The sequence below is a fragment of the Bemisia tabaci genome, chromosome 6 (assembly GCF_918797505.1).
Source record: "Bemisia tabaci chromosome 6, PGI_BMITA_v3".
In the NCBI taxonomy this organism is placed as follows: Eukaryota; Metazoa; Arthropoda; class Insecta; order Hemiptera; family Aleyrodidae; genus Bemisia; species Bemisia tabaci.
In genome coordinates this window covers 36,229,556-36,301,644 of record NC_092798.1, presented here as the reverse complement: position 1 = coordinate 36,301,644, position 72,089 = coordinate 36,229,556, and the positions used below count along the sequence as shown (strand labels likewise).

Below are 72,089 nucleotides of genomic sequence, written 5' to 3'. Positions count from 1 at the left end.
ATCTTTATCAATTGCAGTCTCAAGATTTTCACTTCGTTTTGTAAATAGAACACGATGAGAAAATAAACTCTATTCCGGATGCTATGTTATATTGTTGAACGAGAGACAAGACATTTTTTACTGAAATAGAAGACATTTCTTATTTTTAGCTTCAATCATTTCTCACTGCGTACCCTTTCTCCCAAATCCTTTTGCTCTTGACACCAAGGTCGATATATTAGAAAATATACATGGTGTCTCAGGACTAATCTACTATATTGCAGAAGATGTTCCATGGGCCAAAATAAGATAATTTTTCTTTTATTAAGTTTTTCCCCAAAAATTGTCTCAGTCGGCACTACGGCTCCAAATTTAGGGGATCTCAGGGTTATTTTTTAAAAAAAAATTAGGAGCGTCTATGGGCCAAAACGTAACATTGAACATTTCACTAATTTTTAGTACTGGTTTATCATGGTCTCAAAAATGTCAAAATCACGCGTAGTATAGGGATTTTAGAATGTATTCAGTGTTTTAGAATGAAAAAGATATGTCCTAATTACTTCCTGAATTCCCCTTCAATTCAGGACTCCGATACGTTGAAGCCATACATGAATTCAGCACAAAAAGTCATGTGAGAATATCCATTTTTCATTTGGTTTTAGTCTATCACTGTGATCAAAACTTAGAAAAAGCGAAGGCTTTTCCATAAAGTTGGGGGTGTCGTAGCTCCAACCTGGGTTACCTCTAAAAAAAAATTTACATCCGGAAAAGTTGTATTGCGGCCCACAAAACACCCTCTTCCGTGGCACCATGAATCCGGCTCCTACTCTGGATCCACCACTGCTCAGCGGGCTGATTATTAAAATTTATCGACAAAGCAATAGACAAAGGAGGCCAAAGGAGGATGAGGCAATCCTATTGGTTGGAACGGGTGACTGTTATAGAACAACGGAGAAACTGATGGACTAACTTAAGGGTGGCTCATTGGTTACCGTTAGTTAGTCGATCACTTACCTTGTCTATCCATTTTAACCATCCACTTCCACCAATAGTTTCAGTGCATGTTCGCTGCGCTGCGCCCAGATATAGTTCCTTCTAGAGCACCTTTTCAGGGAGAGTATGGACAACTCGATTTATGTAGCTCTTAGGGCCCAAAAGGGCGACAACGTGAAAAACAAAAATCACTAGAAAAGTGCCGCTGCCAACCCACGCATTTGAAAGATTAATCAATAGGGCCGACAGCGCATTGTAAAAAAAGCGTTTTTAAGGGTTCAGTCTTTGAAACTGAGAAAATGCATGCGAAATCAAAATTTTATACGTTCTTTTATGATTTTTGATCAGGGTACCTACTCTCGGAGTTTGAATTAGTACCCCTGGTTAGTTCGAGCTCATAGGTTGGCTGCCTTTTTGGGCCCTGAGAGCTACATGACCTGATCGAATCCAACCTCCAAATTTTAGAGCTGTCCACTCTCTCCCTATAAAGGTACTCTAGTTCCTTCCGAGGACTCTTCTCGCTGGAATCTCACCAGTAATCAGGAAGCGGGTCGAGCTGATTCCTCTGCGAAGAGGGGCAGCTACGACGACCGTTATGAATAAACCGAATCATGAATAAAGCATCGCGGCTCGCACCGTGCGCCAGTCCGGACCAGTGGGAACACAGTGTCACCGGTCCGATTGCGGGATGGAACCAGATCGGACCTGATTGAAGTTCCACCGCTGGTCAGAGGCAAGTTCCCACGGATTCGGCGCGATCTTCATCCTGTCACCGTCCCTGGTTGATTGCTTGGGATAGAAGATCAAAACTGTATTAAAGACTTGCAATCTAAAAACTTGAAAATGAAGATTTTTAAAATGAATTGAACGGCTTATTTGTAAAAGGACTTAAGAGTCAAATTTCAAGAAACCAGAGAAAAAGTTGATTTCCTCGACAATTCTTCAGGTTTCTTTTCGAAAGAATCAACCAATGCTCTGCATACCACCTGTAGGACCACGGTCACACGAGGAGGGTCCAGGGCGATTTTGAAAGTCGGCAACACTGTTTTTTCTCTAGTTAAATCCATTAAAAATATCGGTTTTAGCAGGGATGTCAGTCAGGGAATACCCAGAAAATCGGGAAATGTCAGGAAAAATGACGAAAATGTCAAAGAAAATTAATCAAATTACATTTATTTGCTCTCTAAAATGGGTTTGAGCTTTCGAACAACACATTTTGCCTGAAAACTATTTTCAATTATGTCTTCTTAACAATCTGTCATATCATCAATTGGATTATTTCTGTCAAACGGAACTATGTGCATTAAGACATGAGCCCTGAGACCCATAAGAATGTATGCATGACAGGGCTCACGTAATAATGCACATAGTTCCTTTTGGCGGATGTACGTCCAATTGTCAGGGAATTTCACCAAAATGTGTCAGTGAAATCAGGGAAATGTCAGGGAATTCCATAGTGTCCAAATTCTGTGGCATCCCTGTTTTAGATGACGCACCTTGCCTCACTGAGCTGATTGAGCACCAAGCTGATTGTATTACACATTTAAATGGAGGGAAAACAGTGAATTGTTGCCAACTGTCGAAAATTGCTACTGAGAGGGTCGGGAAAATTGGACAAGAAATACAAAATTTTAAAACATTGGTGGCGATACACCCTCCTTAAACAAAACCACTCAGCACCGTTATTTTTAGCGATATTAGAATTCGTGTCTTTGATTTGAAATTAAAAGTTTGTGCTCTTTTTTCCTTTTCTGAGGGACCTCGTGCCTCTGAAACTGAAAGCACGGAGATCTCAATTTAAAATAGCGGTCAAACAGTGAGTCAATTACCCCCAATAAAAATGCTGTGTAGGCAAAGTCCAAGGAAAACCACCGACGGTCTTACTCAAACCCAAGTCACTGATCGGAGCCTCAAAAGTTAATGCGTAGTTGATAATACAACTGAGCCTCCTCCAATCGCTCCGACTTATCGTTATCGGTATCGGTGTCATATTTGGGCTTTTAAGAAATGAAACCGGAGAAAATGTCTAGTTTTTAGGTTTTAGGGTGACTCGATGGACGCCATATTTTGTGTCAGAACTGCATGCGATATATCGCATCAATTAGTTCCATTTTTTAGGCTACTCGTCATTTTTCTAAAATGTTGAGATCGCAATTCTATTGTCAGGAGACTAAAGCACTCACTTACCAATTTTTACAAAGAAATCTGACGAGATAAACGTGGTTTTTTTAGAGAGAAAATATCGCATTCGAGTGCAGTTTCAATATCAGTGTCGAATGCGATGTTTTCTCTCTAAAAAAAAACACGCCTTCATTACGTTGAATTTGTTTGTAAAAATTCGTAAGTGAGAGCTTTAGTCTCCTGACAACAGAATTGCGATCTCAAATTTCGAGAAAAATGATGAGTAGCTGAAAAAATAGAGCCAATCGATGCTATATATCGCACGTCGTTCTGACACAAAAATGGCCTCCATCGAATCACCTTAAGGTGTATTTGAATACTTGAGAGAGTGAGTTTTGAGCTCAAAAATTCTCTCTTCAATTATAAAATAATTTGAATTTTTTTACACGGTTTTCTGTAGGTGGGGAAAAACATCATAGTTTTATTCAACCGATGTAATTATAAGAAAAAATTAAAACACTAATGGTTGAATAGAAAATGAAAAACAACGCAAAATAAAAAAATCAACTGATTAATTTTCGACCATACACGATGAAACAGATAATTTGGTCAAAAATTCAACTTATGGATCATCGTGATTACGCTTAAAAATGACTACTCTCAGAATTGCGTCGAATCCACGAGAAAATCAAATTATTCGATTTAAAAATTATTTTTATTAGATTGACTACTTTGGATACCTAACCTTAGGTATTTCAGATATGATTAAATAGATACAGCGTGACGAGGGGGAAGTCCAGCAAAATCGTGGATAGGTGGCATTCAAGATGAAATTGCAAGATGTCATTTATCAGATGACCTCTTAATCGACAGACAAGAGTGGCGATTAGGCGTCGCAGAGCGCTCGGGCGCGCTGTGAAAGCGACTTTAGTGTATGTATGTTAAATAGACATATACAGGTATTTTTGTGATGGTTAGAATTTAATAAACCTTAGGTTTGAGTGATATCCCTCAAGATACTACAGCCGTATTGAGGTAACCATGGGTATCACAGATTTAAAGTCATACGAAATAATGTACATTGTATTGGATTTAACTGATCAATTTGACTTTTCTAAAAGAAATTCATGTTCAGAAGTTTTCCATTACTACTATCGCGCAATTAGGCTCAACAACCTTCGAGCGAGTGAGCCTTTTTCTCAGTGCGATCCATTAGCCAATCTGTCAAAGGTTATTATAAATATTACATCAAGTTCCAACTGGCGAGCAGGTGCGTGAACTTCATAGCTCCATGTAAATAAACACGGAACATCTCTCAGAGACATTTGCGCGAAAAAAAAAGCTGATTGTACGACTGTAATCACCTCGCGATAGGATTAATTAGCAGCAATCCCACGAGAGTTCGCAGTGCGAATTCATGAAAGAGATTTATTCAAGAGCAAAAGGAAAACTACTTGACGTTACTGCGCAACTCGGAGCATTTGAGGTCAACATTACGAGATAGCTCTTTAATTGAGAAGATACAGCGTCGGTTGCTCGGGGAAAAAAACGAGGAGACGAGATATTATGACTGATTGTGTCAGCTCGGCCTCACTAAAGGAAAACGCCTTATGAACATTTGAATCTTGCTAAATTCAGCTCAATGAAATATTTACGTCCGAGAAAAATTTTAAATATTTTTCCTTGAAATCATCAGACCTGCTGAACTGTATCGTGAATAAAAATCTGTACAATACTCAAGGAAAAAATTCACAAGTTTTTCGGCAATTCGTATTTTATCAGAGGAAACTTGGCAACAGCCGTACACCCATACGCTGTTTCTCCGTAACTCAGCAGAGTAAATTGTTACAGCGTGATTGTTTGGTGGCTTCTCGGTTTGTTTTTTCACCCGTGTTTGTTCGCTCGATCGACACAAAATGGAAGGGTCTGTATTTTGCGTCGAGCTAATGTTCAGCGACCCAAGTTGCCATTTTCCTGGTGAAATTCGCCAACCGTATATTGATTGTCGGGGGTTTTTCCGAGTAAATGACAACGCTGTTGAAGGCTGTTCGGCCCGACCTTAGGCCCCAATCAAATCGAAAGCACCGCGTGTGTCGATCGGGCGAGAATGAGCTTTGAGTTTTGGCCGACTGAGATTTTCAGCCGCTTTATTTGCTTAAACATGAGACATTGTAATAAAATACATAAGCGTGCTGCGTTTGTATTATTCCCAATGAGAATAGCATTTAAGCATACGTACAAACGCTCGATCGAAGAGAAAGGTGATATGAAAGGGTATTGTGCAACAAGCATATCGAAGAAAGCTCGTGTGAGCACGTCAAACACGAACAGTGTTGAGACGAGCGATGCGCCTTCATATTATCGTTTAGGCAAAAGCACCATGTCTAGTGTTGAAATAGTTGCATGCTATTTAAACATGTTAAACTTGTGATCGTAGGCCTTGTCTCCACGGGATGTTTCACGGGATTTTTCCCAAGTTCGAGTCGCAGGAATGAAACTTCTGGGCTTTTTCCGTTAACAACACATCAAAATTTCTTCTTCTTCTTTTTAAGTCGTTCCTGGGACTTCACAAGGACTCCTAGTTGGTACTGCGATTAGTATTGACTATGACTCAATATTTTTCCCAACTTTGCAAGTGAGATTTTTCCCCGGGACAGACCCCATGAAACGTCCCGTGGAGACAATTTCTTAATAGAATGTACCTAAATCTAGATCCTCAGACTGCCTAGTCTCTACCCAGAACAGTATGTAGCAGACATGCCTCGCCGAGAAGACTAAGAATGACGTCATCCTCCAAGAACTTGCGGTTTCTCGAATATCGACGGTGAAACTACCAAACCACGTATCTCGTTTGCGGTGTTTAAAAATCTACGCTCGTATTTTATTTTTTTGAAGTGGACCAAATCAATATCATTCATTGAAATTTTCACAGAATTTTCTCCGCACGAAGAGGAAAAATCACAGAAATTTTCAAGACTGGACGTTAAGTAGTTTTTCATTTAAAAAATAAAGTATGACAGGAAGTCTGCGACGTCGCAAACCGAGATACGTGGTTTGGTAGTTTCACCGTCGATATGTGTTGAGGAAACGTCACAAATTATTTTTTTCGTCACTGATCGATGAACTAGATATGTAATTCGAAACATTGCGCACATACAAATGGTATATCTACTTCTGTGCCATCTGTGGGGTATCTTAGAAACAACATATTATGAGCCAGAAAAAAAGAGTTCCATTTTGTAGTATATGGTACAACTGTCAAACCCCAGCTGTCAGAGACGGCCAAGTGACCTAGCTGGACTGCTTGGCTGAAAACCTCGAATATAAGGTATGATGTTTTTTTTTTTTTTTCGTGTTATTTGGTACATTGCCAAGGGGCTGGAAAAATTGATTTTATTATTGCTCTAAGGAACCTGAAGTGAGTCTGAACATAAATTTTAAGAAGTGTCAAGAAAAGAGTACATGTAAATGCTTTATAATAAAAACAAATGTATACATATATAATAATATTAAAAAAGGGATTGGTATTTGAACACTTGTCTTGTGGACTGTCATATTTACAGCTCGTCATTGATTTGCCTTTTTTTTTCTCCCCCACTGATAGTCGAGTTTTAAAAAAAAATGTGATCCGTTATTAAACACGCGTTTTGTGAAGTTTTAGTGCTTCATCGTTAATTTTGCCTTCCCTTCTTTCCCTTCATTTTTTCTCCATGAACTGATGGTCAAGCATTCTAACTGATGGTTGACAGCGTAAGCGAAAAACGCCTTATAGCTTATCAGTAAAAGCCCCAGTGACTGAAAAGTCCCATACGATTAATAGCTCACATTGAAATTTGAATAATTGCTTTCTGTTTGACTGCCAGGCTGTAAGAGGGGAACGAAAAGTATACAAGCGATTACGATTAAAAATGCAAAGGTAATCAACTGGGTGAAACGGTACAAAGTTCAGTCCGGTACAAACGTAAACAAAATGCAGGTTTTCCGTCATGAGACCTCTGCTGATTGAAACACTACCGACGTTGCATGGTTGTCACAGTTTAATTTTTCAAATGATGGGAGCCCAAATTTTTGACCCTTTGTAAAAAAAAAAAAAACACACTGCACACCTCGTGTTTCATGTGCAATATCAACAGTGACATCCCGCTCTTTAACAATATGATTGACGAGCTATGTGCTATTAGTATATGGCAAATTTTTGAAGAGCACCAAAGTTTTGGTAGTTTTTACGTATTGATCGTTACACGAAAACACCGATTTTAAGCTCTTATATCCTTTTAATGTACCATGACGAGGGTTAAATGCACCGTAATCCTTGCACTTTTCACAGGAAACCTAGTATTTGCCTACTCATATTTCCTTAAGATTTTCTACATCAGCGCCTCAGAGCTTTCGAAATACGGGCTTCAGCGACAAATACAATTCCTTATCAACAGATACACGGTAAATTGGATGAAGGATGAAGAAAAAAAACATCCCATAGATCTTTATTCAGTTGGTAATGATGTTTCACGGCTATTTCTTCGAGAAGCGCCTTACGCTCGAGCGATAACTATTCGAGCACGGCCGTCGCGAAGCTGCATATTCACCGTTTTGAAGGCGATTTTTACAGGCGATAAAAAAACCTCAGCAAGGACTCAAGGAATGCTGCGCGATTTGCAGCATTATTCTTCTCGATTTTCAACAATCATAATTCGAGCCTGCCGTCTTGGAGGCTGCAGACTCACTATTTTGAAGGCGACTTTTAAAATATGGGTATCAATAAGGCGATGACAACTATTTTCGGTGTCTCTAGACGTGGCAATAAAAATGCAAACATGGCCGGGATTGCATACGCGTCGATTTGAATGCGATGTCTTGTGCATCGGTAACAATTTTTCGAATTACTGGGCACTTTCAAGACAAGATTCTTAGTGTGTCACACATTTACACTGCATTGTACCAGTGTACCTACATTGTCAGCGTCATATGAATATTAAATGCAGCGGAGGAATAGAACCTCGCAGTCCGTAACTTCGTGTCAATAATTTGTCATTCCATTCATTTAAATGCAGGGTCGGACTGACCATAAGGCCAATCTGCCATTGGCAGATGCGCCCCTCTTCCGGCTGCTAGAATGATAATGAAGAAAATGAAGAAAAGGAGAAAAGAAAGAAAAGAAAAAAAAGGAAAAAAGAAGAAAAAAAAAGAAAAGAATAATAAATAAAAAGCAAGGAGAAAAGAAAATAAGTAAAGAAAAAAATGCCTAAAAAGTATAAGTAAACGAGAGAAGCTTTAATAGGAGTTATAGAGGAAAGTGTATTCTGTATTCTGTCCCCTTGTCTCATTTTTCTTTTCTTTAGCTATGTAGTGTGTATATTCATCAGGGCCGGATTTACCTACTTGCCGCCCATGGGCCGCCTGTATTTTTCCGCCCCCTTCTCATTCGTTTTGAAACATCAATAAAACCATCAAGTGAACGTGCCGGAGGTAGCGGGGTGCATAAAACACGTTTACTCGTGTTAGACACATTTTTTGCGAAAGCCCTGTCAGCACTACTAGCGAAAGTTCACGGAACTTTGCTCGAAAAAGTCCCGTAAACCTATATCTCTGTGGACAAGGCCTTCCATTTATAAGCATTGAACGAAAAAATTAAGAAAGAACAAACATAAATGTGGATTAATAATTTTAACTTCCGCCGCCGCTCCGCGCTGACCGTACTGTATTTGGCGCAATGCGTGAAGTATTCATGCAATCTTGTAGGCGCTAATATGTGTTACATGCCGACCGCCGCGCCGAGGGCTTCTCCTTTTCATCTCAAGTCCTCGTCATCATTCCTCTCTGCGCTGAGCACCAGGCCAAATTGCGTGTTTAGTCCCTCTCTTAATTCGACTAATTAAAGATGATGTCTCTTGTATCACCGAAAAACAACAAAATTAGAAATTACTATACTCTTAGAAAAGGGAGATTTTGTCCCCTTTTCTCATTGATAATTTTTTTTTCCTGAATCCCATTTTTTTTATACCTACTTTTAAAAAAATCGCAAAATTTGCCGCCATGGGCCGCTGTCCATGTGGCCACCCCCTTAATCTGGCCCTGATATTCATTGTTCCCACTTTGTTTAAACATTTGAAAATTTAAATTTAAAATGTATTGTATCAGTTATTTATACAATATAAAGGGTCTGAAGTATTTCTTGTTTTCTTGTCACCCTCATTTTCCACCTTCCAGTTTTCAAAGGCATGATTTTGGATCTCTTGAGCTCCGGCTTGTTTCTTCCAGAGATAATGGTGCTTGGATGCCTCGAATAGCTTTTCTTTGATTGATCGATTTTACATTTTTCATCTCACAATTCTTCCGATACTTTTACTATTATGTTCAATTTCAGAATTTTCTTTTGTAAGATTAATCGATTTTGAACCTGAAAATATCGTCAAAATTCTATTTAGAAGAGTTTGATTTTAAAAAAATTTCGGCCTTTTCGAGAGAGAGAGAGATAGAGGGGGGGGGGTGTTCCCGTATACTCCTGAGCAAAATATCACATTGCGCCCCCTTCGCCGGCTAAGGGTCTGCGCCCTCAGAGGTGCGTCAGTCCGACCCTGTTTAAATGACACGGTCTTTTGAGAAGGTCAAACTCGAAAATTTCTTATCTTATTTGTCGATTTATTTATCGACTCATATTTTCGGAAGGAAAACGATTTAACGGAGTTCACACGAAATTTTGTGAAAATGTTTCTAATGGGTGGGGAGGTGGGATTACACGGAGCCCCGAGCCGATATGTAATGAAGATTGGTTTTCATACACAATGAAATATGACAGGAAAATTCACTGCGTCAGAGAGTGTGTTTTGCGTTTTCTTTTAATTTCAACGTGTCTACGCTCAGCTCAGACAATATCTGATTTTACCCACGTCACGTAAGAAAGAAAGAAATGAATGAATGAATCAGACGTATCGACTCGTATGCTGACAGTCACAGCCCTCCCCAAGTTTCCACTCTCAGATTCATTGATGCAGAGGTCCTAGGTCAGTTTTACGCATGTGCTACGCCTCTCTCCGCTCTCGCTCTACACAACTCGTCACTCCGTACGAAGAGCGTAACTACAATTGGACTTTTTAGGAACTTCTTTTTCTGACCAATTTTAGAAACAACATACGTGCAATTTGTTTCTCTATGCAGATTGGTGATTTCACGAATGAGCCAGAAGTGGTAGTTCCATGTCACAAAATGCATTCTACATTAAAATGAGCACATTCGTCCGTGCTACCTTGCTAGGCAAAAACGACTGACTTCCTTAACGACTAATTCAAATGTTGCCTACACTCTCATGGAAAAATTATTTGCGAGGAATATTACGAATATTTTTCATTGAAATTTTCAGACGTTTTACATCAAATTACGAACAGAAGTATGTAGGTTGATTTTGATCGTGTTGAATGTCTAAAATTTAGCTACCTAACTTACTTCTCTTCATTTTTCTGCATCATGCATCCATTTCAACTTATTCCCCTTTTCTATATTACTTTCAAAATTGCCTGTGTGCCGAGAAGATATCGAGATTCTTCTTACCATTTTCGTATTGAACAAGCGACGGAAATTTCCAAAATGCTCAATTTCTTATTGGTTCTCATAACCATGGAGCACGTGCACGTTTAAAAATTATGCTTTCAAGCTTTCCACTTGAGCAAATAGCATGTTCATTGTTTAGTGTGGAACATTATACTCGTTAATTTCATGTTTCAAAACCGATCAGAGGTTATCCAAATTTAAGGTGAGCAAACATCAGTATGTATCATACGCTGAAAAAATTTGACCGTGAAAAACAGTCCAACTTGATAGCTAGCTACTTGAAATAAAATTTCGCTTTTTTAATGATTCTTTATAACCCAAATCGTCGTCCCTCCAAAGGAATTTCGGTTATTATTATAATAATCCTATTGCCCCAACAGGAACGCCAATGCGAAAAATTTTCATCATTATTAAGCATTTGAACTGTGACAAATGGAGACTTTTTCCCATGTATTTTATTTAGCTCTTAACTTTTCAAAATAGGAATCGAGATTCTAGGAATATAAATTTAATTATGCTCAAATTGCACCGTACGGGCGTGTAATCATTTCGGCGGTAAAATTCTCAAACCACGTATCTTGTTTGCGACATTGAAGACTTACTGTCATACTTTCTTTAAAATCTACGTCAACGTCAATTCGTAGAAACTTTCGTAATTTTTCTTCGCTGTGCGAGGTATAATCCTTAAAAGATTTCAGAAATGCCGTTAATTTGTTTTTGCTTTAGAAAATAAAATAAGAGCGCAAATTTTTAAGTACCGCGGAGGATCTACGTGGTTTGAGATGAGTTTCACTGCCCATTTGTGAAATGGTGATGGAGTCAATATAAATACGCCTGAAGGTGGGGAGAAACATGAAATAAATTCAGCGCCACTTACTGGCGCAAAAGCACTCAAAATTTTAAAAAAAAAAATTGACCATTTGCGGTTCATATTTCAAGACGGCAAAGTTGTTATCGATTGAAACAATCAAAGTATTATTCGGAAAATTGATAAGGTCTCCATAAAATTCTGCAATTGTTTACTTCATCGACACAACAGGCAACGTTGGAATTAGGTAACGGTGTAGGAGGGCATTGCGCACTTATTTACTGTCGAATGCGACGAACACTTGATACAAATATCATTTTAACTCCTGGATGCAACTATTTGAGCTTCATGGATGTCCGTGTTGCATACGCACGCAAGTGAAGGCGTTTTGACTGTCCCGGCACTCGCCACTTCACCCGTGGCCTGCGACCTGCGGCACGGCCGGCGCCAACGGCAGACTTTACTGCGAGGATCCAAACTAGCAAAGCTTTTTCAATTCTTCGTTTGCGAGTACCTACTACTAAGATATCTCTTAGGAATTATCTCTCGTACACTTTCACACAGAATGTGAGTAACTTTTGCGGTTCAGTTTTGATATCGCCATACGCTGAGCATGATTTGTAGAGCGACTGTTGATGTGTAAGAGATGACTTCGAAGTATGAATGAAGAATTGAAGGTATTCGCCTGTCATTTTAGATCCTAGAAGTGAAGCCCACCGCACAATGAGACGAGCCCTTCAGAAAGGTTGGACATGAAATTTTCAACCAAAACTGCAAATTTGGGTGTTGGTTTCCTCACATTATAAATTGTGTAGGGTGCCTCTTAAAGGAAATATTACGAATAAATCGATTAAACCACTTCTGAAACGTCTCTATTTTCCGCAGTAACATCGATAAGTTGAGCTTTTAATTTTTCCACATTTTGTCCGACTCTCTCGTTGACTCTCCATTGAGCGCCGCGCCTCTGGTGAGACGGTCACTGCCTGAAGTCAAAACGCCTTCAACCCCGTGTGTATGCAATACGGACTTCCATAGAGTACGTATAGTTGTATCCGGCGCTATAGTGAAATTCTGTTAGTATCCGTCGCATGGGAAACTAACTGAAGCTTTGGTTGTTTCTTTTGCACATTAATCAATTTCCAGCGTTACTTATTGTGTCGATCAAGTGAGCCATCTCCAATTTGTATCGCGACATTGGTCGACAAGAACGGAGACCATTCGCCTTTCGAAAAAAAGGAATGCGACGGGGAATCTGTAAAATCACATACATGAATACACGTATATGATATCTTAGGTGCGATGACAAAAAAGTTAGTTAGTTAGTTATTATAATTTTAAGACATTCAGCGACTCAGGCTATTAACGTCTTTACAGATAATTTTGAAAATAGGAGTATAAACGAAAATTTAGATTTTTAAATTAAGAGAGGTGAAGAGTTTTAGAATTTTGGTGGTAATATTAGGTTCATCGCATGTAACATATCTTAATAAAGTCTGATAAATATATATTAGTGAAAATTATATCACTTTATTCTCCTTCCACCCTGAAATTAGTGCTGCGCAGTATGCGCATGGCCGGATTTACCTACTTGCCGCCCATGGGCCGCCTGTATTTTGCCGCCCTCCTCTCATTCATTTTGAAACATCAATAAAAACCATCAAGTGGACGTGCCGGAGGGAGAAGGGTGCATAAGACGTGTTCACTCGTGTTGGACACATTTTTTGCGTAAGCCCTGTCAACACTACTAGCAAAAGTTCACGGAACTTCGCGCGAAAGTTCAGTTCCGTAAACCTATCTCTGTGGGGACAAGGCCTTTCATTTGTAAGAAATGAACTAAAAAATTAAGAAAGAACAAACATAAATGTGGTTTAATAATTTTAATTTCCGCCGCCGTGCCGCGCTGACTATACACTGTGTTTGGCGCAATGCGTGAAGTATTCATGTAGTCTTGTAGGCACTGTGCGTTTCACGCCGCGCCGACCGCTGTTGACCGTACTGCGTTTGACGCAATGCGAGAGGTATTCATGCAGTCTCGTAGGCGCTAATATGTGTTACATGCCGACCGCCGCGTCGAGGGCTTCTCCTTTTCATCTCAAGTCCTCGTCATCATTCCTCTTTGCGCCGCGCCGCTCCAGGCCAAATTACGTGTTTGGTTTCTCTCTTAACTCAACTAATTAAAGGTGCGCAATCTTTTGTATCACCGAAATACGACAAAATTAGAAATTAATGAACTCTCAGGAAATGAGAGATTTTGTCACCTTTTCTTGTTTGCAATTTTTTTCTGAATCTGATTTTTTGTACCTGCATTTGAAAAATTGCAAAATTTGCCGCCCCTCAATTTTGCCAACATGGGTCGCGGCCCATGTGGCCACCCCCTAAAACCGGCCCTGGTGCTGCGTTTAGTATCGTTAAAATACACGTAAAATACCTAATATAATCACATTGTTTCTGCTCATCTCATCATGACACCTAAACGTACCACTCCGCCCTGGGCTTTTAACTAAGTATGTACATTGTAAATTTTTTAAGCCGTAACTTAAGCCTTCCCTCTCATTATTTTGGGAAAAAACTGGATCGCGGGAGAGGGCGCAAATGCGGAGGGGGAGGGATGATATGATAATCGATGCTCCTAAATAATAGCTAATGTCGATATTTAAAAAGAGAAAAAAGAAAGAAAGAAAGTGACTGCAAGAAATTCAAAACAAGATAATTTATTGACTAAAAATATCTTTATACAAATTTGCTTTTATTGAAACATGAGCTGGGGAAATTGGGGGGAAAACTACGGATTTTGAGGCGCTGAGAACCTACTTATTTGAATTTGAAAATGCCATCCCTTTTTTTTTTTTCTTCTTCTTCTTCTTTATTTTCTTCTTTAAAAAAACACATTTGTATTTATTTTATCGTTGAATTTCAAATTGCTGTAAGTAAATATGAGGGAGATATTTTATTCTTCTAAAACTGGAAGACTGATACTGCCTCATACGAACAACCCAGATGGGATGGCTGTGTCCCTTTGAAAATTGTATCTTAGAGGGGGGGGGGGGGGATGTTGGCATGATTCATGGTCAGCCAAGATATGGCAACATTCCACGGAACTGCGGCCTTTGCAGGTTCGCAGGAATCCAGGATACCGCGATTTGCGCAGGGCGCGCAAAATCCCTTCATCCCTGTGACGTCACACGGCCAGGATCCGCAGTGGCAAGAAGCGAGCGAGCTAGAGCACCCATCCCTGAGCCCTCAATGGAGGACGAAGAATCTACAAAGTTTATCTTCAGCAAGTTGTGTTATCTGCTTTAAATTATGGAGTTATTCGGTTATAGGACTTCACGTGATAATTAAGTGTAATTTAGTGTCAGTGAAATCTCAAGAGGGGGGAGTGACGTAAGTTCTTATCCTGTCTATAAATACTCCGTCGCATTCGTCTTGCCAGTTAGTGAACTACTTTTCTATTGTTGGACCGATCAAAGCGATTTACTTCTCCTGGGTGTGTTTTACGTTGTATGGGTGAGTAATCAGCTTTGTAAATATTTGGAATTACTATTATTTACAGCACAACCATGATTTGTTTTGGTTTTTTATCACAAAATAGTCTTTGATGTCCTAACCTCAAATGATTCACTTTACTGATAACACATCATCAAAACATAATTTGATGAAACACTTAGCTTTTGAAATCCTCGAATTTAGACGCTCATCCGTCTGAATTTTACAGTCTTATTATTGTGTGTCACCGTTTCCTTTCTGTTTATGTATCTTATTGTTTCTAAATCCTAACGTACTTGTGAATTATCGACATTATGAGCAAAACATGGTTGCGCTGTAAGTCTTCTAATTCAGTCGGAACCTTTCATGTGAGTAATGGTATTCTATCAATTCACAGTTCTCACCATAAAGATCTGTTCTGGCATTTTGCAGTAGTCAAGTTGTACTGAGAGGTCCTGAAATGTTCTTATTGATCAGCCCCTACCTAATTGCCAAATTGTTATCAGAAGTTGATGCTCCAAATGACTTTCATTGCATTTGAGCACTCTGAGCAAGAACAGTATGTATAATAAAATCTGTAAATGATTGAGTATTTCGTTTATTGATCATGTTTGTTGAAATTGCGATCATTTCATTCATAATAAACTAATATTGGATCGGATATGCGTTTCACCTTTGGCCTCCACACTGAGTAGGTAGACGTGATATTTCAGAATTCAGGTAACTGGTTGGTTTTTTGGTCACGATTATTTGCTATCATTACTGTCATCCAGTGGGCAATGAAATATCATTCTTCATCCGTAATCTTTACCTGTGTCAGCGTAGCCTATTTACCAACATATCTAGAGACCCCTCGTACGAATTGTGATTTCACTTGTCATACTCCCTCTATTGTGCTAATGATACAGCACTTGTGCGCACTTCTAGTAAATTCCGTGCTATATGAGAAAGAGGATCTTTACCTTAATCAAGGGTTGCACTTTGCATTTGTACAATTATTTTCATTGTTATATAAGAGTACTGAGGGCAGAATTTCTTCCATTAACTCTTCAAAGCTAATTTCTTTGGCTGGCAGTGGTTCACTCATTGACTAGCAGTCAATCGTCGCTACAATACGAAAGTATTTTCTCTAGCTATGGTGCGTTTACATAATCTAATTTCCCGTGTTGGCAACAGTGACAGCCACATTGAAAATATTTGACCCAAAGTGAACGGTTGCTAACGTTGGCCCCAGGTCATCAAACCACAGGATCAATTCTTTAAGTGTTTTTCTTCGTCTTTTGCAACCCAATACACTGAGACTCTGGACTCATGAAAGGAACCACACCCAACCATGTAAATTCGCCAACATTTGATCTAGGTACTTAATTTACAAGAACTCAAATACACACTCTATATTTGGACTGAGTTAAGCAGAAAGGAACCAACCCACATTTTGGAAAAATTGAGTTATGAGTGGTTTTGAACTCAACCACTGCTCTACTATCTATCGCCAAAAATTCAAAGTTTTTGTTGGAGCAAATTTTGCAGAAATTGAACCTGAAGTTTATCTTTTACTTTGAGTCTTGTGCAGGAGCCAAACTTTAAACCTCTTTTTCTCGGTTCGATCCCGATGTGGCTTGGTTCCTTTCTGTTTAACTCCGTCCATTTTATATCTCAATGTAAACTTAAATTTGAAAGCTAATTGTGTAGGAGCCAGACAACACAAAATCTACAGGCTATCAGTGAAGTCAGTCGTGCATACAATTTTTCCTTGAACTGGAACTGATAGCAGTAGGTATCCATGACCTGAGTTCTGCTCAATCATTAACTTTCACACTGAAATATTCTCATATAGGGTCTACTCAACTGAAACTAAGTTTATCTGAAATGTAATTTTATGTAATCAAAATCCTAAATTGGGGAGTAAATGAGTCGTGATACCTATAGTGAAACTATTCGGGTAAATTTTGCGTTTGACTTTCGGCAGAAAACTAGGAACAATGGCATAGACGCTCATTTTAGCTGTTTCTGAAAGATCTGTATGAAAAAACCTTAAGTAATTGAAGCCTTAAAAAATTGAAACAGAAATATTTCATTCATTTTGTCATAACAGACCTAATTTTTGCGGCCAGATTTTCTTCTACCGGGCTCAGAGTTAACACAGTTGATTTTTTGGAAAGAGACAGCTCAAAAACGTGTTTCAATTTTTTTTTATCTCCAAAACTTTAAAGCAAAACTGATAAAATGGAGTAAGGTTTTTAACTTATTGATACTAGTTTACTTTTCTCATGGAAACAAGTTTAAATATTGAACTCTTCCTAAAAGCATTGATTTATTAGAACTGACCAAAAGGGTATCACCTTAACCCTTTGAATTCCTGGCACCCGATTCTTCCATTTCCTGTATCTAGGTTGAAATAGTGTCCCTGTATAGGCACTCTTTACTCATTGTCAGAGTAATGAAAAAGGATCAGATAGATCACATTTAGCAAGAAGGAACCGGTGCAATTACAGTGTTTTCAAAATCGTGTGACTTCTTTTTTTTTTCTTTAAAAATATTTAATATTATGTACAGTTTTAAAATTTACACAATTGTTTTCCTCTAATAGTAAACATGTTTTCTTGCGAAGGAAAAACTATTTGCTCTTCTGGGAATTTTTTCAAAAAATTGTGAAGATGCAACATTCTTACAACACTGTAATCGTGCTCTGCTGGTTCCTTTTTGCTGAATGCGATATCCAGATCTGATTGATTTTTTTTCTCTCTTTTTTTTTGGTCCCCACCCACAAAATTGTACTTTTCTTCCCCTTTTCACCTTGACTGCCCGACCTTTAACTTCAGAAGAGGTAGTCATTCAGAGGTTGCAGTTGGAGCAACACAGCACCTCTTATGTGGCCTCTCTCTGCAATTGAGAATTCGTTTTTATCGCTGAGTGCTCATTCGATGACAATTTTCACCGGTGCTTGACAAGGATAATTTGTCCGGGTTCCCCATAAGCACGTGCTCAACCTCCTCCCCCTGCCCCGCCCGTCTGAGAACCTCAAAACGACCTTCCATGCCTCAATAATCGATCGCTAGAATAGGGCATTACACCTCTCCACCATAGCCTCTCTTCCACTCTCATTGTAATCACACGGCATGCGAGCATTAGTTAACTACGCCTTCTCTTTTGTTTTTCGTCGTCTCGATTCTTGAGTACACTTCATTTTCCTAAATTATTCGGCAGGAAGGTTGGAATATATCAACGATACCTTCCGGTCAAAGTATCACAAGCTCAATGCTATGTTGAAGAATTTCCGCCGCCATTTTATTTTTTTACAGAGAAATTGCTGGTTGAATCTATTTGAAAATCTCATTGAATTTTATCGGCAAGTGAAATTTTCGGACAGCTTCGTTGAACAATTTCTCTGTAAAAAAACGAAATGGCGGCGGAATTTTTTGAACATCGCACGGCGTTCGTGATACTTTGGCCGGGAGGTGAAGATGTAGAAAGAGGCTATCTTTCTTGTAATCAGGGCGATTTCTTCTCATCGGAGCGAGCCAACATCCATTTGTTGAATGATTTTTGCCAAAATTCGAGTCTCGCTCTTACCTTATTCGGCAGAATACGATGAGACTCAATATTATTGCACATTAAATTCTGTCTATCTACGAAAAATCCCTTTTACTTAAACCCTAAATTTTTGAAATGTATTTTTATCATGCTTTTGAAATGCTAAATTATGCATTCGATTGCGGCCATCTGTGGAACGGCAATTCGTCACTTCCCTAACGAAAGACCGTCATACGAGGTCTGTTAGATTAGAAACCGGATTTTGGTCATAACTGGCCCACAGTGCGTCCAAATTACGTTTTCTTGAGCTTTTCTGATAGCTAAAAATATATTTAAGAACGCTACGTTCACAAAGGACGACGGACCGGTCTTATGGGAAAAGTGGGCCCGGTTAAATCGGCTGGCGTTTTGATATGTTGTAGGTCTTAACCTACTGATCAAAAGTGTCAATGGGCATTTCTCCCTATCTCGAAGTTTTACCCCCCATTTTGGGGGTCAAAGTTGCCGATTCGGCGTATAATTGGCAGTTTTGACACCCGGGTTTATTGGTCGCCTATGAGATTCTTTGATGGTTTCTTGAGTCTTTTGTATCCTCTGAATAGGCTAGAGACCATCCGAACTCAAAAACTGACAATTTTGCCTTATGGGTAGGGGGGGGGGGGGGTGTTCACGCCACCGATTTCAGAGTCGGCGAGCCGCATTAAACCGATTCTTTCGCCATGTTTTGGAGAATTTTTTATGCAAATGATTGCGACTGCATCTAGAAAGGTCGACTAAGATGCAGCTCAGAATATACCCCCGGGCGGGAGGGGGGGGGGGGGGTGCGACCGAACTCGAGCAGCGTAACTGGCTTGCGCGGGACGGATCAAACCGATCCTTCTATTATGTTTTGGAGAACTTTTTTGCAAATGACTCAGGCTGCTTCTTGAAAGGTCTACTAAGATGCAGCTCAAAATATACCTCCCCCCCCCGGGGGGGGGGGGAGGCGAAACTGGGCGAAAAGCCGACCGAACTCGGGCAGCGAAAGTTGCCCGAGTTTGATTGTTGATCGGTGATGAGTGATTGGTTGATGAGATTGAGTTGATAGGTTGACCGATGATTTTGTCATGTTTTGGAGTTTTTTTTTTTTTTTATCCCAATGAAACAGACTGCATTTCGGAAGGTCGACTGAGATGGAGCACGGAATATGCTGTATGAGAAAGGAGGCTTCTCAATCCGCACCCTCCCTCGCAATAGGATCTCTCAGCATAGGTCAGTGTGGCACTGACACTAGTGGAGTGACACTTTTTAACGTGGCTAGGACGATTAAAACTTCATACCATTTAACGCATCATTCAATTTTCAGCATATCCTGATGCATTTCAGAATTTCGACGAGGGGAGGGGTTATTTGCTTTTGAAAAGAAAAAAAATTAAAAAGAAGAAGTACATGACCTTGTTTTTTTCTTAGATTTTCTGATTACGTAAAAAAATCTCAGCGAGCTCGCCTCACTTTCTGCACTGAGAGCTTCCAGGATTTGATCCATTACTTATGGAGCTCCAGTAGAAAGAATGAAAAACCCAGAACTCGTCAAATACCTTCAGAACTGATTGCATTGCATATATTGCCTTTTTGCGAATGCTTTGCTTTCTTCCTCGCCTCTCTTGACATTGTTTAATGCTCGATAATAATGTGCGATTTCATTTAAAAAATCACCTAGATGATATATTTCTGAAATCAACCGACGTTATATACGTCTCAGCCGTAGGAATCATCTGCACCATTAGCTTTCGCTTATAGAAATATTGGGCTCAGTCGGAAATGCGTGTTCAGCTAAAACGACCCTCGGAATTATGTATGAGTGATGGTGGTGGTAAAAAATGCCACTATACTAGTGTCAGTGCCACACTGACCTATGCTGAGAGATCCTATTGCGAGGGAGGGTGCGGATTGAGAAGCCTCCTTTCTCATACAGCATATTCCGTGCTCCATCTCAGTCGACACTTCGAAATGCAGTCTGTTTCATTGGGATAGAAAAAAAAAAAAAAACTCCAAAACATGACAAAATCATCGGTTTGATGCAACTCGCGAGAGCTAGTTTCGCTGCCCGAGTTCGGTCGGCTTTTCGGCCCAGTTTTCGCCTCCCCCCCCCCCCCCGGGGGGGGGGAGGTATATTTTGAGCTGCATCTTAGTAGACCTTTCAAGAAGCAGCCTGAGTCAATTGCAAAAAAGTTCTCCAAAACATAATAGAAGGATCGGTTTGATCCGTCCCGCGCAAGCCAGTTACGCTGCTCGAGTTCGGTCGCACCCCCCCCCCCCCCTTCCCGCCCGGGGGTATATTCTGAGCTGCATCTTAGTCGACCTTTCTAGATGCAGTCGCAATCATTTGCATAAAAAATTCTCCAAAACATGGCGAAAGAATCGGTTTAATGCGGCTCGCCGACTCTGAAATCGGTGGCGTGAACACCCCCCCCCCCCCCTACCCATAAGGCAAAATTGTCAGTTTTTGAGTTCGGATGGTCTCTAGCCTATTCAGAGGATACAAAAGACTCAAGAAACCATCAAAGAATCTCATAGGCGACCAATAAACCCGGGTGTCAAAACTGCCAATTATACGCCGAATCGGCAACTTTGACCCCCAAAATGGGGGGTAAAACTTCGAGATAGGGAGAAATGCCCATTGACACTTTTGATCAGTAGGTTAAGACCTACAACATATCAAAACGCCAGCCGATTTAACCGGGCCCACTTTTCCCATAAGACCGGTCCGTCGTCCTTTGAAAAATCCTAATTAGCTTCGTTGGTATGTGGCTTGAAGTAAGGCAACCTCAAGGGTGTTTTGCGATTTTTATGTTTGACCGAACTTGTCTCTCTTTTTTCGGTCTTGCACTACATTTTTCAACCCACAAGGACGATTGGAGTTTCGTCTCCATATCGTAGCCGTACACTAAAGTATTGTCACCGAAAATTATCCTATCCAAAAATGTAGGATCATTGTTAGAACGTTCAAGCAGCTAAAGGGAAATTGACATTTGGTTGGATTTTCGTTCAACGGACAACAATCAAGGGGCAAGTGTACCTGAAACTCGATGCGTGTCTACATATTCTATCAAAATTGTATGTACAGAGCCTTCAGAAATATTACTCTGTTCAACAAGCTCGAAACGACCATTTTCGAGCACTTTTGCCCGCACTTCTTCCACGTGACAAATGTCAGTTGCCGTTGAGGGTCGATTCCCATGCTCCTCATCTTTGACGAACTCCTGACCAGTTTTGAATCGTTTAACCCATTCAAAACAGTGGGAACATCTCATACAATGATCATGGTAAACTTTACTTAGCATATACCAAAAGTTTCGGTACAAGGTATACCGAGTTTAAAACAAAATTTAATGTTGAATCTTTGCTCTATCAGTGATCGCATGATGAAAATCGCAAAACGCACCTGACTTACTCGTATTCAAGATGACACAGAATAAACACTGATCAAAATAAACAAAATCTGTGAACGTAGCGTTCTTAAGTATATTTCCAGCTATCAGGAAAGCTCAAGAAAACCTAATTCGGACGCATTGTGGGCTAGTTATGACCAAAATCCGGTTTCTAATCTAACAGACCTCGTATTTCAATGTTGCCATAATTCCCTTCGCAAATTGCACTTTTACCAGGAAAATTCTGGGCATCTCCAAACAAAACCCTGCTTTTTGTTCAGATCTCATGCAAAAATCAGAAAAAGTTTGTGAAGAAAGTTGCAGAGGCACATTCTCTTAAAAAATCGAGTTCTTTGTCTCAATTTTGCGGTGTTGGAATGGAGTTCCGTTCCTTCCGTTTAAGCGATGTTTGTTAATCTTCGATGAAACAATTACGTCAAAAATTCGACTAACCAGTACATTTTAGACGAAATGGAAACTCAAGTTTAAAAATTTTTCCCGGCCAAGAGACCGCGCGAAGAGTGACTTCGGGTGCAGTTGAACTTGCGGATTACGATATCCATGAGCCGTTAAGAGTTGTCGAGTTATATCTTCCTGATTACGCAGCGTGTCGCATAAGTTTGATGTGCAATTATTGCGGACGCGCACTTACCGTTTCGATGAAAAAGAGACATGCACGCTTCTTACTCACCTGCTAAACCACGTTTTCGCATTCCACCACGTGATCGGAGAAATATATGAAACGTCATTCTGCGTTGCTAGTTCCCTCAACAAATCAGTTTATCGCCGTACTGCGGAAAAGCGCCGGACGATCATTCAGACGACGCCAAACTTCTGATGAAACAAGAATTTTCTAAGAAGAAAGGAAATAAACTTGTAAAGTTCTTTAAAGTCCTCAAAGAATGGCATGTGTAATTCAATCTAGTACTATTACTTTCATAGGAAACTCGTTGTTTTCTCCATCAAAATCGATGTCCAGCCGAGAAAATTTAGCGACCTTAAAATCCCCCTACGACGTTTTTCCCAATCGCAGTATCAAAGAGCCCAGTAGCGCGTCTGACTTTAGATCAATACTGCCGTGCTAAGGAAGAACGCCGTATGAGCATTCGAGAGTTGTCAAATTTCCTCCGGTAAAATGATTATTGTTGAGGAAAGTTGTGAACATTTTTCCTTGAAATTTCCAGGAAATATTTGTAAAATTGCGAAAAAAATTATATGAAAACCTGGACGAGGAACATTCAAAAATTCACCAGATAATTCGAGTTTTATCAAAGGAAATTTGGCAACGCCTGAAGGTCCATATGGCGTTCTTCTTTAGCACGACAGAATAGTTCTCGGGTTTGAATCTTAGCAGTGGCAACAAACTTTTACGAAATTGATGAGCGGATCTGCTGAAACTAATTCTCTTAGTCTTGGGGGTGGCTGTGTGATCCCTAATGATACAGTTATACTAATGAGATAGCATCTATGGGTGGTTTAAGGTATTAGCGAAATAGAAGCCAAGTAAGTAGTAAAATAGAAAAAAGGGAGAAAAATAGCCCTGTAAAATCCAACTCTGTTTTTTTTAAGGGGGGGGGGGGGGGGTTGGAAATTCGTCAGAAGTGAAGTGCTCTCTCATGATCAGGCACTTCTAGACCTCCCCCTCCCCTCATCCCGCCTCCGTGGGTACTCGTCGTAATTTATGAACAGCCACGATCAGGATTTTCCGTCGCGAAAAGAAAACTTGTGACCCTTTTCAAGCGCGGCCCGGAAAACTTGATTTCCGATACAGTGGCGTGGCGTGAATTGCGATGTATCGATTGTTATGCCATTTAAACCTATGGAAAAGGATCGATAGACAGGGCGTTCGCAGCGAACACCCTATTAATCGATTCTTTACCATAGCTTCAAATGGGGAAATATCGATATATATCGAATCACGCCACCCATGTTTCCGAAGTTCTGTCCTCGCGTGCGAGTTAATCCGGTTCCCAACCCCCGCGGCGGGGGATGTTTTCGCTGCGAGGAATCCCCAGCGATGACGAGGTCGAGATGACGTGTCGGGAGCAGGAGGCGTTCGTCAGTCGAGATCGTCACTCGAGACTTCCCGACGTGGACGTGGGCAAGTGACGTCAGAGGCCGTCACGAGGATCCACCTCTAAAATAAGACCCGCGCCACGTTGCGCAACTGTCTCCTCTCGCTCGAGTTTCGCCCCCGCTCGAAGCGAGGCGTGGGGGTGAATGCACTCGCAATTCCGTGTATCGACTCGAGTAGTCGCATCCGGGTGATTCTTCCAGGAAGTAAACAAACATCGATTCATCGAACTTGGATTGCATTTTGCAAAAAGGAACCACTAGCATTGCAATGATGCTAAGATTGTTCAACTTCATCCTTTGCAATAAAATTGCGGAAATTGTGAAAAACTATGAAAAGATGGTAATTTTTGTCTTTAATTTACAGTTTTAAGCGAGTAAAATAGAAACTATTAAGGGATAATCGGGGTTTTCCTCCAAGACAAAAGAAGTTGCACAATCTTAGCAACATTGCAATGCTAGTGGTTCCTTTTTGTCTACAAGTCCGGAAATAGTACCGATTTTTCAAGGCGGGTCCGGAAGTACTGAAGAAAGTGCGGAAATTCTGCAAAAGATCCGTAATTTTTTCATTGTTTGGTCATTTTTGTCGCAATTAGAACGAGAAATTCAAATTTTTGAAATTTTTCGAATTTCGTCAATTGGACGTGCCGAAAAAGTACTGAGTTTTCACCGTTGAGGAGGCACTAAAAATCTTGGGGATGTACCGAAAAAGTACTGTAAACGTACTGATTTTTGGCCTGCGTGTTTTAGTAGACACCCTGGTGGAAATCTTTCTTTGAAAAAAAGGATGGGTGTGTCATTTGAAAATCATCACACGCCCATTCTGCCGTGCTGCGGGAAAGCGTCGTATGAACCCTCAGGCGTCGCCAAATTTCCAGCCCCCCCCCCCCCCCCCCGGGAGCTAGTGTCGTGGAAGGATTTTTCACGTCTTGGAGGACGAAGAGGCACTTCGTCACTGCCTGACGGAGAATCTCGGAGTAAATCGACACGGCATTTCCCGGTGTTAAGGTCACCCGAAAGCTCAGGGCACAGGGCACCGTCGAAAGGGTGAACCCCGATAACGAGCCCAGGGTTAGGTTAAGCGGGACGGAAAGAGGGTCAACGCGGGGGCGGACGGGGGTGGAGGGTGCTTGAACTTGGGAGATATCGCGGAGCACGAGCGCGATAAGGGACGAGCCCGTCAGTGGCGTGGCGTGAATTGCGATGTATCGATTGTTTTGCCGTTTAAAACTATGATAAAGAATCGATTATTAAGGTGTTCGCTGCGAACACCCTGTTCATCGATCCTTTTCCATAGGTTTAAATGGCAGAACAATCGATACATCGCAATTCACGCCACGCCACCGGACGAGCCCGCCGTCATTCAGACTTTGAAGTTTCGAGTCGGGCCACTCTGCCGTGCTAAAGGGAGAACGCCGTATGAACATTCGAGAGTTGCCAAATTTCCTTCAGTAAAATGGTTATTTTTCGAGGAAAGTTATGAATATTTTCCCTTGAAATTTGCAGATTTTTTACATCAAATTTCGAAAAAAATGTTCTGAAATCCCGGAGGAGAAATATTCTCAAATTCTCCTGAAAATTCGTTGTTTTTCGAAGGAAATTTGGCAACGCCTGATGGGTCATACGGCGTTCTTCCTCAGCACGGCAGCACTCGAGAGGAGTCCACGTGGTCCGGCATGCGTCGGCTCCCTGTTGTCGATGAGGCTTTCGCCGGATTCTAGCGCTGTGCGTCATTTTTCAACACGGTTACGTAAAAGAGAAAAAGTGGGCGGTCGGAGAATGGAAAGTGATGAAAACTCGGAAGCGAGAAAAAGTACTGCCGTGCAAACGAAATACACCTTCGTTAATCGTATTTGATTTGTTTTTTGATTGAAGAAAATTGAAAAACGAGAGTAACGCGTCGAAACTTTCTATTTGATTTTTATTTTTAAATCATTTCAGAAAATTTCCGGAAAACCTTCAGAAAACTACAGGAAGCTTCGTAAAACACATCGATTAAAAATAAAACATCGGTAGATGTGTGCAACGTTACAATCGGAGATAAATACGCTTTTATTCGCGCGCAGTCGTCGGTATTTCGGTTCATCCACGGCAGGCGCAATGATACAACTATTCGACCACGGATGTAGGCATGTTGCAGCCAGCCGGATTGAAGGCGCGTCAAACTGCGAAGATCACGCAGCCGCATTCCCTTCCCTGGCTGTCGCAACGCTGAAATCGCCGCAAACCTAAGAATACGCGTCATTATTTTCACTTTTTGCCCTGTTTTACTATATTTAAATTGAAATATGTATTTCAACTATAACAATTCAAAAAATTTAATCGTATATGATTCGTTTTTTGATTGAAGAAAATGGAGAAACGAGAGTAACGCGTCGAAACTTTCTATGATTTTTATTTTTAAATCATTTCAGAAAATTTCCGGAAAACCTTCAGAAAACTACAGGAAGCTTCGTAAAACACATCGATTAAAAATAAAACATCAGTAGATGTGTGCAACGTTACAATCGGAGATAAATACGCTTTTATTCGCGCGCAGCCGTCGGTATTTCGGTTCATCCACGGCAGGCGCAATGATACAACTATTCGACCACGGATGTAGGCATGTTGCAGCCTGCCGGATTGAAGGCGCGTCAAACTGCGAAGATCACGCAGCCGCATTCCCTTCCCTGGCTGTCGCAACGCTGAAATCGCCGCAAACCTAAGAATACGCGTCATTATTTTCACTTTTTGCCCTGTTTTACTATATTTAAATTGAAATATGTATTTCAACTATAACGATTCAAAAAATTTAATAAACATTCCTTCGCATGGTAGAGAACGATTCCCAAAGCAAACCCGAGTGAAAGAGCGAAATGTCAGTGCGCAGGTGTGAATGCGAGCGTCATACTTTATTTCTCCTTCATTTCAGTGATTATGCAATTTTAGCCACATAGGAGTTGAAATAGTCGTATGCCGCATTTGGAACCTTATCATTAATGAACAGGCGTGTAATGCTCTTCAAATGGCTCTTCCATCCTTTTTTCAGTGAGAGATTATTTTACTCTCGCAGCTTGTATAATTTGCTATTATGTTATTTTTTGTAAAATTCTGCACAATTATTTAACATTATTTTCCACGCAAAGTCAAATTTTCTCATAGTTGAATCACATCTTTGCAAAAAGTTCCTCGCATCGCTTCCTTTTTGTCGAGTGCAGTAGAGAAAATGCCTCAGTTCGGATCCGCTCGATTCACGGAGAAAATGCTCCACATTACACTGCCGTGCCAAGGAAGAACGCCGTATGAACTTTCGAGAGTTGCCAAATTTCCGCGGATAAAATGTTCATTTTAGAGGAAACTTGTGAATATTTTTTCTAGGAATTTTCAGACACTTTAGATCAAATTATTAAAAAAAAATTATCTGAGAAATTGGCAGATAAATATTCAAAAATTTTCCTGAGTTTATACGTCCTTTCTTCATTAAATACATTTACTAACACCTGAGCGCTTTTCTAATACGACAGTATTAGAACTTTCCCGCTTGTTTTATACTTTCTCTCTGTCCATTCAACGTAGCCCCCAACTTTCCCGATAATTTTCCTCGCCGCGGTTAGCCAACGAAAAGCTTGAGCCCGGCCGTTCGCGAATCGCGAGGTTTTCGTTTATCACTATTTTTAGCGGTGTTTACCCGCGATTGCCCGAAATTCGTGCCAATCTTGTGCTCACTTGTACGTACGTCTTCCTTGCCCTGTCCTCCTGCCTTTCCCTCCCCGCCTCCCGCCCATCCGTGTGCCAGAGCCCGCGCAGTCAACGCCGCACAGTGGATCGAGTCAAAAGGAGAGGTCGGACAAAATTTGGAAACTTTAAACGCTTATAACTCCGTTTGCACGAAACTTTGAGGCTCTAAAAGTGGTTTCATCAGTTTCCCCGTAAAATTTTCTTCTACTACAACCCATTGAAATTAAAAATGTGACGAAATAAACATCAAAATTTGAAATTTGAATCAAAAATTTCATGTGCGACCTGTCTAGTTGACTCGACCCACTGTGCGCCGCGGAAAAGTAGGGGGAACCGACGACTACTCCTGGCCGGGGAAAGCTCGATCAATTGAATTTTTCAGGAATGCGCCGCGGTATTAAAATAAGTCATGTTGTAAACCCCGAACACGTATGCGAGCCCTCCGATCGAACTGCGAATAACCAAGTCCACGCCGATGAGATGATGCAATTTTTTCGACCAATTTCATGGACCGCTTCTCAATAAAATGAAAAAAGAACATAATAACTTCCTGGATTTCTCTGTTAAAGATCCACACATCAGTCCATCAGATCTCCCCGATAAAGTTTTTTTAGTACAATTGAATTTGTCGGAGCTCTATGAATTCTGCCGTGCCAAGGAAAAACGCCGTATGAACATTCTGGAGTTGCCAAATTTTCCTCAGTAAAACGTGCATTTTTGACGACATTCGTGCATATCTTTCCTTGGAATTTTCAGATATTTTAGATTAAACTGCGTACAAAATTGTCTGAAAATTTTGGGGGAAAATATTTACAATTTGCCCAGTAAATTTGGTTTTTATCTAAGGAGACTTGGCAACATTTAAAGGCTCATACGACGTTCTTCCTTAGATCGGCAGAATCGGTAAGCTCATTTTTATTCCTGTGAGTCACGTTCATTCCTTCCCTGATGACAGCCAGCTTGTTCAGCCTTCTCTCCCGGTGATTCCGGAAAATCGTTATCCCTGTTCCCGTTTGGCAACGTCGGAATATTATCACGAATGTTTTTCCGCTCGCTTTGTCGTATGTCATCATGTCACTCAATTGTCATTTCCTGTCAGGCTCTCTGTAGAAATGGATTTTAAAGTCGTGCCATGCCTCGAAGATGTAAAGTAAACAAAACAAGTAGCTAACTTTCAAAACTGCCCAACTGGCATGAGGTGAGAGCCTCGTTCATGACTCCATAAGCAAACAAATTTTTGCTCCTGACATAATGGTTGTTTGGAGGGAACAGTGAAACACTCTTTCTTTTTTCTACCTCGCTGTTTTTTAGTGGGGTAGAGTATGTGCTTCTTTTCTACTCCATCGAATGAGAGAATTTGATCGCACCCACGATGTGCTCAGGTACAATTTCCTTTTTGTTAAAGTCAAACTCATCGTCCAATCCAATTTTCTTTTGACTCGGTCAATGGGCCTGTTGCATGCAAGAGATACAGCCGTGCGAATAGACTTTTAAGAGGTTAAATGCCACGAAAATTACGATGGTCACATTAAAAAAGTCTGAAATACACTCCTTACTGCGCAATTTGTGTTGTTAGGAACGCGCTTTTTCAAATTTCCCGCGTCTGGGGGCAGTTTTCTAACGAAAACAATTAACGGCAACTCGCGGCTATTTCCGGTCAACTAAAACTGACAACATAACCTAAAAATCGGAGCTCGTGACATCGTGGAAATGAAATGTAGAAGGATTGCGTTGGATATTTACGGAGCACTAAAAGCAAAAAATGAAGCTTCTAGAGCTTCTTTTCAATCACCTCTACTATTGGCTAGAGGATTGGCGGCGAAATCGGGACAAGTTTGAATTCAAATGTAGGGCGGGAACTAATAAATAAAATTGCGGAAACAAAGTATTTTAGGTTGATTTTTGCCCAAATTTAGGTACACACTCATATTTTTTTAACTTTAGGTTAGTTTCAGTCCGTCGTCGACCGATTAATTTCATTTGGGAGTAACGTTGATCTAGAACTGTAACGGCCTGTTTGAACCTGCAGAACCACCATGAGCAGAAAAAAACTAACTTTATCTGAGATTACTGCCTGTTACCGAGCAAAAGTAGGTGTATTATATTAGGACGCAGACCGAACTTTCTTAGTATATTCGTTTTAGGAATTTAAAATACGTTTCAAAGAAGAAATGTGCAAAAATCAAGAGGACAAGTTCAAATCAAATTTCCGTTTGCCGCCATGGATTCCCGCGCTCATTTACACACTCACACAAGCGCGCAGCGCCGAACCTAGCTTCACTTTTTCCCCGTGCTTTTAGAATATGGACCACTATAGGAGATCACGCTTGTTGGTTTGTAAACAAACTGAAGGAAAAAATAACAACAACAACAACGACTCGGCATATTCCGGAAATCACCGAGCCCGCCGTTTGCTCGTTTCCGGTGATTAGAAAACTGCCCCCAGACGCGGGAAATTTGAAAAAGCGCGTTCCTAACAACGCAAATTGCGCAGTAAGGAGTGTACTTTTTTAATGTGACCATCGTAATTTTCGTGTCATTTAACCTCTAAAAAGTCTATTCGCGCGGCTGTATCTCTTGCATGCAACAGGCCCATTCTAAGGTTTAAAGTCACGCTTTCCCTTTTTCCCCAATTTTTCTCAAGTAAGGTGGAGTACTCACTTCACCTCGTCACCATCATGGGAGTAAACCTTTTCCTTTTTTCCCCAATTTTTTTTTATTTACGGTGGAGTAATGACTTCACCTCGTCACCATTACGGGAGTAAACCTAATTGCATCCTCATTTAGGTACTTTGATTTTTTTAAGTTTGCTGTATTATCCGATCCAATTTTAGTGTGTCATGTCGAACATTTAAATGTATGAATTTCCTATTTATTTCATTTAATGAAGTTGCTCGTTTAACCAAAAAAAAAAAAAAAAAAATTAGGAACTTTCGCTTTGTTTAGAAAAAAAAATAGTCGCATCATCCGATGCAATTTCTGTTGGAATCTATCAATCCCAAAATTTACAATTACGCTCTTCTTTTTATTGACTAGTGGTTGCCCATTAAAAAATTTACCGCCTTGTGAGGCATAGTCACGTTTTCTGTCATTATTCTTTTTCTCCTTGAAATATACTTAACCAATCAAAATTTATCCAAATTTTCAGAGAATATCGCTTCACACACAACTTCATTAAATGGACCGAGTTTAACAGAAAGGAACCAACCCGTATAACATTGAAACTGAGTAAAAAAGGTTTGAAGTTGTATTCCTCCGTGAGGCTCAGTGTAGAAAATAAACTTTAACCCCTCTTAACAGAGACTAACTTTTTCTTCTCGTCTTTGAGTTTTTGGCAGGGGAATGTATACGTCTTTTGGAACTCAAAAACATTCTTAACTCAATTTTTTCGACAATGTGGGTTGGTTCCTTTCTGATGAACTCGGTCCAAATGATCTTTGAAAATGTATGGTTTTTTGTGCTTTTCTGATGCTGTTTGAATGTTGTTATCATTTTTTTCATTGAATTCTATGATTCTTGTTTCAGAGCGTGAGAAAACCAGTATACCAAACGCGTTCCCTGTTCAGCAATTAAGCTGCTGCAGGGATGAGAGTGAGTATGTACCTACAGTTGGTCGCTGGGGCGCGGAATGGCCAAGTTGACTCGCACAAGACTACGTGGTATGGCTGAAGGGGGTCGGTGGCGAATGGCCCCAAGAGCACCCCCTACCACTCCCTGAGTGGGGGACCCCACGGGATCCCTGCAAGCTTCCCTCTGTCGAGGCCTATGAAGATTTGGCGCTCACAGTTGAACTGACGGTCCAGCAACTTTTGCAGAGCAACAACTACAACACTGTCTGCAATTTTGTCACGTGAGTCCCCACACTTTCCGGAATCTTTCAGGGTTGCCACGGTCAGGGAATGCCATAGAGAAAAAAAAGGAGGTGTTTGCATCTTGAGGTTTGTTTACCCTGTGACGTAGGTCGGTACAACCTGGCCAGCGAAATCCGGAATTCGAAATATGAAAAACGGACCATAATGTCCGATTTTTTTACTTAAATCAACTCATTTTATAATTTCGAGCACTTTTTATAGAATGACTTTTTTCCTTAAATTACACCATTTCCAAGAAAATCGACAGGATAAACGTCGCTGTACCGACCTACGTCATCAAATCATCAAAAAAATTCCAAGATGCCCGAAATGCAAACACCTCCTTTTTTTTCTCTATGAGGGAATGCCGGGAAAAGCGGGAAACGCCAGGGAATTTTAAAGAGTCGGGGAAAACCTAGGAATTTCAGGGAAAATGACGAAAGTGTCAGGGAAAAATTTTTATTCACCTTTATAAGCTTTTTAGAGTGGATTTGACATTTTAGAACAACAAATTTTGCCTGAAAACTATTTTAAATTATGTATTTTTGGCCATATGACGTAACTTCAATTGTCAGGGCATTTTACTCAAAAGTGTCAGGGAAATTTCAGGGAATTTCAAATTGTAAATTTTGTGGCGACCCTGATCTTTGATCCTTAGAAACTCCTTAAACAGGGTCTTTCACTTAGGGGTTTCGACGCTCTTGAAAGCCTGGAAAGTCAGAGGAAGTTCATAGAGAAAAAGTTATGGACAATTCAAGGCAACCTGGAAAAGTCAGTAAATTCATAAAAAATTAAATTACGGAATTCCGCAAGTAGCGTTTAGTATAATTCAACATAATGAAAAGGAAAAAATCCAAGTGGAAGTTTTGTTTGGAAGTCTAGAAAAGAGAAAAATCGAAAATGTCAGGGAATCTCAAAAGAAAAGAGTCAAGGACCCAGAAAATCAAAATTTTTGTAAAATCCTGTTAGAAAAAAAAAACTGTTCTAAAATTATTCCCTTCAACTATTTGTAATCTGATTGGATAAAATCGGCCTGAGCTCCCCAAAAAAGAAAAAAATTCCCTGAAAAAAGGTTATTCTATCAACCAGAGTATAGTCAAGTTTTACGAAAGCTTCTTTTACCTAAGGAGCCAGCAACAAGTGAATGCACTTAAGTTTGTTAGTTTCTGGCAGTTTTTAGCAGAATTCATCAATTGAAAGATTTAATTTTGCTCGCAAAAACAGTTGAAACTCCCGAGGGACTGGAAAGAAATTATAACTTTTGAAAAGGAAACAAATGGATGACCGTTTATTTTCTATGTTATTTCAGGTTCTATCGAACGTACCGTCGAAGTTTGGAGACGAATTTGAGCCACTTCTACCGATGCTACATTCCACCGATAACAGCGGAGCACCACACATGTGTGGGTCTCGGCTTGGAGCTCATCGAGCGGCTGGGAAAGCTTGGAAAGCGATTCCCAGGCCTCGTGGACCGTTTATACATCGCATCGTGTGAGGAGCTCATTCCGGAGGTGGAGGAATACATTGACTCCGACCCGGATCCGTCGGAGGTCGACAAGGAGCATGTCCTCGTTGCTATGAGGCTGGACATCGCTGGCAGGAAGGGCTACCTCTTGCTTGATCCTGGATACCATGTCGCCAGGGTCATCACTGTTATGGAGGACAAACAGTACCCCCATACAGGTACGTCGAGGTCTGCCTCATTCATAGGGAGGGTGTTAAAGTTAAGACTTGGTTGAAGGTATCACGTTAAAGTTAAGATTCTATCACGATACCACCTTAAAGTTTATCAGTGGTGAGATGGAAATAAAGTTCAAAATGATTTCCGATTTTGACACCAGCTGGTCTTTGTTAATGTAGAACCAACAAACTACAACAAACAGAGTGAGAATTAAAAAGACGAGGTTTGAATTAAAGTTTGTCACTGTATTAATCCGAAATTTCACAAAAACGTTGTAGAAGATATGAAAAACAAAAGAGGATGAAAAATCGTTGAGATTCCACACAATGATGCACTTTAAATATTGAGAGTAAAACACTTGATGGAAGGGGTTTAAAAATGGTCACTTGAAACTAAAAGTTATGAGAGAACCTTTGGTCGAAAAACGTTGAGAGATGACAAACGTCTCACGGGTCTGAGGGATGTAAAAAGACCTCGATTTAGGCGCAGCGCACGCTAATATAGACTTGCTGACGTCACGGGTGGTGTGATAACAAGTCTACGCGTGATTGGCTGGCTATAATCGATGTAACTTCAGTTGCAAGTCTAGTAATTAAAAGTAATGGAGATGGACTGAATGATTGGAAGTAAAGAAGATTTGAGATCGAAAAATAGATTTTTATGAAATGAAAAATGAATATTAGAAAAAAATTGAAAAGAGTTGACAGAGGTTCGAGAAATTTAGCAACAATGTCTAGAAGAAGTCAACCCATTCCAAAGGATTAAATCTAAATGGAAGTCTTGTTCACAGGTCTGGAAAAGTTAAGGCTTAGGGATTTTGAACATTTTGGAGTCAGGGAATACCAAAAGAAGTCATGGGGAGGGATTGAGGGTCAAGGGAAATTCACAGAATTGGAAAATGGAAAAATTATGAAATCCCTGGTCTAGAACCCAACAGTAGTGGTAAAACCCCGAATGGTATAAAATGAAATTCACCTTTTGGTCTTCGATGAAATTTACTTAAGGATGGTGAAACAAAGAAACTGTATATCCTTGGGTTATGATGTTGGAGAATTCATCTTCAATCTGCAAGCTTTTGCGCTATTTTTTTTTTGTTCTGTCAAGAATATCCGCTGCAAATTGTTTGGAAAAATTTTCCAGAATATTCTAATAACATACCTAAAAAATAAAGCAAGCTTTGAAATGAAGGACTTCTTCGGCAAAATGAATTTTAATCAGAATTTGCTCCAAAATTTTCCTCGCTATAACGAGTAAGCAAATCTCATCCCTAGTAAAAGTGAGTCAGCCTGACGTCAGGCTATGATTTTATAAACTACCCTGAGTCTGACAGATTCAGGCTGACACAAGTCTGAATCAGTCTGACTCAGGGTCGTTTATGAAGCATAGCCTGACATCAGGCTGATTCACTTTCACTAGGGATTTGCTGCAAATACTACGCAAGTTTATACAATCTTTGCAGCCTTACAAACTTCGTACACCCTCTTACCAAAAAAGTCATCAATTTTGAAACACTGCTTGACTCCTTCACAAATAGTACCCACTAAAAAAAATCAATTATGCTCTAGTATTGAACGTTTTAAAAGTTTACCATTTTGAATACCACTGTGTGTTTACCAATAGGAGAGCACAAGAAACATGACTCCTTAGGTGCATAAATACTTACGCTTTCCGCAGTTCATGTCAAAAAGCTGTAGCTACTCTCTCCTGTAATATAGTAGGGAAGATTTCAATTTTTTTTCAATCCTTGAGCGCATTCCTGCAAGACGAGTTTTCAAATTCTATTCCTTATTTTTGCTTCAGGTTGGTTCACCCAGTCTCAAGATGAGACCTGCAAGAAAGAGTATAACTACGTCATTAGTGAAGAAAACCCAAGTTACATACTGTGGAATATCCGTGAGAAACGAGGCGTGGCAGCCGAAAAACTGTCGCAGAGCATCATCTATGTGGCTGCTCCGTTCAACACTCCTGTAGACGTAACCGAGCGACGCAACTTGTGTTACGATTTCCGCAGTGTGCTGTCAAGAGACGCCAAGGGGCACCTCATTTCTGGTATATACTTCCCAGTAACCTTGAAAGGGGCTGGTGAATTTACTCTATTCTATCAGAATGAGGACGGAACGAAGATACGCATGAAACTACCATTTGCTGCCTTCAAGTCTCCAAATTTGGTGAGTTTGAGTTTATTTATTGTTTCTTACATTTTTATTGCTTTCAGGATTTGATTTTATCATTCATACTGTAGAACCAATGTTAATAACATAAACAATAAATATCGGTATAATGAAGAATTAATGATGAATGCAAGACAAATTTTTGAAAAAATGAGAAATATAATGAAACGCAAAACTAAAGTTAAAGGATCAAACAATCTAGAAACCATTAAGAAATTCAAATGTTTCACAACCTGTAATAACCTTAGTTGATACCTAACAACTTCTCTCTTCTGTGAATGTTCAATGAAATATTAATGCTGTTTGCTGAAGAATTCTAACGTCAATATTAACAATCTCTCACGTAATTCCAAAAAGAAACTTTTTAGTGTGATCTCAAAAACTAAATCTTCAGGATGATTTCTGAAAGAAATTAGAATTACCACTTTATGTGGGTTTGAGAATGTACTTTAGTATGTATCTTCAATGTCGTCCTTTTTAGTGTGTCTGCATTATTTTGACAAGTTTTAATCATGGATAATAGAACACTGAGCCAAATTCTCTGCTAATCTACAATATCATTAACCTTGCTATTTTGGTTTTTCCAGTTGCTGAGCGCCGATCAAATGCACGCAGTCAAAATGTGCAACAAACAGCTCGGCTGGGCTGATGGGAAGCTGATTTCAAGACTAAAGATGTTGAATACGATTCTGAATGACAAGGACTTCGTGACGCAGATGCTCAATATTAATATGAGCATCAACGAACTCGGGCAAGATATTTAGCTACAGCACACATTCTTGGGCACGCTCTTTCTCCACCCACCCAATCCAGCCGCTTAATCTACTAGGCTTAATCTTCATCCTTTTCTTAGTCGTAATGTTATCGCGTAGTTGGTAATGGGTTTTTATCATCGTTTAAGCGTATATTTTCTCAATTATCCATTCAGAGTGATGTAATGTCTTTGTCTCTCGCCAGGTTAGACTTGTAAGTCAATTTATTTCCTTAATATCTGTCCTTAAGAATCATTGACCTATTATGAGCTAGATACTCTTTGTTCAGTATTTTGGACTGACTTAGTATCCAGATTTTGGAGAATTTTCTCCTTTAGTCAATTTGTTATTTAATCAACCTCGCCTCAAGCCACCAAAATTGTTTTGATTGGTAACGTTTAGAGTTGTTTGTCCATTCTACAGTTATTTCTAAAAATGTTGATGAATTGTGATTAAATTAGAAGATTTGTTCATTAAGCACATGGAATTCAGTATATTTTTAACTTACCAATTCTGTTGGAGATAATATTAATGTTCGTTTTTCTGTACTCATTTTTTCTGGTAATCATATGAGTGGTTTCATACTTGACGAAAAAAAAATGATTAATTTTTATTATTACTTGACTAGATCAACTGAAGATGCCCTTGTTTGCATAGTGGCAAGTTTTAATACAATTTTCTATGAAAGGTTTTAATGTGACAAGAAATGAGTACACACCTGTGTAGACCCCAGCCTTACGTGTCTGAATTATTCCTCAAATCAAAGTGTGAATTATGTTGGGTGGTGGTCTGTCTAGTATTTACTGCTTAACTGAATATTGTATTTTGTCCTCAACTAGAAAGAGGATCTACATAAATAATATCTGAGGAACAGCTCACAATATGGCCGTTGATTCAATTTCAATTAAACTGTATTTTCTTCTCTCTATTATAGTTTATAATATCTCACGATAAGATGTACGAACATAATCAGCTTCTTGCTTAATTTCAAGGACAAATAATCAGCAAATCATTAAGTAAATTAATAATAGTTTTCTAACTTGCCGCGTTGTTTGATTTTTTCGCAATATTCTAACCAAATAATCCAAATTGTATCAAAACGAATATATATTTTGATTTATATAGCTAAGGATGCATGAATTTTAACCTGCCTTTTGTAGCTCTTAATGCACATTCCTGCACTCTTACTTTTTACCGCACCTGAGAAATTAATACCAGGAAGTTGATTCATGTATGTGATAGCCGCTAAGAAACCTTTGTACTCTCAATCTGCCTTTGCACTGTTTATCCATCTATTTATAATAAAGAGCAGTAAATAATCGCTCTGTCAGTTGTACATCCGCTCAATGCCACAGTGCAACATTTTGAAAGTCACTCAGGTACATACCTATTTTTGAAACCTAAGATGGATGTAATCTACTTTGTCGTTCACTAGAGTGAATTTTATGTTAAAAGAAGGATTCCTATTTTTATGACTTAGAACCTGATAATAATGATTAATTAATTAATTGTAAATGCATGAAATTAGATGTGTTATCGTTAGTCTAAACTCAGTGTTTAAGTGGTGAAAGAATAGAAGAGGAACGAAACCCCTAAGAATTTTTGCATTTGGATGTGATTGATGTTTTCCCCTTTTTTTCCTCTTTCTATTAAAATGAAATTGGTCATTTTTAGCTATGCATTAATAACCGAGGAGAATTCGAGGCCGATTATTTTTATCCGGTTGGCAACTTCTTTAATCACCACTCAAAAGTTGAATTCAAAATGTAGTAAATTATCTCAAAGAATTTTGGTTCTAACTGATGCATGTCGGCAACATCAATCACATTTGTTTGTAAAAATTCACTTCTTATCTAAAATGTGTTATTAATTGAAAATAAGTAACGATATGAATGATTTCTAGAATTCCTGTCAATACGTCCTGTCTTAAATCTTGCAAATTCTCCCCAAGATTTCTGCAGCCTTTACAAAGTATAACTAAGTGCTATGTGATCTTGTTTATGTAGTTAGTTTGATCTTTTCATCAATGGAAATTTGTTAGGAAGAATTAGTTTAAAAAAAGCAGAATCGGAAAGTTGATTTTTCTTCATGGGACTTGATCTCATGAATGACAGCGCTTGTTTCAATGATACTAACAAAAAAATTGAAATCTAAAGATTGTTTTAGTTACCTTCATTTTCATTGTTTTAATCTTTGACTAACTCAGTTCTCTTTCTGTAGAACTGAACATTTTATCAACTTTTGACATTTTGAGATTTCAGTTTGCTCCTAAGCAAAATTGTTTTATGATTTCCTCAGCTCTAATGCTACCTTAATTATAGCATTGGCTGTTGTGTTAAAATATACAAGTTAGGAAGCCATTTTGCTCTTCTGAAAGTTAAATTTATGTGAAAGTAAAATTTTGCGCTGCAAAATGTGTTTTATGGCTGTTGTCTTACAGTCGAGTTAATCTAACCCTGTTTTACTAATGTAATCAAATAGTTGCAAGCACACAGCAAAGAAATATTTTTCATTCTTCGTCATTTGACTTAACTATTTTGATGGCAAGTATTTAGCAGTCAATCCAGCTTTTCCTTTTCAATGCCTCGTTACTGCTCTGTTTGTGTCAGCTGTTGCTTCCTCAGCGCCGACCTTTATAGAAATTATTTTACAAACCTTCTTTCTCAGCAATCGTATCTGTTTATTGCCAGTCATGAACAACTGGATTACATCTGACAATGAAAGAAATGTATCAAACAATTTGAGGAAATGAGCAAGCTGTTCAAGCAATGCTTGCTTTCATAAGTTCCAAATTTTTTAAAGGCTTCAATGCATCAGAATTGAAAATTCAATGCACTGCTTCGTGTTAATTGCAAAAAAGTTACTCAATGCCTAGTTTGCTCTTGGCGTATTTTTTTGTTGTTACTTCATCTTTTTTTCTCTGGTTGAAAAATTTTCTCTGATTTTTCTAACTCTGTTTCTTCTTTGTTATGTTGTCAGTTTCAATTTTGTTCTTTATTTTGTTTCACTTTTCAATTTCTTCAAATTGTTTAGCTTACATTATTTTAATAAAATTCTTATTCATGGCATTCTGCTTGCTTTTTCCTTGTTGACTCCTGAACTGCCGTGCTAAGGAAGAATGCTGTATGGACATTCGAGAGTTGATAAAACGTTTATTCTTGAGGGAAATAATGAATATTTTTCCTTGAAATTTTCAGGAACTTTAGATCAAAATACGAACAAAAATCTCTGAAAATTTGGAAGAAAAATATCCCTAAGTTTACCAGGGAATCCGTGTTTTATCAAAGACAATTTGGCAACGCCTGAAGGTTCATGCAGCGTTTTTCCTTAGCACGGCAGTGCATTACACCTGTAAAAAAAAAAGAGGAAAGTCCCAAAAGAAATTGCTAGCCAAATCTGAAACAAGTTGTAACTTTTTCACTTTCCAGTGAACTGAGAGTCCAAATTTTTCATGCTTCCAACCCTGAATAATTTGAATCAAGCGCTTTTATCATGGCTTTTACCATAATTGGAATAGTAGTGTCACCAGTTTCGTTTTCAGTATTTTTAGAGACTTGATACAAATGATCAAAAGTGAATAATATTATCATTGGCATCCGTACCCATTTACGACCCTACATAGATTCAAGCTAATAAATTTGAAAAATAAACAATTATCATTTTGTACTGAGTCTGTAAGTCCACGAAATGTCATGTCAGCTACATATTATTCGAGCAGACTTATTTTTTTCTGTTAAGTATAACCGAAACATCATGATTGTAATGTAGGTATTTTAAAGGGCAGGTAATCTTGCAAAAGGCAAGACATTAATTTATAAGACACTTTGGAGAATTGGCAAGAAAATTGAAGATAAGAAATTTTTATAGGTAAAAGATCTATTACACTGGTAAATGTAGGAATAAACTGTGAGCACCTATCAAGAATTGAAGGGGTATTATGAGTGTACACGGGTCTAAAGATTGGAGAAAGACCCCGAAAAATATCTGTTCATGCCTTCATATAAGGGCTACGCTGGGATGAAGGATGAAGAAGAGCCAGAAAAGACATAGGGGATGTGCAAGATAATTTTGCCAAAGCATGATACGATTTGATATGAATAGGACCTATTTTTTTTTTTAATTTGACCGAAAGGTAACACTGCTTTCATTACCTACATACGCCGTGGAATTTCAGCAGATCCGTCTAGAGCGTAGTCACATCGACTGGTATGATCTACGCGATACTGAAAAATCAACCTTCGTTCTGATTAGGTCATGATCAGGCGCGCTTGTATGCTGATTGCTGATGGCGCCAGCAACTCTTTGCGAAGGCTTTAAAAGTGATTCATATTACCCGCTTAAAAGCGGCGCAGGTGTACCCCTCTACGAATCATAAATGAAACTTTCAATTGAGAAATTTACATAATCTAAATTAGTTTATTAATGCGTTATGTGAATGATTCTTTGATTTGTGAAATGAAAAAAATTGATTGTCGGTATAAAATTCTTTCCGAGTTTGCTTTTTCCGTATGCAGTTCTTAACTGTCTGAAGTTTTGGACTGTTATTTCTGGGAACAATGAGCGAGACAAACCTTCATAAAGTGAGGTTATGTCGTTATGTTTATGTTTACAGTCTGTTTAGACCATGTGCCAATTTTGACTGCAATTTTTGCTTATTGCACTATTTCTCTTCGTGTTTCCAAGTATGATTAATCATTTTATTCTTCTTTTTTACTTAATTTGTGATTTTACCACTGGACAACAGTTGTCATCCCAAAATAAGGTAATTGTATACCTTAACTGAAGAACTTAATTGCGACAAGTGTGCCTCATGCATCAGATTTAAATCAAAATGAATGCCCCTAAATCTTTTGAAGGCAAAAGGTTTAAAAAGAATCCCAAAAAGTTTGAGATTATAGTAGTGTTATGCAAAGAACAACGAATGCACTGAGGAAGGAGAAAAAATCCAAAAAGTCTTCAAAGCAAGTTGCTGAAACCCAAAGACATTTTAACCTACAGACACTGGGTACCCGGTATGCGCGGCGGCCGTTTCAACTGAATTTGCAAGCAGCAACAGTCATCCATTGATGACGCGCTGTAACCTCCGAATTTACATTGGGGCTCCAGTCACATGTAAACAAGACGCTATCAAGCATTGAGCAAGCCGCACAATTTTCGGGTTTTGTGGTAAAATTTGTAAAGAAAAAGTATTAAATATGCTAAAAACTTTTTTGTTAATCTTTTTTGTTATGTAGTTCTAGATTGGCTGTTCCAAATGCCTGTTTGTGTTGCATTTGGATGTGCAAACAGAACTAAGTGCAAAACTGAGAGCCGGTCGACTGCCTCTACTTCTGATGCTTCCAATTCCAAAATATCATTTCACAGGTACATACAAAAATATTTGATGAGTTTTTTGTCTTTTCAATGGTTTGAATTTCGAGTATGATTTCCAGAAAAATGTGAATGACCGAGATTCTGCCTGGATGAATGTCAAAGGTATGACTAAACTTTGACATAGGTAGGTAACCGTAGATGATGTTGATAATGATAACACCTCTGATGTAACATCAAATGAAATAAATAGCTTAAATATATGGTCTCTAAAGTTTATTTTGATCAGGTTCAGGGCTCGGATGATGTGCATGAAACATTATTATTTGCATTAAATCAAATTTCTAAGCATAAATACCTATCACAAGCCCAATTCACCAGATACTCATGGTATTTTCCTTCCGCAGGATTCCCGGTAAAGAACCTCAGCGTAGTTCCTGGCTTCAGGCACTGAGACGAGCTAACTATAATCCTGCAAGTGATGCTGATGCTAGGGTCTGCTCCTGTCATTTTACTGATTCTGATTTTTATTTTACCAATGAGGGCCTCAGAAAAATCAAGAGGAATGCTGTCCCCTCAGTTTTCCCGGCTTTCCCTAAGATGTAAGTAACCTTGACTATTTATGCACGAGAGTTTTTTTCTATCTTTGATTTTGGTGTAATAATGTGTGAACATAGAATGTTTAAATGTGTGAACAAGAAGAAACAGAAGAGCATCCCTAAGGCATTTAAGGAAGATGGATTGGATTTTATACTTTCAGCTAATTTTTCTTTCAGTTCTGTCTTCTTTAGGTAAGGTACTAACAGATAGCTCTATTTTCAAGGTCTTTTTTAGATTCGTAGGCATACATCATGTCCTATATAATTAGTTGGCAGGATAATTCACTTCAGCTTATCATTAAGGTGTGTGATATAATTCAGCTTAATGAATGAATCAAAAATACAAAACTTTTCAAAGGACTTGGCCTAACGGTTCTAAGTTTTACAACAAAGGTTGAATGACAGGCCCTAAACTCGAATGAGAATTTTGCATTTTTCAACATTTTGCCAAGTTGAAGAACCTACAACTCTTACAGTTAAACTTAAGTGTTAAAATGATAAGAGCCAATTTTATCTTCTCAGAAAAATGTTTCCTGATTGAAACTTTCCCACCTTTCCAGGATTGAATTTAGGTTTTTTTTGTTTTTGTTTTTTTAGGAAAAACTTGAAGAAACTGGCAAAAATAAAGGACTTACCAATGGACTTGCAGAAGGGAGTATGCTTTCTATAGCTAAACAAGTAAGTCAATTTTAAGAGTTCTCTTACAGAGACTCTATTCTACATAAAGGCAAGTCTAATTTTTAGAATTTATTCAAAACTTTTTAGAAGCATGGCGATGATGATTTGTAACAATGTAGGCAAAAACTTTTCAAATGCATAACTTCAACAGTTATCAAGCTACAAATAACATCAATTTTTAGACTGCATTGGGCTTGCATTCTTGATTTTTGGCCATTAAATTGATTCCATTGATTTTTAAGTGCAGAATGTGTTCAGTGAATTCGAAGCAGCACATCCAAATGCTTCATCTTATCCTCTGGATACCTCATAGAGAAAATACAGAAAGTGGTGGCAAGGCAGTCACCAATAGAATCAGCCGTGATGTGTAGTTGTACGTCATCCTATCAGCCAATGAGAGTGAGGCTTCAGACAGGGTAGAAGCTGCCTCAAGCCAACTTAATCCAACTTTGTTACGATTTTCAATACACCAGTGTTAGTTTGTTTTGGTGTAGGAATGTACATCCCTCCCTTGCTTCCACCTTCTGTATTTTTTTCTGTGTATATGCCTGCCAATACAAATGTGAATTACTTGGAGAGTAGCGGAGTAGCGCTCATCATACTGCCATAAAATGCCCTTCTTAATTTCTATCTGACTTAACTATGCTGATCCTGCTGATTGGGACCTGTTTAATGCTAGAAGTTAACATAAAAATGGCATAAAACTCAACAAATCATTTTATGTTTAACTGAGCAGCCTCATTCAAATTTTCTTAGATACCTACCTCGAAGATTTTTCTCAGTATCATGTAGGAAAAGCAATGGAACCCCCTTTTTAAGAAATGTATTGTATTGAAAACATTTAGAAACACCTTCAGAAAGATTGAAGAAGTTAGTCAAAAATATAATTGAAGTTGGCAAATCGACAGTGCAAGTCGGCAATACATAACCCGTTTGCGGTGTCTGAAAATCTCTGCCTCTATGTTATTTTTTTAAAGAGGAACAAATTTACATCATTCCTTGAAGTTTACGTAGAATTTTCTTCGCACAGAGAAGAAAAATCACGGCAGTTTTAAAGAATTGCTGTTGAGTAGTTTTCTGTGTAAAAAACAAAGTATGACAGGAAGTCTGCAACGTCGCAAACGGAATCATGTGATTGCGGACTTACACCATCGAAATATAACTCAGAACTAAAATCACCTTGGATGACTTGAGAAACTTTTGGCTTAACTTCTATTCCGAATTTCTGGTGAAGTCAAACTTGCCCGTAAAATGAAATTTGTTTTAATTATCTGTACGTAATCTGAGTATAGCATTCAACCAAAGGCAAAGTGTGCTAAAATTCAAATTAAAGAGACGATATATGTGATTGCCGAGTCTGAATATACATCACAATATTTAAGGATTTTTCTTCTACTATAATCAATTTTTTTTTCTTTTTTTTGCAGCTGAACAAAGAGGTCGATGGTGGATCTTGGATCATAGGATCTGCACAGACAGGCGCTTACCTCAAAATCCTGACAAGTCCGTTACATTGAATACTGAGCCACAGTTCAGCAGTGAGATTTTACAACTGACTCGGAAACAGCGAATGAACACTGACACTAGGCAACACATAGTTTGTATCCTGATGACCGCTGAGGTACTTTTGTTTTTCTCATTTTTTTCAACTCTCTTTATTTCAAAAAATTTCATTCACAATACACAAATGTAACATTTGTATGTCATCAAAGTAACGTCAGTCAGAGAATTTTTCAAAATTGTATTGGAAAACCATGTCTCTATTCCTATTGTGTTGAATTGAAGTCCTAACAATAGTTGAGTGAAGCTATTCTCTAAAACAATGCAAAAACAATACCACAAGGAATCAATCAGAGAAAAATGAAGGACACATTTTGGCTCAGTTTTTTAAATAACATCGATTTAACTTTTTTTAAACTTTATTTAAAACATATTCGTCTTTGAATTTTTTGTTTTTAGGATCACTTGGACGCTTTTGAGAAACTGCTTCACCTTGGTCTAAAAGGTTCGCAGGAGCAGGAGATTTTGCGTGTTGTTGTTCATAGTTTATTGCAAGAAAGGCAGTTTAACGTGTAATATGCCCACCTAGCTCGGCATTTTGGTGAGGCTGGTTGAAAGTATCAGGTAAATAACTCAATTATTAAGTACACGTCGGCTGCCAAAAAGCATATGGAATAACACAAAACAAGCAGAACAGTTCTAATACGTTTGTATTAGAGAAGCGCTCAGCTGTCAGTCTGTGTTTGGGGTAAAAAATACAATGTCTATTAATTGGTGGCGCACCCAAGGTTATGATATTAAAATTCTAAAGGCAGGTTGAAATAAATAAGCGCTTCCTATTGGCTGAGCACTCAAACTAAGCCAGTTAAAGGTTCAGTTGTTGTTTCATTTGAAAGATTAAACAAAAGCCGTTGATTTGAATTCTGTCATGAATAGTTCATGATAGGTTTTTTTTTTATTGGGTAGCATGTTATTGACTGGTTCTTTCTTGCAATCCCTGACAGGGGATTTTACTACCTATTGGAGATTACAAAAAAAAAAAAAAAAAAAAAAAAAAAAAAAAAAAACCAGTCAACAAACTGAAGCTATCAACCAAAAGCAAGATAATATTCATGGTCAAAAATTAACAAGTAAAAAGGAAGAAAAAAATCTAGACCCCCGTCCATTTTTGATGGAATTATTTTTTTCATTGAATGGAGTCTTTGAAATTAATTTCATCAGAGCATTGTCATGAGATACAGCAGAAGTGATCCACCTACTTGTAGAAATTTGTTGAACATCGTATCTACTCATTTTAGTGCGTAAAGAGGTATGGTACTTTTTCATCTAATTTTAATAGACTCCATCTGTTTGGTGACATTACATTAGTCATTTGCTTCAAATTTTTCCAACGTAGAACTATGGTTTTACCCAATTACGAAACAGAAAAGTTCAGTTTTTTAAATAATTCGAAGAAATATTCAGTTTGAGAAGGCAACACCTGCATAATTTTTTTTCAAAATATTCCTCTCTCAATTTTTGGTTAATACAGTTAGCAGTTTTTTCACCTCTTCCTGATTTTTTCAGCTGAACATCCAGTAAACTTTGTGGGACAAATTTGAGGATTTGAACTCCATGTCCTCTGTTCAGATCAGCGATTTTGCCAAGTTTTTAGCCCATCTGTTCCTAGCTAAAGCTATTCCTATTTCTATTCTGAAGGTAAGAGCATTGCAGATACTATTTTTGTTTCAGTGAATCTAATATTGTGAAGAAAAGTAATCAACATTTTACCATGAGTGTTGAAACTGACCATCAACCATCATACGAGTGCGCTGCGATAGTGATTGAAATTTTCTGGCAAATTGCTCGAAGGTTTTGCCGAGCGTTAGATTATCTATCCTAAAAACTCATGGGTAAATTAATTAAAAATTATGAGGAAAATTCTTACAATGACTTAGATTTTTTTCATCTTATTGGGCAGGAAAAGTTTTTTAAAATTATTCGCTTGCTTCGTGCCACAGGTGCTGCATTTCACCGACTTGGATGAGGCAGGGTTAAAGTTTTCGCGGCAGCTCCTATCTATAATTCTATTGGCAGACTTGGATGATAAGGTTACCGATGTTTTTGTTCGGATTTCAAAAGCTCCAAAGCTGAAACTTTTCAGTGAAAGTTTGCGGCTCTTCCTCCATCATTTCCTTCCTAAAAACGTGTCAAAGTTGCCAGATGCATCGGAAAAGATTTCGGATCTCCTCAAGCGCTGAATCCCCGTTGCGGAAAAGGCGCTAATCTGATCAACAGATCCTTTTGGCTAGTAGAATTTCATATATACTGATAAGATTCTCTCGTGTTCAGCTTCTAAATCTAAGTTTTATGACTGGCGCTTTTGTTACCGTAAAGTGTGAATAAAAAAATATTGTTAAGTTCATAGCTTTCATGGAAGTATGTATCATTTTTTGAAAAATTCTCATAGGCTGAGAATTGAAGACCAGATTTTAGTTGAAACGCTTCCCAGTGGGAGCTTCCAAAAATAGATAACCTGCAGTTGGCGTATCTTGTAATATAGTTCAACAAATATTCTACAAAGCTAAGGCACCATAAGAAATTGATATTTCCTTTCAGTTCAGGACAAATTGTTCTCATTCTTGTTTATTGGACTTTTTCAACCATAGAAGTTTAAATCCAGAAGGATCAGGTGTTGGTTTACCGTACAATTATTCTATGTATCAGAAAGTTTACAAAAGAATACTATCCAGCATGTTTTTCCCCTTCTTAAGTATGTTAAAATATGTTCTCATTGCAATCAGAAGGGTGAAAATTTCAAAATTTCCTAGAGGTAGCTCTTCTAGAATGTTCTCTGCTAGAAGACCTACCCCTCGTGAGCTTCTCTAGAGATAAGGTTTTAGGATTTGCTTGACAAAATCCATGTTCATATCTCTAAGAGAATAGCAAGACTCGGTTTCCTGGTTGAGGTGTTACTTTGCTTCCATAAATTTGTTTCTTCTAGAGTTACTGTTGATGGAAGGTCCTTCATTCTTGGAGTAGATGAAAGATAGTCGTCTATTTATTCCTCTTAATAACCAGAGCTTCAGTTTTTAAATTTTTTAGGCAGTATAATTCATGCCCAAAAAAAAATTCAATGGATCTCAGGTTTTTGGAGTCCATAGAAACAATTTGACGATCAGAATCATGGCTCAGGTGAAAATCGTGCATAGACTTTCTGTAAAATTTCTTTGAACATTCTTCACATTATTTTGCGAAAATCTCTATGGTACTTTTCCAATTCGTCGATTACTTTTACTAAAACAAACGTTGTTCAAACTGGCATATCCACATTTTAGAGATTCTGGGATATTATCGATGAAGCTAGAAAAACACATTTCTCAATGTACTGCTCAGACTTTCCAGCAGTCAAGAAAACCTGGAAAGTCAGGGAATTCTCAGCAATCTGGAAAAGTCAGGGACTTACGTATGGGAGCAGTGTTTAGGAAAAGTTAGAATAATTAAAAGAGAAAAAAAATGATTGGAAGTTTTGTTTGAAGGTAAGGTACCTATTCAGAAAATTTTAGAGTCAGGGAAAAGCGAAAAAAGCAGGGAATCGGAAAATGAAGAAATTACGGAGACCCTGAGTGTCTAAAAATCTCTGCTTTTGTCGTCATATTGTATTCTTGTTTGAGAACAGTTATATAACATGTACTTTACATACTGTTAACACCATCAGAAAAATCATTCCTCAATAAATAAATTTAAGTCTTCAATAAATACTTAAAAACTCATGAATTTTGAGAACAAGCAAATTTTTCCCAGATTTTATATGGTAATCAAATTCCTTTGATTCTGTTCATTTAAACAAATTATCCAAAACCACCCGAAAATCCCCAATTTCCAAACGGATAAAAATCCTTCAGCAACTTCTTGCCACATTCCCAGCAACCTTATCCAATGATCGGGGAAGGTCAGGAACAACCGTAACTCCTCTTTCCTTCCTCTTCTGTTAATTTAAAAAATTACCCCCGCCTCCTTAACATTTTTTTTAAAAAAAACGCAATTTCCAAACCAAGAATAATGTTATTAGCTTCTACGTTACCTGCACCCTTATCCAATGATCCGGGAGGGTCGCAAGAACAACCGTTCCCCTCCTTTCTTCATGTCCGGTTAATTTTAAAAAATGACCCCAAATTATCCCCTCCCCCTCAAAGTTTTTTTTTTTTTTTTTTTTTTTTTTTTTTTTTTTTAAAAAAGCAATTTTAAAATCAAAAATAATGTTATCGGCTTCATTCTACGTTACCCGCACCCTTACCTGATAATCCGGGAGGGTTGCAGAAGAACAGTCCCCCTCCTTCCTTCACATTCTGTTAATTTTAAAAAATTACCCCAAATTACCATTTACCCTCTCCCCCTTAACAATTTAAAAAACCGCAATTTTCAAACAAAAAAAAATTTCATCAGCTTTGTTTCACGTTACCTGCACCCTTACATCCTATGATCCGAGCGAAGTGCAAGAACCGCCCCATCCTTCCCTCATTTTCTTTTAGTTTTAAAAATTTCTCCCAAAAATCTGCCAATTACATGCTTAAAATTTTCCGCACTAGCTTCTCTCCACATTCCACGCACCCTTGCATGTCTCTCGTCCAACGGTCCGGGAGGGTCTATACGCACTGCAGGGATGCCGATTTTAATCGATTTTTTACGCCAAAATATCGATTAAATTGAATCGATTTTTCGAGATCGATCAAAAATAGGAATCGATTTTTCGAGGTCGACCAAAAATCTGAATCGATTTTTCGAGATCGATCAAAAACAGGAATCGATTTTTCGAGTCGAAATCGAATTATTGAAAAAAATCGAACTTTCCGACGTTGATATGTCACATAAGGCTTAGGTTCTTCGAAACCCGAGTTTCATCTCAAGTTCAGTTTTAGTAGTAACAATGTTTTTGGCGCCGAACTTGGACATTTAAGCGTTTTGAAAATCGATGTCAAAAAAATCGATTTTTCCCGAAATCGATATTTTTCCATCCGATTTTAACATCGGATCGATTTCAAGTTCAGTCTCAATAGCAACTCTATTTTTGGCACCGAACTTGGATTTTCTAGTGTTTTAAAAATCGATTTCGAAAAAAATAGATTTTTTCTGAAATCGATTTTCTCCGTCCGATTTTTAACCGAATATCAAATCGTTTTGTCGGAATCGATTTCTTCGAAAAAATCGCCATCCCTAGGCGTGGGAAGGTCCCGAACCAGACCTAAGATCCCCGAACTACCGCGAATATCAAATCGTTTTGCCGGAATCTATTTAATCGAAAAAATCGCCATCCCTAGGCCTGGGAAGGTCCCGAACCAGACAGAAGATCCCCGAACCAGATAGGAGATCCCCGAACCACCGAATATCAAATGTTTTGCCGGAATCGATTTATTCTAAAAAATCGCCATCCCTAGACTTGGGAAGGTCCCGAATCTACCGAATATCAAATCGTTTTGCCGGAATCGATTTATTCGAAGAAATCGCCATCCCTAGACCTGGGAAGGTCCCGAACCACCGAATATCAAATCGTTTTGCCGGAATCGATTTATTCGAAAAAATCGCCATCCCTAGCCCTGAGAAGGTCCCGAACCAGACAGAAGATCTCCGAACCACACAGAAAATCCCTAAACCAGAGCGTCCCGGCGCGTAGACAAGGACAAAGCGCGCGACGGGACAAAGAAAAAGCTGCGGAAAATCCGGGGGGCGGAGTCTGGACGCGCGCGCGGCCACATGTTGAGCCGTCGACGCCGGAATGCGTTGGGGCGCCTCCAGTCGTCCTGTAGATTCGCAGCGGAACCCACGCCCGCGGATAGTGCAGCGCAGCGCCGAGAGAGTCGCGTCGTGATAACGCCCAACACGTGTCTGGATTACCGCCGAACCCAGCCCGAGCAGTCTTATCAGAAGGTGAGTGAGCCGCTTATCAATCGCACCTCCGCCGCGCCGAGAGGCGCCACGCTCGCGAAAAACGCGAAAAAAATTCGCTTCAAGTAAATTTTAATGGTTTTTTCGTCACTGTCTGATGTATGTGTAATGTTTGGGTCTAGTTTTTACACTGGAAAAAAAAACCACATTGGATCTAGAGTCCAGACTCTTGAAAACATTGACTAGAAAAAATACTCTTGATTCAATCGGATTTTTGCTTGAATCAAAACGAAATCCGCTTAAATTGAGAGGCTTGGTTCTTGATTTAAGCTAGATTCTGATTAAATCAAGAGCACTTATTCTTGTCGATGTTTTTAAGAGTCTGGACTCTAGATCCAATGTGGTTTTTTCTCTTTTTTTTTTTCTTTTTTTTTTCCAGTGTATGTGACGAATTACAGGCGCAGGTGTCTGCTCATAGGGTGACAAAGACTTAACAAATTAGAGAAACTTAGAAAAGCCGGGGATTTTTTTCGCACGGAACTGCGAAAGAAACTCGTTTTTAAAAAAATTTAATTTGTCTGATATCTGGGTAATGTTTGTGTTCAATTTTTTTTTGTGACGAATCCAGGCGCATACAGCCGCCTATAGGTCGACAAGTACCTAAAAAGTTAGGGAAACCTTGGAAAGCCGGGGAACTTTTTCGCAAAGAAAAACGAAGAAAACTCGTTAAAGAAAATTTTTTGGATTTTTTCGTAATTGTACGATGTCTGTGTAATGTTGGGGTGTAATTTTTTATGTGAAGAACCACCGGCACAGGTATCTGCTTACAGGGTGACAATGCTGAAAAAGTTAGGGAACCCTGGAAAAGCCGGGAACTTTTTCCCCAAAAAATGCTAAAAACCTCGTCAAAGAAAATTTTAATGGATTTTATCATAGGTAAGTTGTCTTATGTTTGTGTAATGTTCGTGTTCAATTTTTTATGTGACGAATTACCGGCGCAGGTATCTGCTCACAGGGTAACAAGTACTTAAAAAGTATGGGAAACCTGGAATAGCCGGGGAACTTTTTCCAGCGGTGAAAATGTAAGGAAAGGCTAATACATTTTGCCGGAGAATTTTGGAAATTTTTCTGCAAACCGGAACATTCACTTATTTTTTATTTCTAGAGACTGCGTTAAAAATGTAGAAATTGTGAAAAACACTCCAATGAGAAATTATGCCGCGAAAATATTTAAAATGTAGGGAATTTTTAATGCTAAAGCCTCGAATATTCATGGGAAAGTCAATTCTGTAATAATTAGAAAAAACTTGGCACCCTGCCGTTGTGTAGTTAACTATTTGCCACAATTTTTAGTTTGTTTACCAAAACCGGTTTAATTTTTTTTTTTTTTCATTATCAGGCACAGCGTTCAGTCAGCAGTCAGAAATTTTTGGGGGATTTTTAAAATGTATTTGTTCAAAATATTACTGTCATATTCATAATTGTTCGCAAGGTCCAATGATCCTAAGGCAACACATTTTTGGAAACTGCGGAGAATAATTTTTACACGTGGCACTTTTTTGAATAGAAGAGGGGAGGAAAACCCATAGGGTGGGCCGAAAGAAAAAGTTGTTTTCCTCTTGGTTGCTTTTGGCCCTTTTTCCCCGGTCGGAGCTAGCACTGAGATCGTGTTCTTTCTTTAATCAGGTCCTTTTTCAAGGAGGCTCCGTGTGACTAATGGAGGTTTAAGGATCTTTAACATAGATAAAAGAATCTGAGCAAATAGTTAACTTCGCGACACATTTCTGCGCTTTTAATCGTGCACATATAAAAATGAAAACCAACATTACCTACTCTGTTCACAAAGTTTTACAGTATGTATAGCGGCTCATCTTAAATTGAATCCCCCCCCCCCCCAACTTTCTAAAATTCAGCTGAAATCATTTCTGAAGCAGAATCGTATTTCGTGCGGAGAAGGGTTTTAATTTTGAGAAAATTCCCGTCGGAGCATTGCCGTAACTCCGAGTCGCATCTCTATTATCATCGTCATTTTGAGCCGCACTTCAAACTGCTCACCTTAACCTCGTTGAGAGAGCTCTCGAACAGTTGAAGAAGTTAAGCAAAAACCGAATATCTACATATTAGAATTTGACTGTAGTTAGGTGGCTCTTGCCCAGCAGGGTAGGCAACCCGTGCTATCACGCGCAATCTGTTGATTGTTTACTTATTTCGAAAAGTAAGCAAACTCCGATTTTCGATTATGTATCAAGGAAGTGTTTCTCACATTTGATAGGAGCTGAACTTTACCCCTCGTTCTCTCTCATCTCTACTTTCCCTTCCCATAATTTCAATGACACAGAGAGAACTCTGAGTAGGGGTTGATGTTGTGTGTACGGCTGAATTTAGAGTGAAAATGACTATAGTTAAAACTCTTTTCAGCTGCAATTGATGAAAAATAGGAGAGAATTGTCATAAATGAAAATCTAAAAGTATATGGCTGCAATATTCTTTGGATTTTTTATGGTTAAAAAGTCTCATGTTTCTTTTCTTGAGTATTTCTTATGGAAGATGTTTGGAATAGGAAAAAATACTCAACAAGTTAATTGTTAGCCCGGCGTGCAAAAAATGCTCAATTACGTGCCAATGGGGTGCGCAAAAATGTGGACAATTTTTTGGAGTCTTAAGTTGAAAACCAAAGTACACTAAGGTCTTCACTTTTGAAATCGGATGTTTTGTGGAAAGCCAGTGGGTAGGCGCAAGAATACGAGAGAGCTTGAACGATTCTGCACCCTTGGTCAGCCTGAAACAAAAATATATTTTTAACCGCTCAATAAATTCTAAATTAAAAAATTGTGTTGAATGTACATATTCTAACAGCCGATGGATAGAAAGTAAATCATGATAGGTACTAGATGGGTCCTCAGTTATTATGCAAACCTCAAGCCGTATTTTGAATTGCTCTCAGCATTGTTTTCGCGTTTAATTTTTTTTTTTTTTTTTTTTTTTTTTTTTTTTTTTTTTTTTTTTAATCATCCGGCACAGCAAGAGGAATCCCATCATTTGTTTATCAATAATGCGGTGTTTTGGTTTTTCCTTTGTGAGTTCATCAAAATTAAAGGACTTGGATATCCGCCGAACTCTGTTGTCAGATTAGGGCATTATTTTTTTGGGTGCCTGCACTATGAAGTGGCAAAAGATTTAATTTCAGACCAGGAATCGTTGTTTCGATGAAAAGATTCGACGGCAAAGCGCTTGCTCTTGCCTAGACTCCTCTCAGAAGCATTGTTGGTCTCTCGATGCCTTTTTATCTCCTCTCTGACGCACCATTCATTTTACGACGACAAGTTTTTTTATGGTAGTGCAAGTCCCTGTGATCCTAAGTGCGCCAAAGGTAACTTAAACTCAAACGCCTTCATTTGTTCGGATATGCAATACGGACATCCGTCGAGCTGGTATAGTTGCATTCGGGCGATATTAGTAACTTCTCATGTTCAAACCTCAACTTCGAGCGCCTTTTAGTACAAACTAAGGGTATGAGCGAGGTTATAGCTCCGTTGTTCAGACCAATTGGACATACTTATGGCAAAGAGAACTATGTCCATAGAGAGCACGTGCAGCATAGTTCTTTTCGACGTCAATTAGTTTTTTTGTCATCTTTGTTTGAAGTAAAAATAAATGTATTGAATCTCGAAATCAATATTGTCAAAATGTATGTGTAATTATTCAAAGAAAAGGGTCGATCGCAAAATAAGGAGTCGATGAAGTTGCACGGCTCCAGAAGACGCAGAGCTGTGTTTCTATGGGCGTCAATTGCAACTCAAACCAAAACGCCTTCAAATGTCCGGGTATGCAAAGCGGACATCCCTTGAGCTGGTATAGTTGCATCCAGGCGCTACTAAGCAACTTCCCACATTCGAATCTCAACTTCGAGCGCTACAGTATGAGTTTGGCTCTTCTGTACACACAATTTAGTTCCTTTGCAGCTGAATACAGCAATGTTGCAGCTGAATACAGCAATGTTGCAGCTGAATACAGCAATGTTGCAGCTTGCAGCAATAAATACAAAAGAAAAGTAAAATTCAAGGAAAAGGATCAATCGCAGGGTAATGAGATGAGTTAATATGTTTGGTTTTCTGCTTAAAAAACGATGCTACTCAGTGCATTGTACGGATATTTGCTCAAGTTACGTTCTTAATAATGGCATGTGTAGTAAATTAAATGTAGCTATTCAATTTCTTTGCGAACACACAATTTGAAATTAAACGTTTCTTAAAAATGTTCGAAATTAATATAGAAAGTAATTCAATTATCATGAAATTTTAGTGTGTTTTTTGATAAGTTTTTTCATGGAAGCATACAGAAAATTCCAACAGAATACTCGGAAAAAAATATTTTTACAATACTTTTGTGATAAAATTTTCAGGGAAACAAATCATAACATTTTTTCAATACCGTTGTCATCAAGAATGTCCTGACAATCTTGAAAATATTTCAAATTCATAATCCGTTCCAACACAATTGGAAATTATAAGTTTTTCTTATATATACAAGTTTTAAGTTTTTCTTACAAAATTAATCTTGAAAATAATTCAAATACCGTAAAACTTTAGTTTGATTTTTTTTATATTTTTCGTAAAATCATTTATAAAATATTAGCAGAATGCTTGTAAAAATATTTTTACCGTATTTTTGGAATGACATTCTTATGAAAAAGTTAAGGAGAAAAAATCATAACATTTTTGTAAATAAAATTGTCATGAACAATGTCTAGAAAATCATAAAAACATCTGGATCGCATCTAGCGAAAGGAACTAACGCGATTACGTACTGTGTTTTCAAAACTGTGCAACTTTTTCTTTCCTTTTAAAAATACTCAATATATGTACAGTATTAAAATTTACACCGTCATTTTCCTTTGAAATTAACAAACCTTTGATGAGAAGCAAAAACTGTTTGCTATTCTGAGAGATTTTTTCAGAAAATTTCGAAGAGGCAACATTTTTACAACACTGCAATCGTGCTGGTTCCTTTTTGCTAAATGCGATTCATTTAAAGTTCCTCTTAAATATCGCCTAATCATGTCCCAGAAATATCCTTGATTCGAACTAAAGCGTGATTCAAACCACCGATCGCCACTTCATTCCAGATAACCCGATCTCCAGTGCACTGTCCTTTCAAAGAGTGGTTCGAGTGAAATATGACAATGCCGGACTCTCCCACGCAACGTACCCTAGGTCAAGGATCATCCCTCGCAAAAAGCGCTTAGTCCAGTCCCGTCGGCTCGTCGGCGGGCGCCAAAATAACCGGAGCTATTAAGGGGTAGAAAAACAGGGGCACGAGACTGTTTACAAACAAACCGCCACCCGGGCGAGATTGAATTATGGGTGCGTGGAACTTAGAGGGCTTTGAGCTACAACCCGTATTGATTTTCCCTTTTCCCGCCGAGACGGCCCATCAGCTTTCTCCACCCTTTCGGTGGCGCGGCGTGCTTTGCGATTTATCGATTGATCTGCCATTTAAACCCATGGAAAAGGATCGATAAACAGGGTGTTCGCAACGAACGCCTCAATAATCGATTCTTTACCATAGTTTCAAATGGGGAATTATCGATAATCGATCATTCTCGCCATTTGCGACCGCAAAGCCTAACCCGATCCGGAGGCACCCGGAAGTCCTGGAACTTGAGAGCACTAAATCCCTGATAAATCGCGGTCAAACACAATTCCATCACACTAAATAAGAACCCCGTAAAAGCCCTCGGGTGTTGCCAAATTTCATGCGATAAAATACACATTTTCAGGAAAACTCTTGAATACTCGTCCTCAAATTTTTCGGAGAGCTTTATCCGTAGTTTGATCCAGACTATCTCAAAATTTCAAGGGAAAATGTCTATAATTTTTTACCGAGATAAATATTTTATTAGGGTGGATTTGGCAACGTCTGAATATTCATAAGGTGTTTTTTCTCAGCCGTGTCATCAGTAAAGTTCATGAAAGCACGGCTCTGGAAGTTTTCTAACTTCCAAGCTCGCCGCCTGGAGACCTCTGATTGTTTGGCCTCCTATTTCGAGTTTGTGATGCTGCTTTCAACTTTTAAATTATTTATCTCTACTTTCTCGTGTTTTACCGTGGAAAAACGCCTCGAAGAAGAAAGAGACTTTGGTTATAAGGATCAAACTTCGGTTCATGCGAGACACCGAAGATTTCGGTGCGAGTAAGTGAAGTTTTTCGGTCATGGAAACCGCATTCCGGTTCAGCTAACCGACAGTCTTCAGCGACAAATACGAGTAACTATAACAAATGCTTCGGGCATAATCACGGTTTCCAGGAGCAATGTGGGTACACTGGAAAAAAAGCTATTTTAGCAAAGCAGAAACATTTTTGACTTTGCCGCCAAAAAAAAAAAAGTTAATTTGAATCATGCAACTGGAGAGGAAGCTTGAATCATCAATATAATTGTTTTTATCAAGCAGAAACCTACTTGACTTAAGCAGTTTGATTTGTTACCCAATAGGAAATTTGTCTCAACCGAAAATTCAGTGCTCCCATTCCATGTTCATCAAAAGTTCCTTAGATTCTTTTTAGATTTGTTCAAAAGTCCCAAGAAAGTTCCAGAAAATGCAAAAGATCCGGAACATTTCCGGAATTTCGAAAGTTCCAAGTAAAATCCAGGAAAATCCCAAAAGTTCCGGAGTTCGGTACTAGTTCCGGGAAATGGGAGCACTGCGAAAATTCGAGCCATTTTTTTGCAATGAAAGTCATTTAGGCTCGGAAAAATAATTTTTTATTTTCATTTCAACTTCGGTTCCGAAACGGAAGTTCCTCGGTGCCAGCAAGCAAAGCTGGAGAGTGGACAAACGCCTTTATAAAGACGCCGAAAATAGCTCGCTCTTTTCAAATGTCAGAGATTCGCTATGCGCTATCGCGGCTTGTCTTCCGGAATCCCCATCGTCGGCTTCCTATTCTCCTCGGAAGTTTTCGAAGGGAGGAGAGGAATCATGCTCCTAAAATTTTTCAAGGGCAGTTGTACGTGCATTGTGGATCAAAAAACCTGTCAAAAATACATAAAATGAAGCGCTTTATGCTATTTTTTTTATCAAAATTACGGAGAATTCGGCTGAGGTATTTCAAACTTCTAGGATTGTCTCATATGCGAGAAATTAGTGTGCATTACTCTTGTCAAAATTGACGCACTTAATCAACATTCTATACGCACTCAAACCGTACGAGATTCTTTGAAACAAGTTTAAATGTCAAACAAGATATCACATTTATGTACGGTGAGGTCTAGTGATTTCGATTAATGGACCTGAAAAGCTTCCACTAGATTCAGAAATCCTCAATGTTTTATCGTGTCATAAGGATTTAATTTGTCGTCCTGTGGTCAATCTCAACGCTCCACTCTGATAATGTGCCTCCTGAGGGTCTCCTGAAGGTGGAGAAATGGTGCTCGGCCCACACCATTTTGCGGGGGAAAAAAGCCAAGAAGTTCCGAACAATTTTCAATTATTAGAGCCAACAAAATATTTCGCTCTAATGAGTATCAGTACAATACTGGGGGGAGGGGGGGGGGGGGTTACTTGTACTGATACTCATCAGAGCAAACACTTTTTTTTGGCTCTAATTAAAAAATTGTTGGAACTTCTTGGCTTTCTTTTACCTGCGAAATGGCGTGAACCCAGCACCATTTCTCCACCTTGTTACGAACAGTTCGGGTCATTTTTTAGTGTTTTTTTCCTCCCAAGAAATAAGTTTACCTAAAAGAGACTTATATTTTATTTTAAAAATAAATTTGATGAGGGATGATACCCCAAAATCATATCGTTGTTATTCAGCGAAGGAGGGCAGATTTATCCTGGTGCCTAAGAGGCAACCGCATTCATTCACCACCTTAATTTCTTAATTTGCCCCCTAAATTTTGACAAGAGAGGCATCTGTGTAGGAGTTGAAATGGGGTTAGCGGTCACTCGCTAGTTCGCTTAAAATGTGGCCAAAAAACAAACTTCCCGCGGTGAGTTTGAGTTATTCCCGGAAACGGAAAAGGGCGAACAAGAGTCGCTTGCAGGCAGCGGCCCTTTGAGCTGGCTCCTCAATTAATTGCCTGTCTCTTTTTACGGCTCGACTTCGCGCTGACCGGCGCGGCGACCGGGTCAACGATTCTAACTTTCAGCAGCCAACTTGGCAGATAACGGACCCGAAGACAGTTTATAAGTTTTCGAAGTTCTCATTTCTGGACTATTTTATGATGCTATTTGATTCTTCAGCTACGCCGAAGTGGCTGTAGTCAGGGGAAGTATGGAAAATTCAGGGGAATATAGGTCAGGGAAAACTGGGAAAAGATCCAAAGGACCCGAGAGTAAATTAAAAATCTTGTTTGCAGGATCAGAGAATTCACACTACTGCTTGAGCGAAATTTTCACTGTCCAGGGTGTTTCTCGTAGATTATGACGCCACACAATAATGCTGTGCCAAGGAAAAACGTCGTATAAACCTGCAGGCGTCGCCAAATCGCCATTTATAAAACGCGAATTTCCTGGTAAATTTATGAATATTTTTCTTCCAATTTTTCAGATAATGTTGTCTGCAATTTCACCTAAAGTTCCTGAAAATTTCAGGGGAAAATATTCATAACTTTCCTCAAAAATAAACATTTTACTGAAGGAAATTTGGCAACTCTCGAATGTTCATACGACGTTCTTCCTTAGCATGGCAGAACAGCGCTCTTTCCAAGTCAAAAGACGCATTTTTCCGTCGATATTGCGAAATTTATTTCTGGGAGGAATGAGCGGCACATCCCATAAATGTGTGACGGAGATCAACTAAAATAATAGCGTTTTTCGGCGTCACAATCTGTTGGGAGCATCTCGTAATTTTCAGTCAAGCTAAAGGGCGAGGCGAATGTCCGTGGGGCAAATCAGTGCAGCAGAATTTTTTACGTGTAAAATCACATATTTTCAGCTTACATCTCCTAGTCCGAACGGATAATCTCGGAAATGTCACCTATCTTCCCGTATTGTCTCAAATTAGGGAATCATGTCAAAATCGAGAAGTAAGTCCCTAATAAAGTCGAGGAATTTAGTTCTAAATTTCTGTGAACTCCCTTAATAATTTAAAGAAAAATTGAATTCTCCAAGTGTATTTTTCCGAAGAAACTTAATTTCTACCTTTGCATTTAGCACTTTGACGCTCGCTCATCAACACATATTAGAGCCCATAACGAACATAATCTGACCATATTTCCATGCAATGAACACAGTAGGTATGCATCGTTCTTTTTAAGCAGGTGACCAGACGTATCACTGCATCGACTCATCATTTTGCGGTGGAACATTTTCTTTGGTAGCAACACTAAAAATTAATTTCGAAATTCAATACACTCATTTTCATTTTAAAAAAATGCAGCAACGTTATTTATCCGTAAGAACAGAAAAGCCGACCTCACACTGTTTGTTCGGTTCTAACAAGCGCGCCAACTTGAGGTTCGAACATGGGAAGTTACTATAATAGCGCCTGGATACAACTATACCAGCTCGGGGGATGTCCGCATCGCATACCCGAACATTTGAAGGCGTTTTGGTTTCAGTGCCCTTTGAATCACAGCGCAGCACCTTTTAAAGCCGTCCCACTCCAAACTACCATAAAAATCGTAAATGGAAAGGCATCGAGGAACTAACAACATTTCAGAGAAGAGTCTAGACAAGAGAGTTTGCTTTACCATCGAATGTTTCCATCGAAATAACTATTCTTGATCGACATTAAATTTTGCAATGCTCTAATCTGCCAACATGTTTTTGTAGATCGGAAACCAACAACATCCATAGTGTACCGTTTATTCGTAGTTTTGCCATCAATACGTCGTGACCCTCCGGCCAAAGTATCACTAGCGCCACGCGACGTTTCAACATCTCCGTCGCCTTTTTTTTTTTTTTTTTTTTTTTTTTTTTTTTTTTTTTTTTTTTTCTTTTTTTTTTTTCAGAGAAATTCTTGGTTGAATCTGTTTGAAAATTTCACTGAATTTTATCGGCAGCGCAAAGGAAATTCAGTGAAATTTTCGGACAGCATCGTTGAACAGTTTCTCTGTAAAAGAATAAAACGGCGGCGGAAATTTTCAAACACCGCATGACGCCGTGATACTTCGACCAGAAGATGACGATGTATCCCCCTAAAACGGCGTAACTACTCAAGCGTAAAATTGTGGAGAAACCTTCGCTTTCATGGAAAATGCAACAATTTTTCCGCAGTCCCACAGCAGTTATATCTTCACAGACGGACTGCTTTTCATTTTTATCCTTTTTTCATGGTTTTTTTTTCACTGTTAATAAAATCTATGTCCCATGGACCATGAAAAATAATCACATCTGATGCACGAGCGCTCCGGATTTTCGAAATCATCACTGCCTATCTAATTCAAGGCCTGGAAACTCTCGTCACCTGCACCGGATCGGTCTTTGACCCAGTGCCAGAAAGCACCGTTGCCAATTCTCTCGATTTGCAACCACGCGGACATTCAATGAAGTTCCATCAAATTGGCATCCCGGTAGCTTGGGCTAATTGAGCGCCAACAAAAAGCGATTATTTACCTCGGAACCTCCGAAAAAACGACGCTGGTGCTAAGTGCAAGTGTTGTGCACTACCGTGTTTTTTTCTCTTTTCCATTTTTCCCTTCAAAATCGTGAATGCGGATAGGTCTCCTAGGCTGGCTGCACAGACAATTCGTCGCTCTGTCGATGTATAAACGTATCTTCATTTCAGCGTAAGCCCTGATTTACGTAAAACGTTATATTTTTCAGGGTTCATTCGCAAACGGAGTTACGCCCTTATGTCCACTGCGCGGCCAATTGTTCGATTGGCCGAATTGCCCACCGGAGCTGAACGGCACCAATAACGCAGTTGACGAGGTCGCTGCAGTTTTTTTTACCGCTAGATTCCGAATTCAGTGCGCGACGAATTATTTCGCACCTCCCTCCCCCCTCCGCCCCCCTCCCCCTCCGCCCCCCTCCCCCCAGCTCCTCGCTCGAGTGTGGACAGTGGCGCAGAAACTCATGACGTTAGCCGGACATAGAACGGGGACTCTAGAGTAGTAGAAAATGTTCCATGTTGCCGGATTATCTCGAAAATTCGGTGGAAAATCTTATCGTAGAAGATTGCTTGACTAGAGTCCCTTTATACTTAGAGTCAAGTCAATGTGAATCCTTTTCTGATTGGTTCCCGTATTGGTTTACGTATTTCCCGTATTCGGCCGCCACAGTGTCACGAACGGGAACAAAGATTACATTTTCACAGATTGCAAAGATTATAATGTAGAAGGGACCGGGGAATCACGGGTTCGGCAAGGAATAAACGGAATGAGAGAAGGAACGGAGAAAGGAATTTGAGAATGAGCCGATCAAATATTACGAAACATTGCCAATTTGTGTAATCTTTATTCCCGTTTGTGACTTCATGAGGGGGCGTTGTCTTGACTCTCAATTTAAAGGGACTCTATGCTTGACTATGCTGCAGTGCTAAGGAAGAAGGCCGTATGAGCCTTCAGACGTTGCCAAGTTTCCTTCGATAAAAACCGAATTTACTGGGAAAATTGTGAATATTTTCCCCCAAAATTTTCAGACTATTTTTTATGCAATTTAATCTAAAATATCCGAAGATTGTAACGAAGAATGTGCGTGAATGTCGTCAAAAATACATGTTATATCGAGGGAAATTTGGCAACTCTCGAATGTTCATACGGCGTTGTTCCTCAGCGTGGCATTATGTTGGTACTGCCGTATCAACGTTTGAACGTCGCCTTTCGTCTGATAAAGCAAGAAATTTCTGAAAATTTCGTGAGTCATTTTTATTATCGGCTCTTACAGAGAATCGTATTCGTCATATACTCCAGGGAATCTGAAAAAAATTTTCACAATGATTTGAAAAAATGCACATCATGTCGGGAGTTTGGTGACCTCCGTACTTTCGCGTGACGTTGTTCCGTAAACGCAGTTTAAAGGGCCATAGGATCCATCAGTAATCGAATCAACTATCTAATTAAGACTTCACAGGATCCAACAAATGACTTTTTTTTCCACGCAAATGACTTAGAATGAACATATGGTTTCATTTGTGTTTATAACCCGGTGCATCCTACTTTTACAACACAGTTAGAAATGTTTACTCAGTTTGGAAACCAATTTTATCCATCACATTGGAGAATATCGACAATCAAACTACCAGACCACGCATCCCGGTTTGCTACGTTGTAAACTTCCTGCCATACTTCATTTTTTAAATGGAGAACTTAATAATATAAGTTCTTGAAAATTTCCGTGATTTTTCCTCTCTGCACAAAGAAAACTCTGTGAAAATTTCCAGGAATGATATTTATTAGTTCTCCTTTAAAAAAAATAAAATGGGAGGGAAGATTTTTAAACACCGCGAACGAGATACGTGGTCTGGTAGTTTCACCATCGATATGTATTTCTCTACACGGGTCTCTACAATGTAGCGAGGTAGGCAACGATTGCAGCAGGTGGCAATCGTCAAATATTGTAACAGATCCCTCCTAATTAAAGTCACCGCCTTATTTTGGGTCCTGAGGGCCCCATGCGGTTAAGCGACTGAAATGTACGCCGCGCGACTGGTGCAAAATTTTTACTCGCAGATTGCATTATTACCAGAAAACTTTTTGATACCTCCGACTGAAAATGTCACGCAAAAATTGACAGCATTTTGGTTCGAAAATGTACAGTCAAATCCTTGTCAAAATTTAATATTTTCATTCAATTTTGCAACCTTTGGATGGAGTTACGCCCTTTCGCCTGGAGAATGTCAACTTTTTTCCGCGAATATTTTGTCCCAAAATCGCCCAAAAATATGAAACCTTAATCAGTTTTGGTGGTTTCACGTTTGCAACTAAGAGAATACAGTCATGTGGAAAAGCAAATGATAGTCTCGTCACTGTCCGGCCAAAGTATCATAAGCGCCATGCGACTTTTCAAATTTTCTGCAGCCATTTCACTTTTTACAGAGAAACTTTTGGTTGAATCCGTTTGAAAATGTCGTCGAATGTTATCGGCAGCACAAAGAAAATTTGGTGAAATTTTCCGACAACTTCGTCGAGCAATTTCTCTGTAAACAAAATTAAATGCCGGCGGAGATTTTGAAACATCGCATGGCGCTTGTGATACTTTGGCCGGAAGGTGACGCTTTGATCCGCGCGATACACCGAGTTCGCTCAACTCGAATCGATCGCCGGCGGCCTCTGTGAAGTTGCGCCTGTGAATAATGAGATATGCAATCACCTTCAAAGGTCGGCTAATTCCTCCGTAAGCCGAGGGTGATGCCCTAAGACGGGACATAGACACCCAGTCTAGTTGACACTGAAATCGACGAGGTCGTTGTTCAACCGGCGCACAACGGATCGAGTCAATAGGAGAGGTCGGACAAAATTTGGAAACTTTAAACGCTTATAGCTCCGTTAATACAAAACTTTGACGTTCTAAAAGTGATTCTATTGGTTTCCTCGTAAAATTTCCTCCCATCAGCACCCCTTGAAATTCAAAATTTGACGAATTAAACATCAAAATTTGCAGTTTTAGTCAAAAATTTCATGTCCCATCTCTCTGATTGCCTCGATCCAATGTGCGGCCGGTCGCTCTTAATTCATGCGCATAGTTTATAGACTCAGCCGGCCGGCTTCGCATCACTAAAATCAGTGGCGTGGCGTGAATTGCGATGTATCGATTGTTCTGCCATTTAAACCTACGGTAAAGAATCGATTATTGAGGTGTTCGCTGCGAACACCCTGTTTATCGATCCTTTTCCATAGGTTTAAGTGGCATAACAATCGATATATCGCAAAGCCCGCCACGCCACTGACTAAAATGCAAGCCGAGTTTCTCGATTACGTTGACTCAGGGGCTCTCAAAATTCCGGAGTCAAAAGTGCATCATACCTCTCGCTGAAAAGATATTCTGTTTGTGTCGCGATGGTGAAACTATGAGAATTCATGCGATTGCAGTGTTCCGAAATGCTGCTTTCCTAAACTGGGTGTCCCAGGATTAAACTACGAGGCTGTCCTGCCGTGCTAAAGAGAAAACGCCGTATGAACCTTCAGGCGTTGCCAAATTTCCTTTGATAAAACACTAATTTCCTGGTAAACTTATGAATATTTTCCGATCAATTTTTCAGATAATTTTGTTCGCAATTTCACGTAAGGATTCTGAAAATTTAAAGGAAAAATATTCAGCATAACTTTCCTCAAAAATAAACATTTTATCGAAGTAAATTTGGCAACTCTCGAATGTTCGTACGGCGTTCTTCCTTAGCACGGCACACACTGGCGGGTAGTCACGCTTTTTGCGGCAATAATTCCAAATTGTTTGAAATGCTTAACACATGGCTAGTAGTAGTTTGGTATGATCACTTGATTATCGGAAATTATTTTTTAAAGTTGTAAACACCAACCTCCCCCCCCCCCCCTTCACAATTTTTGAGCAACTCGCACATGAAATGGACTGCAATAAGTACATGATGTCGAAACTGTCCTGACTAATTACTGTTAAAAATGTTTATTAGGAACGAGAATAAGTAACTCATTGCCAAATTACAATTTTTTAAAACCATAAATTGTATAGGCATTGGAAGTGAGCCACTTTTTAAATTTTAACTCGAAGTATTTTCTTATTCACTGGAAAAAATATAGTCGCTTGGATCTAGAGTCCAGACTCTTGAAAACAATGACAAGAAAAAATACTCTTGATCCAATCGGATTTTTGCTTGGATCAAAAAGAAATAATGGGAAATCAAGGTTCGCTTAAATCAAGAGGATTGGTTCTCGATTGAAGCAAAAATCCGATTGAATCATGAGTATTTTTTCTTGTCATTGTTTTCAAGAGTCTGAACTCTAGATCCAAGTGACTTTTTTTCCAGTGTTCAATGCACTTGCTTCCATTTGCTTTTAAAGTGAGGAACAAATCGTTTTTTCAATTCGGTAATAACATGAACATTTTCGCCTCCGAAAGTGCTCCCGTTGGAACTTGATTCGCCTCTCTATTTTCGGGAAAGTCTTCGTTTTTCTGAATTTTAGAGACGGGTATGAATCCAAACTCTAGACCCCTTTGATTTTCTGCTATTTAGAATTCTTTAATGGTCCCAAAAATATTCAAGTCTCAAGTTTAAGGGCTCTCAGGGGGTATTGGATCTTTCTCAGGGTAGAAAAGTTGATCTACCCCGGCCCTCTGTAATCCCCCTGTGCTTTGAGATTTCAACATTTTGCGGCCATCATTGAATCTTATTAACGTTAAAAGGTATTAGGGCTTGCCTCTTTTCATGAGTATGACCCATAATAGTCGCAAATACTCAGGAAAGAGAATGATTTTTCCCCCCAAAGATTTGGGGAACGCAGCTCCAAGCGCAGGGCAAACTTTTTAAGTAAGAGAAATTTTCTCATGAGGAAAAGAATACCTGTGCTCCTACAGTCTGGCGGTTTAACCATGCATAATTCCTGTTTGGTTTTATCTCATTGATCATTTTCTGTACTTTGTCACCTTCCGGCCCAAGTATCACAAGCGCCTTATCTCCGTCAAACCAATGTAAAACTGGAGAAGTTAAGTCACGACTGTTATAAACACAACAGAGGCTTGAAATTCATATTGAATCGGAATTACCTACTTGCCGCCCATGGGTCGCTAGTATTTTGACGCCCCCTTCTCATTCGTTTTGAAACATCAATGAAAACCATCAAATGAAGTGCCGTGGCCGAGTGAGGGGAGGGGGATGCACTACGACGCATTTACCATGTGTGAACACATTTTTTGGGAAAGCCCTGTCAACACCACTAGCAAAATTTCACGAAATTTTGTGCGAAAGTTAAGTTCCGTAAACCTATCTCCGTGTGGACAAGGCCTTCCATTCATAAGAAATGAACGATTTAATTATGAAAGAACAAACATAAATGTGGTTCAATGAATCAATGTATTGAAACACTTCCAGCCGGCCGCGCCCGGCGCCATGCACCGCACCCGTGTTGGACGCCGCAAGATGCGTGAACGTATTCCTCCGCTGTCGTGTAGGCGATATTTGCAGTCGCGACTTTACACTGATCGCACTGTGTTTGCCCGCCAATGACCGTGAGGTATTCATGCATTACTTGGTAAGCGCTACTGAGCCGTACTCACTCACCCACGGCCTGTATGCCCAAATGACCGCAGCGCGACGCGGCGTCGTGTGTTTGATGCAATGCGTGAAGTATTCGTGCAGTCTTGTGGGCGCCCGTAATGATGTGTTACAGTGCCCCGATCGCCAGCAGCCGTCGGGCCTATCTCCGTATTACAATCTCAAGGTCTTCGTACCCATGCACTTCTCGAGCGAGCGATAACGAGGCTACGGCAGCCCGCAGCGCCCGTCTCCAGGCCAGAACTTGCGTAGTTTGTGTTTCTCTCAGAGATTAACTCGACTGATATAAAGGTGCGGCCCCTCATATCACCTTAAAGACGACATACAATGAGGAAATTACTATACTCTCACGAAGTAACATTAGAGTTTCCTTTGGGGTCCGCCGTTTCCCTCCCTCCCGTTTGATAATTAGAGAGATTTTTCTCTTTTTCTAAACTCTGGCCAGGAATTAATATCTTTTTACTACCCTGCCTCATTAAAACATTGCAAAAAATTTGCCGCCCGAGTGCACTATAGATTTGGCCGCCGATGTGAGGCCAGCGGCCCATGTGGCCACCACAACCCCCTTAGGGTCCGGCGGCCCTTTAGATATATATTAAGAAGCCGCTCTTCAGTATGAAAGATTTATTGGAGCATCAAAATAGTAGAGGTTTGAAAAGTCCTAGTTAAACATGTAACATTCAGATTGGGCGCCGATTCATGATACCGTGTTTTTTGACCAGCATGGGGCTGCTTGTGACAACCCGCTGGTTTGCACACCTATCTCCTCAGAGGTTCTTCCGTAGTAAAACCATAGGAGCGATTATGGGTAATTTTCCTCGGAAGGTTTAACAATTAGTATTTCCTTGAGACGCTTTAAATTGCTATTTTAGGTTTTGAACTAGGGAAGTCCCGAGCCCCAAAAAGTTATTCTATACTTGTTCCAATTCGTCCTACAGTGGCGTTTGTGAAACTTTGGCTGGGAGATGACGACTTAAGTCATCCAATCCGTAACAACAATTGAATCGGGACGCACGAAAACCGCTATTGTCCATTTTTACTTTTCGGAGTTGGTTACAACCACGATACAGTGAAAAAAAAAACATATTGGATCTAGAGTCCAGACTCGTGAAAACATTGTCAAGAAAAAGGACTCTTGATTCAATCAGATTTAAGCTTAAATCAAAAGGAAATCCGCTCAAATTAAGAGGCTTGGTTCTTGATTTAAAAGCTGATTCTGGACTTGAATCAAGAGTATTTTGTTCTTGTCGATGTTTTTTATAAAGAGATCTGGACTCTCTAGATCCCAATTGGTGATTTTTCTGTACCAGTGGTAGTGGCCGTTAAAACTTGTCTACGGGTTTCCTCAATCCTAAAAAAGAGGCCTTTCATCACTTTTATGGTTGTATGAACTCTTTAAAAGTATTATGAACCCCACAACAACACACGTACGAACTGGAAAAAATGTACCATCAGGCGGTTTCTGCACCGTCCCGATTCTAACATCCAAACCTAAGCTTATTCGGACGCCACGGCTCCTATCACTCGCAGTAGGAACCTTTGACTCGAACTCAACGAAACCCGACAGCCGAAGACGACCCGATAATTTTTCGGATCCGACTAACTATCATTACAATTACTTAGACAGTCTTTTCCCGGGGATAAGTCGGAGCGAAGAAAATGCGGTCTGATTAACCGTCAATCGATACAGCCGCCCCAGCCCTTTCAAAGGATAATCTAATGTTCACGGCTAGCCTCACGGCGCTCGCGCCGCTCCTTTCACTCGTTTATCCCTTCGCCCCCGGGCGTGCCCCAATTTAACGCGGGTTTCCGGCGACAGGTTGCGCTCGCACCGTTTTTCCGCCTTTTCCGCCCGCGGCCGATGACATTTTCAGTTGTCTCGCACCGCTTTTATTTCCTGTCCCCGACGCGTCGGGTCGGCCCACCCTTTTTCACGCGTCGAAGTTTATGAAATCGAGGACGGCGTTGCGTATCGGCAAGGAGTGATAGGGGATGTAATCGAGGGATGTAGGCATTTTTCAGGAAATTTGGCAGCGCCGATTGGAAGAGCACATAATTCCATTCCCGAGGAATTGAGTGTTTCGCCCTGCCCTGTCAGTTTTCTTGTAAACATCGCGTGTTGGAGCCCTCGAAGGAGAGCCGTGTCAGTTAGCCTTTCAGAGGTCTACTTCTTGGATGTAATTATTTTTGAGTCGGTGGCGGTTTCCCCAGTTTCCTCTTTTTCTCTGCGTACATTTGTGATGAACAGAGACGGTGAGGATCTTCGATTACTGTTTTATTCAGATTTTATGGATTTTTTTGAAGGTGTGAATTTGAAAATCACTTGAAATCGGAGTTTTTCTTGGTAGGAAAGCGTACAAATCATTTCGCCTTCATATTGGCAGGGTATGCAACACGGGCGCTCTCTAGGTTGAAAATAGTGGGTATCATGTAGATTGGTGGTGGATTAAATAGTGTCAATAGTGTTTTGCAGGCAGGGTAACTGAAGTTCACTAAAGGCATCAATCGCCGACTAGACTATTGGCTATACCCAAACTATTGACCAATGACCATTGACAAAAACTACTGCTTTGGGCGCCCACAATCAGAACAGTTGTTTGTCGGTCACTGTCGTGTTTCTATGATCGTCTCCGACAATTTGTCCTCTTTCCTCAACTTTTCTTTGGTTTCCTTTTCCAACGATTTTGAAAAAGCCATTTGTTTTATCACAGGAAGGGAAAGAAGGGACCCTTGTTTACTGACTCTCAGTCAGACGTTGTACCCGGTCTTTTTAATCTAGTGTTTTTTAAATCCTCCAATGTTAACCTTGAGGCCAAAAAAGTTCAGATCAGACCGATTTCACCATCTCTAAGTGTCTAGTGTTTCCTCCAATCGAAGAGCGGATGCGAGGAATAGACTTGTGATGAAACGGAATCAAGACAGAGGTTCTTTGCCTTCCGGGCACGTAATAGTCGTTTGTGTAGTTTTTCCGGGACCCCTCCATGAAAATAAATCGAGCTAATCAGTACCTCTGTCAAACGTCCGGGGGAGGGAGGAAGCGCAGATAATGGTGCAGAAAAGCTATTGCGATTCTGTTGCGATTGCGATTATTTGCGGCAGCGCGATTTCCCTCGTCTAGTCGTGATTGTTCGCTCTGTTGCCGGTAACGGAGGTGCCGATGGTAGCGGTAATCAGATTCCTGGCTGCACATTGTTGAAAACAATAATATTCTTTTTCCGTATTGAAGATAATCTGGACTGCATTTAACAGAAAAGAACCAAGCCACATCAGCTGCTGTCAAATTTAATTATGGGCAGCTTAATTTTTTACCTGAAGATGGTTGTGCGGATTTTCGTGGAAATTTTAGCGAATTTTCTTCATAGCACAAAGCAAATTCCTTATAATTTTCGGAGGAATCTGAACCAACGTTCTTTTGTAAAATTGACGAGTAAAAATCTCTTGTAAAATATACATATGAGCAATAGACCGATTGAATATTACCTACTTCAAAAACAATTCCAGACCGAGAATTTTAAAAATTCGTTTTACAGTGGAAACGCGATTCAGAGAAAAACCCTGAACCCGCTTTCAAATCCCAATCTTAAAATCCGATTTATCCCTCAAACAGATAGGTTTTCTATTAAATCCGCCAATGTATGTAGACTTATTTTACATAAATGCGTCCAGGCTGAAACCGACAGAAAAATGAAAACACTCGGCAGCAGAGGATACATAGACACGCTTTTATCCCGTATCGCACCTTCACCCAATAATTTTCTCGTCGCATCACGCGAGGTCGCTCACCGTAGTAACAACTCCCCGACCCCCTCCCCCGCCCCAACCCCCATCTTTATCCCTGCATATCCATGAAGGAACTACATTTCGTTCCTTTATTCGTGAAAACCGCGGAGAATGAATGGGGGTTGTTCCGAGAAACCCTCATTTTTCGGGGTCCGTCTGTCTCCACGCCAACCTTGGCAGTCTAAAATAATCATGATTTTCCTTTTTTCTCTCTCATTATTTCGGGTCTGGATTATATTTAGGGTGGTTTCTGTAATGCAATTGAGAGAAAGCGAGGAAATTCTACTGTATGAAAATCCCTCAGTGTATAGCTCAAAGGAAATGGTTTCGTTGCACACAGAAAATACAGACAACCATGTGAATTTTATGGAGATAAAATCGCTCAAGAAAATGGGCATATTCGATATTGCTTAGAAAGTCATGAATTTTGAAGGGGCGACTGGTGGTTTCTTGTTCTTTACCACTCATCGCACGACAGCCAGCGGCAGTTTTACATGCCCACAACTGTAGAGGGTGTTGACATCCTATTGAGGCTTCGAAGGCAACTTAAACCAAAACGCCTTCATACTTTCGGATATGCAACGCGGACATCGCTGAAGCCGGTATAGTTGCATCCAGGCGCTCGTTAGCACAATAGGAACTGTGCTCATAATATTTGTTACTCTTCCTTAGACAATAATTTTGACATAGTTTGAGGGAGGTACAGAGCTACCTCAAAATTTACAAAACATAGATAGTTATCACAAAGATAGTGAAAGTCAAATAACTGCAATTTTAATATAAAAATGCAGTTATTCGGCTTTAACTATCTTGTTACTGTTGTCCTCATTATATTAACTGCTAACTGCAACATTTTTAATTACTTCCTTAAACATTTTACTGATAAGCTCATTTTAATGCGCGACCATAAAAAACGGTCCTGATCGTTCTTCGGCTACCAACGACAAGTCAGCGATGGACCAGTTACGCGTTTGCAACGGAAGTTGCTAGGTGACAGAAAGCGACACGGGCGCATTCTCTTCGCCGCCGGAGACACTAGAGTGCCTGCACATTTAATTACACGTTAATTAACGGTCCTGTTGAGCGTTTTCCGCGAGCGGCTCGCTCGGTTTCAGCGCACGCGCCGATCGGAATCCTGGCCGTCGGGCCGCTTTGTCGAGTCTCAGCAAAACCAAGCACTTTCTGCGTGCTAAGGAAGAACGCCGTATGAACACTCGAGAGTTGCCGAATTTCCCTTCATAAAACATGTATTTTTGACAACAGTCATGCATATTTTTTCTTGAAATTTTCAGATATTTTTAGATTAAATGACATGTTGCATGTGTGAGGAATTTGCGATTTGACTGTTGATTCTAATGTAAAAGTTCGCGAAAAACACGATGGTGCCACTGGTTTTCTCTGAAATCATCTCCCAAGCTCAAAAAAAGCTCTCAAGTTGAGGCCAAAATGGAGGGGATATCCACGCTATCCTGAGAGTCCACCTCTACATCAAGACAAACTCTCCATGCAAAGATAGGGAGCAAATACATTGACAGGACTGCCACTTTATTTGGGGACTCGAAAACTGAAAACACGGCAACCTTGCTAATGTATTTGCTCCCTATCTTTGCATGGAGAGTTTTGTCTTCATGTAGAGGTGGACTCTCAGGATAGCGTGGGATATCCCTCAATTTTGGCCTCAACTTGAGAGCTTCTTTTGAGCTTGGGAGTTGATTTCAGAGAAAACCAGTGGCACCATCGTGTTTCTCGCGAACTTTTACATAAGAAGCAACTGTCAGATCGCAAATTCCTCACACATTCAACAACTCCAGTGATTATGAAGTTGTCTGAAATTTTTGGAAAATAACATTAGCAATTTTCCCAGTAAATTCAGTTTTTATAGGAGGAAACTTGGCAACGTGTGAAGGCTCTTACTGCGTTCTTCCTTATCACGGCAGTTTTCACGACTGTTTATGAAATTCGACTTTTTTATGAGGATCCGGCACCGTTGTCGGGGCTGGTATTTGTGCCGGGAACGTGCCCTTACAGCGCGCGTGCTATGGGTTCTGCGGCCGCTACAAGTGGTTTCGAATTTCGATTCATCGAATCCGAGGTAATTAAACGCCGCGC

General features: G+C 39.5%; 2 protein-coding genes across 3 annotated transcripts; both read left to right on the top strand.

Moving 5' to 3' along the window:
• The first annotated feature begins 14,717 nt into the window (after positions 1-14,717).
• On the top strand, positions 14,718-39,189 carry LOC109042952 (uncharacterized). Its single transcript, XM_072301740.1, has 5 exons — positions 14,718-14,953; positions 31,192-31,516; positions 32,827-33,200; positions 34,999-35,366; positions 35,957-39,189. Exons 3-5 carry the CDS (start codon positions 33,095-33,097, stop codon positions 36,131-36,133), a joined length of 651 nt encoding a protein of 216 aa, XP_072157841.1. The 5' UTR covers positions 14,718-14,953; positions 31,192-31,516; positions 32,827-33,094; the 3' UTR covers positions 36,134-39,189.
• Positions 39,190-39,340: 151 nt separating this feature from the next.
• Positions 39,341-48,401, top strand: LOC140224871 (THAP domain-containing protein 1 B-like). 2 transcript variants are annotated; one of them, XM_072301742.1, is made up of 8 exons: positions 39,341-40,803; positions 41,356-41,485; positions 41,839-42,033; positions 42,628-42,708; positions 44,136-44,329; positions 44,668-44,832; positions 45,775-45,906; positions 46,209-48,401. In XM_072301742.1, the coding sequence occupies exons 2-4, from the start codon at positions 41,376-41,378 to the stop codon at positions 42,698-42,700; spliced, it is 378 nt and encodes a 125-aa protein (XP_072157843.1). In that variant the 5' UTR covers positions 39,341-40,803; positions 41,356-41,375; the 3' UTR covers positions 42,701-42,708; positions 44,136-44,329; positions 44,668-44,832; positions 45,775-45,906; positions 46,209-48,401. The 2 variants fall into 2 exon arrangements, with proteins under 2 accessions (XP_072157843.1, XP_072157842.1); XM_072301741.1 differs by having other exon boundaries at positions 39,341-40,883.
• The last annotated feature ends 23,688 nt before the right edge of the window (positions 48,402-72,089 follow it).

Bases quoted from the DNA above. Each gene is read 5' to 3' on its own strand.
- LOC140224871 (XM_072301742.1), top strand. From the start codon at position 41,376: ATGCCTGTTTGTGTTGCATTTGGATGTGCAAACAGAACTAAGTGCAAA. The intron at 41,486-41,838 runs GTACATACAAAA...TTCCTTCCGCAG, and splicing joins TCCAAAATATCATTTCACAG to GATTCCCGGTAAAGAACCTC. The intron at 42,034-42,627 runs GTAAGTAACCTT...TTGTTTTTTTAG, and splicing joins TTCCCGGCTTTCCCTAAGAT to GAAAAACTTGAAGAAACTGG.
- LOC109042952 (XM_072301740.1), top strand. From the start codon at position 33,095: ATGAGGCTGGACATCGCTGGCAGGAAGGGCTACCTCTTGCTTGATCCT. The intron at 33,201-34,998 runs GTACGTCGAGGT...TTTTTGCTTCAG, and splicing joins CAAACAGTACCCCCATACAG to GTTGGTTCACCCAGTCTCAA. The intron at 35,367-35,956 runs GTGAGTTTGAGT...TGGTTTTTCCAG, and splicing joins CCTTCAAGTCTCCAAATTTG to TTGCTGAGCGCCGATCAAAT.